A 72,089-nucleotide genomic window follows, 5' to 3' on the forward strand; every position below is an offset into this window, starting at 1 on the left:
CCCAGAATCCCCTGCAACCCTCAAATTGAGCTAAAAAAATCACATTTTTGGGCTGGCACAAATTTCATACCACCCAGTGTTTCCCCAGATCTCCCGATAAAAATGCTACGTCACTTGTGTTGGTGGTCTAAGTGCCCGTGGCAGGGAAGGGCCCAAAACGTATTGTGGAGACATCAAAATTATCTATCACAAAACAACCTGCTCTTGCAAGGGGAGCAAGGGGAGCACCTGCATTTTTGGTCCCAGACTCTGCTGCCATCTAGGGAAATCTACCAAACCTAGACATTTCTGAAACCTAGGCACTCGGGGGAGTCCAGGGAGTGTGGCTTGTGTTGATCCCCCAATGTTTCCTTACCCAGAATCCCCTTCAAGCCTTAAATTGAGCAAATGAGCAAAAAAATCTGATTTTCCTCACATTTCTGTGTGAGATCACTGTACCGGTACCAATTTCCTACCACCCAACAAGAAATGCGCATGCGCGGGCGTCCGCGCATGCGCATTTGTCAGGAAAATTGAAAACCAGGAAGAGGGAGCCCCGGGAGACGCCGCGCGTCAGGTAAGTGCCTTTAATTTGCTTTATTACAAATTAATTTTATCTTTTAAAAGTAGGGTGGGTGGGTGGTGGGTGGCGCGTAGTGGGGCTATGCGAAGCGCGTAGTGTGCGTAGATTCGGGCACACTACGTGCTGCTTCACGTAGCCCCACTACGCCCACTACGCCCACCCTTAGTCCTAAGACTGTTTTTAACTAATGTGTGTTGCGCTGTGATACGGATCGATTTGGCTGATAAGAGAGCGCGCTTGCGATCTCTGTATTGCACTGTCTGTGGGGCTTTTATTGGGGTTGGGAGAAGTTTTAGTGAACTGTGTTCTAGCTTAAAGACTGCAACTGAATTTTTAAAATTACTTGCACTTACCTGCATTTTAAAATCTGATTCACTCTCGCGCTTGCGAGGGATAGGACACCGGCAACGTTTTGCTGAGAAGTATTTGTCCTCACTTCCGGGTGCCACCTCAGCGCCGCCATTTTTGTTGACGCTCTAGTGGGTCAAACCGACACAGCAGACCCTCTATTTAGGAGGGGCCATGCAAGCGCGCAGCGCGCGCGCGCAGTGGGCGCGCCTCTGGCGCGCCGGAGGCTCGCCAGAGGCAAGCCCGTCTGCGCCCGTCCGCGCCTCGGTCGCACCCAGCATCAGCCACGATGCTAGAACTGGGATAAGTCCAGTGAAATATACTAGGGAGCAACTATTAGCCATAAGAAACAAGGTCAGTGGGGGGAAGAAAGTTACTGTGACGCCACAGACCAGCCTGGTCCTTGAGTGTGGCCTGATTAACTGCCGGTCCTTAGCAAAACATCACTAGGAAGTCTCTAATATGGTGGAAGATCTGCACTTGGATGTGTTATTCCTCACGGAGACGTGGTGTAGTAATGACTCCTCGGTGGAACTAGGTTTTGCTTGCCCGGAGGGCTATAAGATCTTTCATAAGCCCAGAGCTAATGGACGGGGTGGTGGGGTCGGGGTGATGTTTAAGGATATCTGGGGCTTTGCCCCTTTTGAGGTTGATGAGGTGGCGGGTATTGAGTTACTGGGATTCTCCCTACAAGAACAGAGAGGGAGGATCCTTACAGGGATGGTCAGCTACAGACCCCCAAGCTCCAATACACAGTACCAAGCGCTCCTGGATGTCATTGCGGCCCAGTCGCTGACCCACTCAAGAATGCTGCTTCTGGGGGATTTTAACATGTGGGAGAATGGTACTTTAGACGGCCACTTAAGAGATCTCAGGGAAACCTGTGAGAGTCTTAGCCTGCATCAGTTGGTCCAGCAACCTACCCATCAAGGAGGGCACACTCTGGATCTCCTGTTTGCTGATCTCAACGAAACTGAGGTGGTTAATATTCTACCTCAGACCTGGACCGACCATTCGCTGATCCAGTTTCGGATCTGTATACCTGACGGAAAAACCACTAGACTGCCTCCTGTTACACATCGTATGGGGAGAGACTGGGCAAAACTCATGAGAGGCAGGGCTGAGCCACTTTTTCAAAATTTGCCTCCTTTTGATCCTCATGAGTCAGTGGCCGTGAATTATCGTCTGTATCAGAATTATATCCTCGGTGTATTAGATCAGCTTGTACCTCTAAAACGCCTGAAGGCCAGATTAAAACATTCTGCACCGTGGTATACTGAAGAGCTGAGCATAATACGTAGATCTTGTCGACAGGCAGAAAGGAAATGGCGCAGGCATTATGCTGAGCAGGATAAAGTGGCCTTTAAAAAGGTACAAGCTCAGTATAAAGAGTTGATGGCTAAGGCTAAGGCGGACTTTTTCATCAACTCCATTCTGTCAGCACCAAACAGCACCAGAGCCCTTTTTAAGATCATTAGAGACCTCTCTAATCCCACTAGTGTGGGAAATAAAGTGGTCACGTCACAGGCGCTATGCGATAAAATCGCCTCTCACTTTGAGGAGAAAATCGCAAAAATTGTAGGGGGGCTAAATATGTGCGGCCCACCCCCTCTAAATGATAACGGACACATGTCTCCGGAAGAACAAGGGATGGTAACCTCACTGGAGCACTTTATACCTCTCACAAATGAGTTGTTTAACAACTACGCACAGAATGTGAGGTCAGGGTCCCCATTAGACCCCCTACCCAATAAGATCTGGAAAGAGCATGCTTCGGCTCTGCTCCCTCGGCTGTGGCAGATATGTTGCCAATCTTTGGAGGAAGGGGTGGTGCCTGAAACCTGGAAGCTGGCAGTAGTTAGACCACTACTAAAGAAGCCCTCTCTGGACCCAGGAGATCCTGCTAGTTTTAGGCCCATCTCCCTGCTGCCTTTTCCTATAAAAATTATTGAAAAGGTAGTGAGCAGATCTCTTTCTGGGTATTTGGAGGAGTTCCATCTCCTGGATAAGAGCCAGTTTGGCTTTAGACCAGGTCACGGAACGGAGACAGCTCTGGTCACGGTGATGGATAACCTTTGGATGCGGGCTGACAGAGGCCTTTCGTCAGTATTGGTCCTCTTAGACATGTCAGCCGCATTCGATACGGTAAACCATCGAATTCTGTTGAATAGGCTGGAGCATTTGGGAGTGAAGGGATGTGCCTTGAGATGGATACAATCCTATCTCACAGGGAGACAACAGGTGGTTTCTTTGCCCCCTTTTACCTCCAGTAGGACCTTGGTGGAACATGGGGTCCCTCAGGGATCAGCCATCAGCCCCATCCTTTTCAACATTTATCTGCAGCCATTAATTCCTATTATCAAAGCGTATGGGATCGATCTTATTAACTACGCGGACGATACCCAACTAGTGTTCTCATTGAAGGGCAAAGGCGCTTTGACTATGGAAGACTTCCAGAAGTGTATGCGTCAGACCTCGGACTGGCTCAGGGCTAACTCACTGCAATTCAACGGAGGAAAAATTGAGGTGATCTACTGCCCCCCAGTGGGAGTAAGAGATTTGCCTTTTGATTTCAGAATGGCCCCAGATGTGGAACCCATTGTCCCAGTGACAACGGTGCGGAATCTGAGGGTCATGTTTGATAATGATCTACAGATGGCTTCTGAAGCCAAAAAAACAGTGGGGGTGTGCTGTGCTCTCATGAAAGCCCTACGGAAGATTCTACCTCTCTTGCCTGTGGAGAGAAGACCTTTGGTAGTTCGTAGTATCATCCTAGGTAGGCTGGACTACTGCAATTCTCTGTATCTAGGAGCTCCTCTTTACATCTACCAGAGTCTGCAGAGGGTCCAGTCTATGGCAGCCAAACTGGCGCTGAATAGGAAACGCGGCTCCTCAACCACGCTGGCGCTTCAAGAGCTTCATTGGCTTCCCATGATGGAAAGGGTTAAATTTAAATCCCTGTGCATTGTCTACAGAGCGGCACACGGTCTTGGCCCTATCACTCTACAGGAGAAAATATCCTGGTATAAACCTCAAAGGACTCTCCGTTCATCGAATGCCTTCTTGCTAAACACTGGTAGGATCAAGAAGGCCAGGATGGGAGGTAGGGCCTTTAGTATAGTGGCCCCGCGACATTGGAATGAACTCCCTCTGAATATTAGACAGGCCAACTCCTTGATGGATTTCAGGCGAAGTTTGAAGACTTGGCTCTTTCCCAGGATGGGGCATATGGCCTCCTAGTTTTCCACTCTTTGATCGGTATCCGTTTTCTATCTTCCCTCGTTTTTTTTCTGTCACTGCTGCTACACACTTTTGTTGGTTCAGAAGGCTCTCTCCATCACAGTCCGAGCGCCAAGATACCCGTTGGGTGATAGTTGCGCGGTATAAGTACAACATACAAATACAAATACATAGCCAGTTGCACTCTCACACAGCATGTACAGCTTGATATGATGGTGATTGCTTTTACCCGCAATGTACTGCCTGAACAGCAGCCGCCCATTGTACAGGACCATGGACTCATAGAAGGCCATATTCTTTCCAGAGGTATAAACCTCCGGTAACCTGGCAAACAAATTTTCCACAACAGGTCGAATTTTGAACAACCTGTCATGGTCTGAATGCTCCCAGGGCAATGCAGCAAAATTGTCAATGAAATGCAGCATGCTCTGCAATAGAAATGCAGCATGCAGTACAATAGCAAAAAATGATCTCTGCTCATGTACGGTGCGAAAATGGGGTTACCCAAGCTGTGCGAGTAGACCAAAAGGACAGCAAGGTTGGTTTATGCCCTACTCTCATTTTGAGCATATGGCCCAAAAATGTCTTGCTCTCCCCAAATAAAGTGGGAGTCAACTTGGGTGCGCTAGAATGAGGCCCAAGAGTGCCTCCATGCTCCCTCCGAAATTGTTTGGTGTGCAAATTTCTTTGACTTTCCATGCAGCGTCCCAGTGAAAGGAGGAATTTGGGACTGAACTGGTATGTGGGCTGTCAAGAGAGCACTAAGTCTGTGCTTGCAGCCACATGTGCATGCTCTCTGGGTTGGTCTAACCTGCTACTGTTGTCCCGCTGCACAGACTGTGCTTGCGAAGGGGCAGCATGACTGTCATCACAGGATGTGGAAGCAGCTCTTACCTGCTGCCCATCTCTCCGCTCTGGTGAGGATTTGTGATGACTAGCGGGACGCTGCCATCACAGATGGGGGGGGGGGGGAGTGGGATGACACAGAAGCGATTCTGCGTCTCCCCACAGCCCTTTCCTTTAAAAAACGAATCCTCTGGTGCAAGCACCAGAGGATCCTAATTAGTCCTCCCCGGTGTCGGCCAATGGCCGTTCCACGCACTGGGGAGGTAGTGCGTGTGTTGGCATTGTTGACACACACACAAGAAGGGTTAAAGACTGAACCAATATTTTTAACATGATGCATCTCCCTAAATATGTGAGTTTCCCAAACCCACATATCCAGCAGCAAATTTCATAAGGATCAGCCATCATAAGCATGAAATAACATGTCAACAAGCATTAGAACTTTACCAACCATAGCTCCCTGGCCCTTACCTGAGTCAATTACGTTTGCAACAAGTAAGGGTGAAGGCTGGAAGAAATTAGAGACACAGTGAATAAAAGGACAGATAAAGTAAAACAAAATAGAAGTGGATTTTTTAAATACATTTTCTCTACACTAGTGTTGGCATTCGCTCTCTGACTCATCTTCGTAGAAAGAATTTCACACATTTTCAATTAAAATGCAGGATTCCTGATAATCCCAGCTGTAACCAAAACTGTAACTCCATGCCGAACCCAAATATAGCTTTTAACATAACCATTAAACTATATTTATCCATAATCCTTGCACTCATCCTTACCCAAACTATAAAGTATTTCAGGGAACTTGTTCACAATGAACTGTCTTTGTAACAAGTATTTTTTGCAATAAGTCATTTGCATTCATTTTTAACTTAATAAATTGGTAAATATGACAGGATGTTCTTGGTACTCTCCCTGTCAATCAAGAATGTGTTGCAAACTTCAAAATAATTATTTGTCCCACTTACTCAAAGCTTTTTTCTTTAATTTATTTCAGGAGATTATTCCAGGCTTCATTGGGCTCGAGAAAAAAGCAGTTTGTCCATGATAAAATGGTTTAATCACCCGGCTTTTATCTGAAGAGCACACGGTTTTTGCCTCCAATGCCTTATATGAAACGATCAGAATAATAAATGAGATTCGTGTTGTAACCTATAGCCAGTGTCTGCTACATCACCCCCAGCCTGCAGTAGCAGTAAACTGGAACTTAAGCCTTACGACAGGCTTCTCCACTGGTAGCTTTACAGTCACATGTAAGTAGCTCTCCTGTGTGCAGCCCAGACTACTAAATTACAAGCTTTTGCGCGACTGAATTAATTGACGCATAACAAAATAGTGAGTTTATATTAGAGACCAAAACACGCTTATTTTCAGAACTCATAAGCTCATATTTGGACAAATAAATGAAGAATTTTTAAAATATATTGGATATTTGAGTGATAAATCATGTGGCACTGGTGAGACTTCTTACAAATGTTACTGCCTTGGTACGAGAGGCATTACAGCTACGGCTGCTGCCATGCAGAGGAACTCCACGTCGACAAAGCCTTTTCTATATTACTGATGGCAACCAAGCCTGATGCACTGAGCTGATCACTGGTACTAATCTTCAGTATGGAGGCCACTAATATAATCTTGTCTGATGTGGTCATTATAACAACATTAATAATATTAGTTGCTCTGGATGAGTTTCATTTAACATAAGTAGCTCTTATTACAGAAGAGGATGGAGAACCCTGTCTTACAGCCACCCCTGGAACAAAAAGCCTTGAAGAACCTTATATGCTAAGTTATTTGTGTTTGACTAATGCATTTCTGCCCTTTATATCGCCCCGCGGCAGTTTCAGAATTGGGTGCCTGCAGGGTTCTGGGATTCTCGTTAACTGGAGTCAAAGTTGCTTGTCGTCATCTGATTTGATTGTGTTTCATAATATTTAAAGATTAATCATATTGCCTAGAGCCTGGAAAGGTTAGCTGAGTTAAATTTTTTCCTATGTCCATGAAGTCAATGAAGTTCAGAATCATTCCTTTGCAAATGTTAGTAAAGTTTCCTGATTTCTTTTAAGGCAAAGTTAAACATCTACGCCCAGGTCAGCTTTTCTGCCGCTGGGTGGCTGTGGGTGGCCACTTGGTGGCTGTTATTTAATGTTATGTTAGATAAATTTGTAAAGCGCTTGAATACCCAGAAGTGTCCGGTGCTAGCTGTGATTAAATAGTAATGGTCCTGGGTGTTAAGTAGCAAGGTTTTCAATTCCTCTCTGAAAGTGAGCAGATTGGGAGAAGATCTGATTGGAAAGGCAGTGAGTTCCATGCTTTGGCCGTACCTATGACAACACTTCTGGCTCCCCAGTTGGTTCTCTTGAATTTGGGAACCATTAAGGTTTAAGCTCCCATGGAGCGAACGGTTCTGTTTGGTTCGTACCATTTAAGATTCTGCTAAGGTGGTAAGGGCCTGTGTTGTGGAAGGCATTAATTGCTGTACACAACGCCTTAAATGTGATGTGATGCCTCACCGGTAGCCAGTGTAATTTACAAATTTCAGCTGAGATTGACTTAAATTTGGGTTAGCCAAGTAGAAGTCTGGCCGCAGCATTTTGCAGCATTAGATGTTTATTAATGTGTTGTTGCTGTATATTTAAATAAAATCCATTGCAGTAATCTAGATTTGACAAAACCAGTGAAGGCACAACTGTTTTTTGCACCTCAAATGGAATGAATTGAAGAATCTTTTTGATCATCCTTAGAGTAAAAGAGGTAGAAGCAGTGACTGAATTTACTTGGTCTCCAAAGGAGAGTTTGTTGTCCATTTGGACACCAAGGTCTTTGGCTTTCTTCACTGACACGGGCAGAGGGCCTAATTCATCTGGTCACCTTGAAGGAGACCAGAAGGAAGTTTTATTTCCAAAAAGAATAACTTCCATTTTCCCGGAATTCAATTTCAGGCAATTTTTGGTGATTCACAGGTTCTGGGTGGAGTAGTCTGCGCTAGGTCCACCTGAGGTGGCCGCTGCAACCCCGCGCACAAGCATGAGGTGCGGAGAAGGGAGAGGACAGCAGATAGTGTGCTGAAGTGGGAATCTGCGACAGACAGGGAACTGCTCGAATTGTGAGGGAGCAGGGAGAGCTGTGAGGGCCTGACTCAGCACCTTGTGCAGTGGTGAGGGCTAGCATGAAGGGACCGGGATGGGAGTCCGCCCAGTGACATCCACAGTTCATCACAGCAGTCTGAATGGGTTCTCAGTGCAGGGAAGGGCCAAGGGCCACTGATGCTGTCCTTTCCTTAAGCTTAGCACCTTGTGAAGTTAAAAAAAAAACTAAGAGTGGCCCTACTTCATAAATTCACCCATCCACAGTTACAACAACGTAAAGTATGTTTAGTGTAGTTTCCATTGAATGGTGGCCAAAAATATAACATAACATGTATTTGTAAAGTGCATGTTCACCCGTAGGTACCTTGGCACTGAATAACAGATGTTTATTGTTACCCAACTCAAAGGTACTCATTTTATCGACCTCAGATGGATGAAAGACTGAGTAGACTTGCCAGGATTTGCACCAGTGACTATGAAGTTGAACACAGGCCTCTGCAGTGGATGCATTAGTCCACTGAGCCACCAGACCCAGCACGACCGCTGTACAGCATTAGGAACGTGATTGTTTCTGTCTAAGCACTTGTCCATTTACTGGTATGCAAGGTGGGCTCCTTCTTAGCTAGTGTTGAAGGCTAGTCAGGTTGAAAACATCTTTGCTGACATTGTGGCTTTGATGCAATTTAGTGTCCATGCGTCTGTGGGATAAAGTTATGAATTTCTTCTGAATGTTATGTCTCGGATGTTTATTTATTTACTTGAAATTTTCAATTATAAAGACCAGTCAAGGTGATGTCACAGTACTTTACAGGTCAAGAATCACCATGACACTTTAGACTCTAAGAGCCTGATTTTCGAAGAGGCATCTGAAACAATGTATAGGAGAGAAGAAGAGAGGATTATACCTGCATAGGTATCTTTCGAAAAAGGACGCAAACCCTCACCCTGCCAGTCTATAATGACAAATTAACATGTACAGTTTATAAAATTGTGACTGCACTGAGAAGTTTCTTGCAAACAATTTTTTTAAGGAACTTTTTTTTCTGTTTGAGTTGATCCTGTAGTTAGGTATCGCAGAATGTATATAACATTGTAAATCAAGCATGCTAAGGATTCCATATGTCGTATTGCCATGGTGAAGATTTCTATGCACTGTGTATAGACCCCTTTAGGTCGAGGACCTTGGTAATCCCTTCACCTTCCCCGTGGTAATGCCAGTATAATATAGATAGATGTGTGTAGGTGTTGAGGGAAGGAAAGATGAACGCATATAGCCCATTTTCCAGTCAGAACAGGAAATGTCGCCTACTTGGCAATATCCCCAGTAGGTAAAAAAAGAGTACAGTTAAGAAATGAAAGGACGGGCCTAAACAAAGCCCCATTCTTCATTTCATATTTTCGATGAATGGTCTATAAAGACAGAATAAACTTAGAGCTTCTTCGCGGCTGAACCTCATAATTGTTACCAAACCCAGACACTTGGGACTCCCACGAATTGCATGCAGATGGCCATAGTAGGGTCACTGAAGTGTTGTTGACCAGGACTGAGGCAGTCGAGATACAGGTACGGCAATTGTTTGCAACAATCGCGGCTGATTAACCCACCCTGGGATGTACAAGATTGCTGTTTAGCTGTGTCTCACTCCCCTCTGATGTGTGAAGAGACATGGTCGAGAAGTTATCATTTTTTTTTTTGAAAACTTTATTTTTCAGTTTAATACAATCAATCAGAGGAAGTTATCATTAATACACACAACACCGCCTCCAGGAGCGAAGGGTTACAGAGCTGTGGGAGGACTTCATTTTTCAGCCGTCTCCGGTATAGGCCCTCGTTCCTCCTAAGTGTAGGATTAAGAATGCCTTGAGCTGGTCCCAAAGGGACCACGCCGTGTAAAGCTTTTCCTAGAGGTCCTGAGATAGTCATTGGTTCTAGAGAGGGCCACTGGAATTGTGTGATTTAGCAGCTGCAGGTTTTCCGCATAATTATGGATTTGTCACATAACCTATCATCTGCAAGTTTTAACCTAAAAATTATTTTTGCAGCTTTAACAGACCAATAGTTACTAAAAACGAAGGGGCAGATTTACAAGCCCCTTGCACTGCCAGTACGTCACTTTTTGTGACACACTGGCAGCGCATTTCCCTGCCCCATATTTACAAGGACAGGAAAAGCCACCCTGCATGGCTTTTCCTCTCCTTCTAAATATGGCCCCTTTACACGCAGCACTTTGTGTGAAAGGGGCGTTCCATGGGTGTTGCTGTGGGTGTTCCCACGCAACACCCATGGAACCAGACACATTTCCAGATTTACAAGAATTAGTAAACCTAGAAATGCGTCAGTTTGCTACCGTGGCCAGGAGCAATGAGGAGGAATATTTTCATTTCTCCTCGTTTTTCCTCTTTCAATGTGTGTTGCATTCTACAGCACGCATTGAAAGAGGAAAATGCCTGTAGTGATGTTTTTGTGCAGGAAGGTGCCCCGTCCAGCACAAAAACAATCTCCCCATAGCAAAGGGTGCCTGCGCATGGCAGCTGTTTGTGCACCAGTGCAGGGAAGAGCACAGGAATGCAACATATCATTGTAGATATGTCACATTCCTGTGCTCTGAAAGTGCCGCAGCGTGGCACAGTCCAAGGGCTTGCGGTGCTGTGCTGCAGCACTTTCTTGTAGATCTGCCCCTAAGTAATAATGTGTTGCAGAAAAGTGGAAGACCTTTCATGAAGGTTAGCTGGTCATCTTTCTGTTGCTTATTGCTGTATGTAGTTGCTAAGTTGATACTAGTGAGATGAAACCTTTGACCAGACAGTATTAGGATGTGTAAAAATGACAAATTAGTAAAGTGATACCATCATAAAATGAGCCTCATTATGCTGCATAATTTGTTCTTTCTTGAGGCATAATTCAGTCAACCTGATTGCATAATTTCATCCTCCACTGCCACATACTTCCAGTGTCACTGGTTACAAAGCAGCATCTGTGGTGGGTGCTGTTATTGATAAATCTTAGTGCCTCTGGTACTTCCTTTGTACACTAGGCTCTACAAGGCAAACTAGATCACGCAGACAACGCTTACTCCAGGAGTTTGCAGTAGGTCTGGAACTGATATGGACATGGGCACAGTAAACACAGACAATCTCCATTTAGAGTAACGGCTAGTAAGTAGGATAAAACAGACACAAAGACATTATGGACCAAGCGCAGAAACTTTTCAGACACTCATCCCCCCCCCCCCCCCCGTCACAGATCTGGGTTGATTCCATCATCGCTCTTTAACTCACTTCGCCACACCAGATCAGACCCAGCGATATGCAAATCAGTCTTGACCCTCTTCCTCATGGGAAAAGTCCAGCCCGAACTGCCAAACCAGGTCTTCCCTGGACCGTAAACAAGAATCCTGGATCGGTTTCGGGGTAACACTTCTCATCAGCCAGGCTAGCTTGAATCCAGTGGCAAATTGACCAAGGGACCCATGCCTGGGCATACCCTGTCACTTTAGGGCACACAAAGCAAACACAAGGAGATGATGGAAGGAGCTCTGAATCTTTTCAGACACTTACCCCCAGTCACAGATCTGGGTTGAATCCATCATCGTTCTTTAACTCACTTCGCCACCCGAGTTCAGACCCAGTCATATGCAAATCAGTCTTGACCCTGTTCCTCATGGAAACAGTCCAGCCCGAACTGCCAAGCCAGGTCTTCCCTGGACTCGAAACAAGAATCCTGGGACCGATTTTGGGGTAACACCCCTCATCAGCCAGGCTTGCTTGAATCCAGTGGCAAATTGAGAATGGGGACCACGTCTGGGCTTACCCTGCCACGTTAGGGCAAACAAAGCAAACACAAGGAGATGATGGACGGAGCGCGGAATCTTTTCAGACACTCACCCCCAGTCACAGATCTGGGTTGAATCCATCATCGTTCTTTAACTCACTTCTCCACCCCAGTTCAGACCCAGCCATATGCAAATCAGTCTTGACCCTGTGCCTCATGGGAACAGTCCAGCCTGAACTGCCAAGTTATGTCTTCCCTGGACCGGAAACAAGCATCCTGGGACCGGTTTTGGGGTAACACCCCTCCTCATACAGGTTAGCGTGAATCCAGTGGAAAAGTGAAGAAGGGACCCATGTCTGAGCATACCCTGCCAACCCACTCCACCCTGGATTTCACTGGGTGTCGAGTTTTTAAAATTGTGCTGATGTGCTAGGTTTCCCATGGTGCCAGCAGAGCGAGGCTCCAAAATTCGCAGCTAGCCACATTGCAAAAAAAGGGCCAGTTTTCAGTGAAAAAATGTGATATGTCCATGTTGCATTTTGGGGCTTTTCCAGCCATGGGCACTGAACCTACCCACACAAGTGATGTACTATTTTTATCAGGAGACTTTGGTGAATGCTGGGTGGTAGAAAATGTGTGTATACCCACAGGTCCAGGCATTTTCCTCACAGAAATGTGAGGAAAAGGTGTTTTTTAACTCAAAATTTGAGGTTTGCAAAGGCTTATGGGTAGTAAAACCTGGTGGGAGTCACACAAATCCCCCCTCCCTGGATTACCATAGGTGTTTCATTTTTTTTTAATGTGCAGGTTTGCTAGGTTTCCCTAGTTGCAGGCAGAATTTCGGGCCCAAAATCCACAGCTAGCAACATTGCAAAATAAGTTTCAGTTTTTAGTTGAAAAATGTGATGTGTCTAAGTTGCATTTTGTGGCCTTTCTTGTTGCAGGCACTAACCCTATGCACACAAGTGAGGTACCATTTGTATCGGGAGACTTGGGGGAATGCTGGGTGGTATGACATGTGTGGCTCCTCACATACTACAGGCAGTTTCCTCACAAAAATGTGAGGAAAGTGTGTGTTTTTAGTCAGAGTTTGAGGTTTGCAAAAGCTTCTGGGTAAAAATTCCTGGTGAGAGCCACACAAGTCAGACCATCCTGGATTTCACTGGGTATCTACTTGATTGAATAGGTTTGCTAGGTTTCCCTAGGTGCCAGCTGAGCTAGGGCCACATTCCACAGTTACCCACATTGAAAAAGGGGTCAGTTTTCAGTGGAACAAATGTGATGTGTACATGTTGTGTTTTGGGCCCTATCCTGTCGCAAGCACTAGACAAACAAGAGAGGTTCCATTTTTATTGGAAGATATATAGAAATACAGAATAGTAGAACATTTGTTACTATCAACTGTGTTTCTCTGCATGTGTGCTTTCCAAATGCAAGCCAGTGTGCAGGAGAGAAAACGTTTTGAAAAATGTCCTTCAAATCTCATGCTAGTAGGGGTACCCAAAAATGATGTACAAATAACCACAGCTGCTAAACTCCATATCGGGTGTCTAGTTCTGAAATACACAGGTTTTCTTGATACCCGTGTTTCACTCTTTGGGCCTGATTATGATCCCGCTAAATAGGCCTCCAGACGGGTTCCGTAATGAGCAAATCCGATTCGGAGCCTACGTTTCCGACCGAAGTGTCCCCCGTTCTTAACAGCCAAGAACGATGCAAAGATCTTGTCCGTGTCAACCGTTTCGTTTCCGAACCCGATCCTATCAGTCCTACTCGTTCGCAGTTGAATCGTGCCACGAAGTGGAGCCGGCTTCGAGTGAGCGAGTACGAGGCACGATTTGGACAGCTGCACCAACTCTGTTTTGTCTGAGATGAAGCGGCTGTAGGAATCAGACTTCGGGGGGCTTTAGCAGGCCTCCCTTCACCCAAGGCCATCCGAAATGGTCCCGTGGGGTACCCATTGGTCTCCCCTTTCCATGTATGCACAGTGTGAGGGGCACAATGTGGTGCCCGCCTCAGGGTGCAGGTTTTTCCCCACCCACCCCTTTTTGCTATGGGAGCCTGTGTATGCGTTCGGTATGCAGGCTCCCATAGAGTTCAAAGGTAGTCCAAGTGAACAGAGTCCATCACTATACGGTTGCATCGTAATTGGTCGCTCGGACTCCTGGAGCACGATTCGCTAGAAAAGCCCTCTAGATCCGAGTCGTACGGAGGGCTTTTCTAGCGAGATCCTAATCGGCCCCCATATATTTTGCCATATGAATAGCTCTATAACCGTTACACAATGAAATACCTTTGTAAGGTACAGTTCAGTTGTTGGTTCTGGGCAGCATAGATTCTTGGAAAATGTACAAATTTTATATATACCCCCAACTAGAAGGGTCTAGCGGACGTAATGCTATATTGCTTTTGTGCATCGGCCATTGTGACAACAAGCTACAAATGAAAACGTTGTCACAAATGGCAGTTTTTTCTAACTCATTTTCAATATTGTTTTTTATTTCAACAGTTAGTTTCGGTGGAAAAACCTTGATGGATCAACACAAATGACCTTTTGCTGCATTCAGAATTGTATCTACTTTTCGGAAATCTATAGCTTTCCAGGATCAGCCATGGGTTTCCACCACCAACTAGAATTAGGTTGAAAGCGTAAAAATTAGGAAAAATTAGCTACCTCTTTGAAAAAGCCACAACACTGTGCTAGAAAATAATTTTGATTCAGCTCTACATGTACCTGAAAACTAGGGAGATTGTGACTTTAGCACAGCAAACCTTTTGTTGATGTCATTTTTAGCAATAAGCAATACACCTTTTTGTTGAGCACTTTTTCTTATTTTCCCCACAAAAAATCCAATGTAGCTATATTTTGGCTATTTTGTCGTTTCCATTCAGGGTAACCTACAAACTCTGGGTACCTTTAGAATCCCAAGGATGTTGGGAAAAAAGATGCAAATCTTATGAGAAAGAAAAGTTATGGAGGTCTAAGCGCAAACTACCCCAAATAGCAAAAAACGGGCTTAGCATTCTATGAGGAAAAGGCTTAACAACCGAGGGGTAAACAATACTTCACCAGTATGTAGGTGCTATTATGGCTTTTCATGTTGTGATATGGGGATGGAATTACAAAATGTCACACCAAAAATATTTACACAAGCCTGCAAACATTATGAATACAAATACAGACAGCGATTGGCAAAGTCATTAGTCTTGCCTTTTTGCTGAAGAAAGCATTTGGAAATAGGTGGGCAACTTTCTTTATATTGGCCTCTGTTGTCCTAGAAAGAAAATCTCATAATGAAGAAATATCTTGGACTACAACAATAGGTTAGCAGGTTGTAGTTTCCTTTTGCTGAATAGACTCCATTAGCATTAGAGTTAAGCACTAGCCCCAAACTAAACTGCTATGAAAAGGAGTCAGAAAATGAAGTTTGCATTGTAGGTTGTGAACCTAAAATATATATACATGAAAACATTGCATATTAGGTACTTCTGACAAAGGGCTAGTATTCATTGCATCTTTAAGAAAGCATGTGTGTGCATGTATTTGTGAACAAAAGCATTCAACAGTCTATTATCCCAAAACAAGTAAGCAAAACAAATCTGTAAGGAGGTTAGTGGATAGCACCTAGTCTTTATGACAGGCTAAGGCATCTAAACAGCACAATCCAAAACTAAAAATACATAAATCAAAAATTAAAAATGTGCTGCCAGCAAAGTAATTATATCAAAGAACACACTCAATTACTAGCTATATGTCATGTTCCGTTTGCAGTCTGTCAAACTGCCTTTGTGATGTCCTATCTCCAAAACTTAATGGGAATTGAAATGGACAGTGTAACTATCCACAAAATGGCTTGGACCGATCCCCAATCAATCTAAACAATGGAAAACTCTTACAGATACATGAAAGTATGTCTGACGGGGATCACCAAAGTTCACTCTTCCTGTCTCTCCCTACTTCTCTTTGTATTTTTTTAAAGAATTGTTGGCATGTCTGCAGCCAGTGTTAGTCAGACCTAAAAACAACCTCATGTGTTTTCCATTCATATAGAGTTGGTTCCAGGACCTGCCTGTGCACCCCAGAATGACTCCTCTTGTAGTCCTTGTGTTGTCCTTGTAGTCCTTGTGTTGTCATTGTAGTCCTTGTGTAGTCCTGGCTCCTTGTGTACAGGACACTTACAACCCTTTAGCTAACCTACCAGCATTGAATTTTTTTTTTTACGATTAAAGACAACCCAAAAAATGTTATTAATGGACTCTTTTTATACCGGCCCCCAGGCAAGACTTCACAGTTCTGCAATAATTTGACAGAGCTGATATCTCAGAATGCACTTCGATACAAGAAATTTCTTATTTTGGGAGACCTCAATTTTCACTTCGAGGACCCTAATTGTAAGGAGGCACAGGCTGTGATAGATGCTTTGAAATCACAGTCGCTCAAACTGCTATCTACATCCCCGTCACATCAATTGGGCCACCTTCTAGACCCCATTTTTGCTAACTGGGAAGGGGTTAAAGTTGCCACACCATTGCAAATTATATGGTCAGACCATTTCGCTATTCCATTTGAGGTTGAAATTGGCCCACAGGATTATAGTCTGATCAAACCTAAACCACAGAAGCGCAGAGACTGGAAGAAGTTTACGAAGGAAAACTATAAATCCGCTCTACTTAAAGAATTCCCATCTCCCAGTGATACTTTGTTTACAGCTTGGGCTGATTATGAAAAATGGATGTCTAGGGCTTTAGACATAGTAGCGCCATGGACACTCAAGCCCCCCGCCAGGAAAACTAAGACCGCCCCCTGGTTTTCTAAAGAACTTAAAGAAGCAAAAGCTAAATGTAAAAATACTGAACGTAGTTGGAGGAAAAACTACAATTTTGGGGATAAGCTGAATTACAAAAGAGAACTTAAAGCCTATCACAAACTTGTAAGAGCAGCCAAAGGCGCTCATTTCAAAGAACGCATTGAATCGGCAAAAATCCTACTAAGGAACTTTTTTCAATCTATAAAGAGCTTACGGTTCCCACTGGATTAGAGGCCCAAGATATCTTCTCTAATGAATTATGTGATGATATCGCAGATTTTTTTGTAAATAAAGTGGATTTAATTCACGCTACCTTTACAGACAACATGCCGACTAAACATTCGGTAGTGAGAAATGAGGCTGCTACTATACCTCATTTGTCATGCTTTAGAGTTCCTGAGAGGCTAGATTTGCTCACCATTGTTAATAGCATTCAGACCAGCTCTCCCCTGGATGTGATCTCCCCTAATCGTTGTAAGGGAATATTTGACTGTATGATTGAGCAAATTGAACACTTGATTTCCTTATCTTTCCAGGAGTGCTATGTGCCTAACGCATGGAAAACAGCACAGGTTATACCCCTGAAAAAGAAACCCAATATCCACATTTCCCAGTTACAAAATCTACGCCCCATCTCTCTCCTCCCCTTTTGTGGGAAAGTCGTGGAGAAGGTAGTAAATAGTCAGCTCATGAAGTTCATTGAGGAAAACTCTCTTCTCCACCCCACACAGTCAGGGTTCAGAACGGGTTACTCTACAGAGTCGGCGGTGCTCTTCTCCACTGAATGTTTGAGACAAGCTGCGGATGAGGGGCAGACGGCAGCGTTGGTTCTATTAGATCTTAGTGCAGCATTTGACACCGTGCTGCACTCGACGCTGCTGTCTCGCCTCTCAGATTTGGGAGTTGAAGGACCAGCCCTGAAATAGGTAGAATCTTTTCTAGATAACAGGAGCTTTCAGATTCACTGTCCTCCTTACAAATCGACTCTTCGCAAGCTGAGACATGGGGTGCCACAGGGCTCAAGTCTGAGCCCCACGTTGTTCAACCTATACATGGAGCCCCTAGCACATATCGTGGATGCTTTTGGTGTGGATATCGTCACATATGCTGACGATACCCAACTAATAATTAAACTTACCAACAATCAGGCAGAGGATGCCAAAAACTTCTCCAACTGCATGAGATCCGTGGCAGAGTGGATGAATAACAACTGCCTACGCCTTAATGGCGATAAAACAGAACTGTTGGTGGTTGGAAAATCCCCCTCGGCCTGGTCCCAGGCTTGGTGGCCACCAGAATTAGGTGCGATTCCTGTTCCGGCAGACTCCGTTAGAAATCTTGGAGTTTTGCTGGATGCGGAGCTTTCTTTCAAACAACAGATTAATAAAACTACGGGAAAATGTTTTGGAAAATTAAAAACTCTTCGGAAAGTTCTCACCTTGCTCCCCATTAGTGCCAGGAAAACATTGATTCATGCCCTAGTCACTCCACACCTGGACTACGGTAATGCTCTTTTCCTAGGCCTAAGCAGAAAAGGTATACATCAATTGCAGTGCGTCCAAAATGCAGCCGCCCGCCTGGTACTCAATCTTCCTCGCAGGGCTTCTGGAAAAACGGCATTACGGAAACTTCACTGGCTGCCTATTGAGGAGCGCATCAAGTTTAAAGCATTTTGTTTTGCCCATCGCATTGCCCAGGGTAAAGGTCCAGGTTACCTGCGTAATCTCCTTACTATCCATCGCCCTATTCGTAACCTGAGATCTGCTGGAGCGATGCTGTTCCAGCTTCCTCGCGTACGCAGGACCAGGATGGGAGGTAGCTCCTTTCGCCTTCTAGTGAGTAGGCACTGGAACAATCTCCCTCTTGACTTGCGCATGGAACCCTCGGAAACTAGTTTTAGACATAAGCTGAAAACGTACCTTTTCCCAAGTCAATAATTGTCTCTCTTTAACCTAAGATCTAATTTAGTTTCGGACTTCGGCCTTCCAGGGGGACAATAGCATTTCTTAGCGCGGGGACACACCGTTTTGAGTGTAACCAGGCGCTCTATAAGTGGTTTTATTATTATTATTTTATTATTTATTATTGTAAAAATTAACAGAAAAAAGAAAACTATTCTAGAAGGAAGGGCAATCAGGTATACTACCTACACACCAGTCACACCGACTACTACTACATTTGCAATGCTCTACATCCATGTGCTCCTCCAACCTAGGGGTGTCTAGGGCTGCCGCGTCAATTACACTGTGGAATGGGCTATAGAGACCTTCTTCATAGTTTGGGCACACCTGGTTGAGATGTGTATTCTCCAGAGAACACGCTTTTGACAAACACTTTGTGAAACTTACATGTTTCGGCTAGAGCATTATTAGAAATAATATATAGAGCATTTCGCGAATATGAAGAATCCCAACAAAATTACAGTTCACTTGAGCGTTAGGCTCTTGGGTGTGATTGCCACTTGTGCATGCTGCAAATATCCATTACTGTTAGCGATGGTAAACTGCATGTGTGGCAATTACTGACAGGCGATACAAAAATCCGCCAGGAATCACACGTATTTGTATATGGTTACCAGATGCGAGGATAGCAATGTCCAATGATGTAAAATGCACGCAATGAAGTCAAATTACATGTATCTTAACACAATCTGTCTTTGCAATATGAAAATGCCAATAAAAATATTTTTTTTTAAAACAAATTTGTATATGGTTACCTGCAAATGTTGTCAGAGCAAGAATGTAGCACCAGGAAATAAAATATACTGCTGCGAGATAAATATTAAAGATACCCACAAAATATATTGTAATTATACTGAGGGTAAATACCAGCATTTTCAGCCAGTAGCTATCATGCGATGGGAACTGCTGGTGGTAATGCAGTTACAAGTGAAGTTAACGCAGTTGCCACTGGAGGATCTTTTAGATTTGGAGGTGACCCACTAGATTGGATTTTATCGCCACTGGGTTGTATGGGTTTCAGTAGCGGCTTGCACAGGTAAGAGCGGTGAGGCGGGGTGGTGGAAGTCAACAGACGACGGGATAAGCAATATTAAAGAAACAAACAAACAAAACTAGTTACTCGGTGATGCGGAGAGAGCAAAGTAAGTGGTTTTATTTATTTAATATTACTTATCCCGTCGTCTGTCGACTTCCACCTGCCCCGCCACACCACTCTTACCTGTGCGAGCCGCCACTGATGGCTTCCTTCTGTAATAGGTAGTATTTACCACTCAGGGCACTTTTTACAATAGACCAGAATGTAGAGGTGTTAACTCTGAATCTTAAGAGCTAATTACCCCTGAGAATCCGCCAAAAAACTAAGAATTAACAGGGGAATCAGTAAACAGCTTTTAGATTTGGTGTTATTTGGTGTTGCTCCGGCCACTACTTCCGTAATACCGGCAAAAAAATGTTTTAGTTGATTTAGGGAACCCAGAGTTTCCATCCTCCATGGAAAAGTACTTGAAAAAGTCACAGGAATAACTGAGCCCACTGAAGCACGCGCATCCTTTATCATAACAGAAGCCAAACACTTCTCATTTGCAGAAATCGTACCCCACAAGCACTCGTATTTCACACAGCACAGCACACTATTTATTTTACGACCAGTCCCTGGTAATGACTGATTCATGGCACCCCGGTGGCAAGCACATAAGTGTCCAAAAGGGGCTACAAATACCAATTCATGTTAAAAATGTGGGAATCAGAATATGCCAACAGCCGGATATATGGTCCTTTCGAAAAACAGTAAATGCAATGAAACTCCCTTAGCCTGGATCCTCGGACGCCTCAGACGCCTCACAGTCTCTTGAAAAGATCACTGGACCAAGAGGATTTGTGCCCATCCTCCCTCCACCCACACCCACAACCTCCCCATCCTTCAACACAAAAGGCACACTGCAGAAACAGACTACCGAAGCAGAGGAATGCCAATCAATGGATGTGTTTTTAAAACAAAACTCGCAGGAAGATGGCAGCAGACTGGCTGGTTTGTTTTTCTCATCTGCAGTATGAATATTACAAGGTAACATATAAGAGAAGACCTGAACCTAAGTGCAGCATTAATAAGGTATAGGCAGTGCTTGAAACGGAGAACTAGAAGTGCAGGTACTCTGTAGCAGAGTACAGTGGTTAATTTGTAAAATATTAAGTGCCAGGGCTCTGACCAGGAGGCCACTGCAGCTTGCACCACCCATCACCACTGTCATCGCTGCAAAACAACTACTAACTATCTCTTTCGCATGTAAATGAGACAGTTCAGATTATTCTAGGTCCCCAAAGCTAAAGGAATGGCTGGGGAGGTAGTTATTAGTAATTTTTTTATTTATATTGTTGTCCTAAACAACTGTTATACTGCTCATCTCTAAATTACATGAGCAGCGCCACCTTGTGGAAGACTGCCCTAGTGTGGTGTTGACAATTAGGTGCTGGTGCCGAGCACCGGAAACCAATTCAGTGCCGGTGCTCAGCACCGGAAAGCTCCGGGTCAAATTAAGCACTCGCAGAGTACCTGCTTGTTTCTGAGAAGTGCTGGTACTCTCCAAATAAAGTTATTACGCCTTTTTTGAGATGTGCGGTACTCTCCCCCTCAAACAAAAAAAAGTGCAGATGCTCTGTACCGGACAGTACCGGCCCATTTAAAGGAATGGGTATAGGAGAAAGTAAAAAAAAAATACATATCTTAAAAAGCTATTCAGGTGCCAGCAAGAAGGCAGAGATAGGTAGTTCCAGATGTTTTTGGGTAGGTTGTGTTGCTTGTAAAGTCTTAATACAGCTCTGATGCTGCCCAAGTTATCACAAAAAACTGGCATATGCAGATAAGAACCACTGACAGAATAAAGACTCCTGTGCGTCCATAATTCACCTGTAATAGCAGTGACTGAACGACAAGAACATAATCTAACTAGATGCAACTAGATGTCTTAACACAGATTATATAAAGAGAAGAAGGGATGCAACTCTGCTCACAGATAACAGACATCACCACAAACAATAAATGCAGATGTGCCCCCCGGAGAGCCACTATTAGCACTTTTGTGTTGATAGAAGAACACAAGCTGCATTTTCAGGTTCAAGTAAGAGACATGCAATGCAGATTTAAGCCTGCAGTATCATTGTCAACAAACAGATGTCCTCGAAAGGATTGTCTATGTAGAAGAAAGACTGCTGTAGCTTCACTTGGTAGTAAAACAAAAACCTTGCACACACTAGAAGCAGATCTAAGGCTGCTTCTCCCCAGTCATAAACTAAAAATGCTACAAAAGATTAAGTACAAACACGTCTTATGCAGGTAGACAGTAGACCACACAATGAAAGCTGTTGCAACATACATTTATAGCAGTTGTTCTGCTGCCGTACCACATTCAAGCATTCCATCCATCACTTTTTTGCATTCTTCATTGTGATGCCCCAAGCTCGGTGGGTATGCCAAGATGTGAGCCCCGTGCTCCGATGCCATTAGAACCAAGCAGCACTCAACCATGGAGGCACAAATAGGCATAAACAGGTCTTGGGTTGCTTGTGTTCCATTTCAGAGAGGACCGGCCTTGGCGGTTTGGGCTGGACTGTTGACCAATACTCAGTATAGTAGAACATCACCTGCATATAACGAAACAATATCCTCCCACTTGTGGTCCCAGCACAGGTCATGTACCAGGGCAGTGCAATTGATTCGATCGCCACATTGAATGGAGATAGAGGTGTAACCCTGTCTCGTTCCTCTCCTCAGGTCAAATTACACCTATACATTACCATTCACCAGGAAGCAGGTCATGGGGCGGGTGTACAACAGATGAGTCCACATCCGGAAGGATGAGTCAAAGCCCATTCATTCGAGTAGCGCCACTCCAAAGAGTCAAAGGCCTTGGCCGCGTCACGGGCCAGCAGTGTCACTGGCTTTCACAGTCAATCCTCCCTAATCAAACAGCAAAAGAGGCACTTGAGATTTTGTTGTGCTGACATGAAGGGCATGAAACCCAATTGACCTGGGCCACAATGGTATAGATCACTTGCATCAGGCGATTTGCCAACACCTTTGCTAAGACTTTCATCTCAATGTTGAGTAAGACAATTGGTCTGTAGGATTAGCAGCATTTTTGGGGCTTGCCTGGCTTGTGGATGAGGGCTATACATGCCTTTCAGAGATCTGCCAGCAATTCTCCCCTTATCCTAGCTTCTAGTAGCATCATTTGGATAGGTGCTACCAGGTGTCATTTCATGCATCAAAAGAACTCCACCGGTAGGCCATTGGGGCCCGGTGCTTTACTCCTTTCAGCTGTGCTAAGGCCTCAGCTATCTCTCCTTCTTGTAGGTCACCCCCAAGTGATCACAACACCTCCCTCCCCTATGTTGCTTCTGGGATGTCTTTGAGAAAGATATTGTGCTCACTGGAGCGGCTGTTGTTCCATCGTTGGATGTAGAGCTCCTGTAGGTAGTCTGCAAAGGCTTGCACTATTTCTGGGGCCATCTCTACTGTATTGCCCTCTTCTGTTATTATTCTCAGCACCTACCTTCAGCCCTAGCAGCTTACCTGCCTTACTCCCCCCTTCGTATAGCTTGTGCTGTTTGGCTCCAAATATTGACCTAGCATCCTGTTGTACCAGTCTATGGTGTTCCTCTCTCATGGATTCTATTTGGGAGCTAACCTCTCATTTTGGTGTACCACGCACTGTGCTTCCCACTAAGACAGTTTTACCTCTAGCTCCTTACATGCCCATTCTCTCTCCCTGTTTTTCTTTACGGTGTGTGCAATTAAGGGGTCTTATAGGCTTCCCACAGGGTAACCCCTGAGGTTACAAGGCCCCATTCTCCTTAAAGTATGTCTCTTTCACCTCTGTCATATGTTTTTTCAGCATTGCCTTATTGCCCACATTGCATTATAGTTTCAATGTGAGACAGAGCCCACTGCCTTTTCTTTGCAGTTAGTACCCTGTCACTGCACAGTGCCCACGTCTCACCCTGAGGGCCAGCTGCACTTTGTCTCCTTTTGGCCCAAATTCCACTCCAAGGCCCAGCCATAAGCACCTACACCTCTGGCCTTCCCTCTGCCATCACTCCTTCAGGGCCTCTGATGTGGGGGGTGCCACACCATCTCCATTGGCCCCTCCAAGCATCGAGTGCATGTCTCCCCGGGACCCATTGCAGGTTTCACCCGTCACCTCCGGGCCTAATGTTGGCCTCACTTGGTCTCTCTTGGTCTCTTTGTCTCTCTTGGCCTTGGCACCCACGCCGGGGCCCCGGCTCTCCCTGTTCTGGGACCAACCTCACCTCTCCACATCTCTGCAGCCGGCTGCAACCCGCCTCTTTACCGGCGTGGCCCCACGTGTGCTCTCTCCTCAGGGTGTCTTGGGGAGGGGAGGGAATGTTGTTGTCCTCACAGACCCACCGCCGCCACCTTGAGTTGCGGGCATGTGTGCAGCTACTTTGCCAAGCAGAATGCTGTGTCAGCGGGGCCTGTAGGCACGGAACTCAACAGTGAGCGACCGCCACAATTGGCGTCCAGGCCACGCCCCCTATTATCTTCAAAATTGGTCTCTGAGCCTTTGTTGGTTGTGAATGGAGATTAGAAATTGTGGGGAGGGCAAGAGATATAAAGAAAGGAGGGTGTAGAAAGAAAAGAACATCTAAAAGGGGCTTTGGTTCTACCACGTATCATACAAGTACTTCATGGAAGCGAATTAGACTCCTAAACTCAGATGTTACTCTTCAGTGCACTGATGAAATTCATCAAAGAATGTGATCTATCCTTGAGTCCATCAGTGATAGAGTAATAAAGTTGAACTGGTATTGAATAACATTAGCTATTCCCAAGTTCTAAGAGAAAACTTGTGAAATGGCAACTCAAGCAGACGTTACAGTTGAAGGCATACATACAATACGCATGCTGGTCCCACTCGGTAAAGGAAACTCAGCAACACGCTTCAAGAGTAAAGAGGGAATTTGTTAGTTGTTACCAAAAAACTATAATGGAAAATAGGGTAGGGCAAAACAAAGAACAAAATATTATGAGTGACACTCTTGCATTTGCAAATTAATGTTCTGCGATTGGTTAGAAACTGGTATATGACCAGATAAAATTATTTTGCAGCTCCCTCGAAGTAACTTTCACTTTTTTTAATCCTTACCAAAGTCCTAAAATTAAAGAAAATACTTTTTTATTTTATTTTTATTTTATTTTTCATTTTTTACAGTGGTGGAAAAGGTATTGGCAATTTAAGCTTCATAAAAAGAAATACAGAAATATATACAGTAGATTAAAAATAAACAACAGCAAAAGAAAAAGAAGTACATGACAGTTGATGATAAAAAACAACTTATTAATTTGCTAACCAATCCTGAAATGGGGCCCAGTTTTTAGCAGCAATTAAACGTCTTCTCCTTCCCTGAAACTTACGTACAGCAGTTTCTAGCTTAAACCAAGCCAACATCCTGGCCTGCCAATGAAAGAAAGTAGGAGGTTGAGGATTTATTCAGATAGAGGTAATACAGAGTCTAAACATTGCCATTGCAATGAACAGAAAGGAATGAAGATATCTTGATCTAGTAGTGTCCATGGCATATTGATAACCTGTAATCACCATTTCAGCAGAAATTTTAATTGAAGATTGAGTTATCTGTGTGAGGAATATTTCAATTTGATTAATGAAGAGTGATAGTTCAGGGCAGTCAAAAAACATGTGAAGAGAATCCGCAGATGGAAATTTGCATCTTGGACATGACAAACTTGTGGCACCCGAGGCGATCCCCCATCTTGCTAATTTAGCTGGGGTATAATAAAGATTAAACATAGCCATATAACTTTGAGTACGGAGAGTACCGGAAACAAAAACCGTCTTGGCTAACATAAGTGGTACCTTTAGATCTATAGTGGGTACCCCAAATTTGACTGCCCATTTGTTATTGAAGATCGAGAGATCATCTGATAGTCGGGACAGCACAGTTTGATACAATATGCCAATTTTGGCTTGTTTTTTAACCAGTTCGAATATCAAAATCTTGTCAAACAATGCTGGATTTTCTGAAAAATTTTTCTCAAGAAAACTTCTAATTTGAAGATATTTAAAAAATTGGTTAGATTGTAATTCAAATTTATGTTGTAAAAAAGAGAAAGATGCTAGCATGCCAGAGTCAGCTAGGTCGCCTATGTCGGTAAGGCCTTGCAAAGCCCAAATAGCAGTTATTGAATCTTGAAATATCACTGGAGGAAGCCCGGACGCATTCAATGGAGTATAAAAGTTGATTTTAGAGTTAGAGAATAGTCGACGAATTTTTTGCCAGATCGTAAACAGGACCCATGCTACCTTAAACCTCGTTTTTTAAAAATAACTTGGTTCTAAAATACGTGTTAGTATCCCTTGTGTAGCATTACCTAATGAAATTGAATAGATCGAAGGAGCCAGAAATGGCGGTAATACCACCTTCTTACCAAATAGTGGAAAGGCAAAATGTTGAATCATCGCCGCCCAATAATAGTAAGTAAGATTTGGAACTGACCAGCCCCCGCGTTCTTGCGGGAGATAAATCCATTTAGCAGCTCGTCGTGGCTTACGATATGCCCATAAGAACCTCTGACAGATTCTTTGTGCCTTTATTAAAGTGAGGTTAGAAACTAATAGCGGGATAGACCTAAATAAATACAAAAATTTTGGAAGTACCAACATTTTAAGAACGTTACAGCGCCCGAATAGAGAGAGATGGAGGTGGTTTAGCCGTTCTAGTTTAATATGAAGCTGATCGATAATGGGAGAATAGTTTAAATCTGAAATTTGGTCTACGTCCGCCGATATCTGAATACCTAAATACGTCGCTTGTGAAACAATAGGAACAGTTGTTATTGGCATAGCTGACGATTGCAAGATTTGAGTTTTTGTAATATTTAATTTGTATCCAGAGATTGAGCCAAATTGAGCTGCTAAAATCTCCAATGCAGGAAAAGATGCAGTAATATTATTTGTTAACACTACTATATCGTCAGCGTATGCCAGTGTTTTGTACTCAGTTCCATGAACGATAATCGGAGAGATGTTTTGTGCTCGTTCTATCAGGGATAAAAAAGGATCAATATATAAAGCGAAAAGGAGAGGGGAACAAGGGCACCCTTGTCTGGTGCCACGAGTAATAGGAAAATAACTTGATTCCTCTCCTGAAATACGAATTTTAGCGATTGGGGAGATATATAATGTTTGCAAGGCTAGAATGAATTCAGGCGGTATACCTTTCCAACGAAGAACAGCCCAGAGATAGCCCCAGGAGACCCTGTCGAACGCCTTCTCGGCGTCCAACAGGATCACACCCAGGGGAGATTTTGTAATCTGAGCCCAGTCTAAAAGTGCAATAACACGCTTGATATGATCAGTAGTATCTCTACCCTGAATAAAACCATGTTGACGGATGGAAACTAATGGAGAAATAATTTGGACAAGACGAAATGCTAAAACCCTGGAATAAATTTTACTGTCGGTGTTTATTAATGCTATAGGCCTATAAGATGCTGGATTTAGTTCATCCTTTCCTTTCTTTTTGAATAATACAATGGTCGATTGTCGCCAAGTCTCAGGAATGACCCCCTTCTGAGCAAGCTGAAAAACTTCGAGCATCTGTTGTTTAAATAAATGTGAGAAAGTTTTATAGAATTCAAGATGTATAAAATCAGGCCCTGCGGCCTTGCCAGAGGACAAAGATTTTATGGCGGCTTCGATTTCTTCCCAACTTATAGGTTCGGCCAAGATTAGATTCTGGTCGGAAGCGGTCTTCCGGGTTTCGAGAGATTTTAAAAAATGATCCAGTTGATTTTGTTGCTGCTGAAAAATGTTTGGTTCCTCAGTATATAAGGTTGAATAAAAATCCACAAAGGTGTTTAGCACACCATTGGGTGAGTCTTGTAGAGTACCAAATCGATCTTTAACCTTTATTATATGACTAGCTATTGCCCTTTGTTGTACTCTTTTTGCCAGAACCTTACCTGATGCTTCACCAAACTCATACATTGATGTACGAAATTGAAAGTACTTAATAGCTATGTCAGCATATAAAGGATCAAGAAAATTAGCCTTGGCAAGAGCGACCGCTTTCTGACAGGTGGTTAGATCTCCACCGATACGAATACTAGTGCTTAGGTCTAGCTCAGCTTGTTGAAGTGCTAAAACCCTATTTTTAAGGTTTTGCTGCTCGGTTTGCCACCGATAAGACGCAATTCTCTTAGTTTCCCCGCGCAGGGCAGCTTTAAAGGTGTCCCAGACCAGGCCTACAGATGCTGAATTACTGTTGATTGAAAAAAATTCTGGAATCCAAACTGACATCCGTTCATGATAAAGTTTATCCAACAACAACTTCCTGTCGAAGGTCCAAGATCTAATATAGTGCGGAGGTCGATTCCAAGGAAAGCTAAAAATTATGGGATTATGATCAGATATAGTCCGTGGATCGAGCCATACCTTAATAGATTTCAAAACTTCAGCAGAGGCAAAGACGTAATCTATACGAACCAATTTTTGATGGGGTATTGAATAGAAAGTAAACCCGTTAAGGGCTGGATTGCTAACATGCCATATATCTACTAAGCCATGCTCACATATTAATATACGAAGTGCTTTATAAACCTGGGGTTTCCTACCGATATAATTGGTCGATTTAATGATATCTAGCCCACTAGGAATGTTAATATTGAAATCACCACAGAAAATTAACGGGTGCGACCAATTGGCTAATTCTATGTTTAAATCCATCAAAATCTGTGGATCATCCAGATTGGAGGCATATATTGAACAGATCGAAAGTACAGAGTTATTGATGAGCAATTCAGCGATTAACCATCTACCTGTATTATCTTGTTTAGTTCTCTTGAGTTGGGCAACCCCAGCTTTTGAAATGATAGCAACGCCCCTAATAGTGGAAGTTTGTCTGGTGGTAACCACTAAATCATAGCCCAAAAACTTAAGATAGTGCCTGTTGGCCCAAGAAATATGAGTTTTTTGCAAGCAGATCAAATCCACTTGCATGACCTGCATCAGCTTATAAAAAATCCTGCGCTTCTTAGGATCATTTAACCCACAAATATTCCAGGTTGCACAAGTCAATTTACGATTTGCCATTAAGCATAATAAAAAAAGAGAACATCATATATATATACATATGTATACTTTGAAAAAGATTATATAGAGTATACCACCAACATATCAAAGAAGAACACATAATTAACATTTTAGAAGAAATTAAAGTCACCCTGCCATGCATCTTACTTATATGGCCAATCACCTCAAGTATCCACCACAATATCACCCAGTGACCCTCCCACCCCCCCCCAACCCACCTTCCAACCCCCCCTCCCCCCCCGTTGCCCCCCCTACCCTTTAACCAAAAACGGGAGCTCAGGACCGGGGTCCTTGTGATGGTTGAGTAAGCGTCACACCACGCTCCGCTGGGCCAATAACAATATACTTAATATATATTATAAAAGAGTCGGTCCTATCTAAATCATGTTAGAGTGGTACAGAAAAAGAAAGAATCTGTTAACCTCCTTATAACACATTGAGTCAATAAACGAGAAAAGAAATACAGGAACATTTTTTTTTTTAAATTATATAAGTCAGTCCCCGATAAATGATAAGCCCCATTCTAAACATTAATTTTTTTTTTTTTTTTTTTTTTTTCCCTATACCACCCTTACCGCTCCTTTTTCCCTACATTGTGTCCAGATAGTCCCTTGCAGTTATTTCAGAAAGAAAAAATTTTGTTTCTGACTTATGTATAATTTTCAATTTTGCAGGGAAGAGCAAAAAAGCTTGGGCACCTTTCGCTTGAAAAAGAGGGATCTGCTGACGGAGATGCCAACGGCGTTCAACTGTCTCTGCTGCAAGATCGGGCCGAGCAAAAAACTGGCAGCCCTTGGCAGATCTTTTTTTATTGGGTCGAGCTAAATCAAATACACACTCACGAGCAAGAAAAGTGTTAAAACAAACCAGAATAGCACGTGGATAAGAACTGTTGGTGTTAGTGTTGGTAGAGGATGTTTTCTTTCTTTTTGATAGTGGAAAGCGATGTGCTCTCTGAATTTCTTGATTCCATTTCCATTGGGTAACTTCTGGGAATGCTTCAGTGAAAAGCTCAACTATGAATTGCCGAGCATCGCCACCTTCAATATCCTCGTCAACTCCCAGAATGCGGAGATTATTCCTTCTTGAACGATTCTCAAGGTCCGATAACTTCCATATTATATCTTTTCGCTGTTCCTGAACCTCAGTAACCATGTCTTTTTGGACAGCTGCAGCATCTTCAAGTGCTGAAATCCTCTCTTCAGCTTCAGTAACTCTCGTGTTAATCTCCGCTGTTGATTTGATTACACGTCGAAGGGAATTTTGCAATTTACGACACACTGACTGAGTGCGTAAATTCTCTTGCTTTGTTGCTTCTCTATGTTGGATGATTGTATGATATATTGTTGACAGAGAAACCTCCTCTGGGACGTCAGATGGAGCCCCAACATTGGAATTTAATGGTATCTGAAGGTCAATTTGAGATTGATCTCCTGGAGGTTTGATACCAGGGGCCTTACGGACTGTGTCAGTAGCCAGGGCTTCTGTAGTCACACTAGGTCGCCAATCACCAGCTTCGCTGTCATAATCTGACCATTCTAAATCGGGATCACCCTCCTCCTCGTCAGACAGCGAGTGATCTGATACAGAATAGAATTTTTCAGTTGAATCACTGATCGCACCTGTGATATGACCCTCTGCCGAGGCTCTCAAGCCAATAGTTTCTTGATGGGCTATGGAAACCACATCGTCCATAGTGCACTGAGGTGATGCAGAGCCAGATGCGGACACCAGGGGAACAGAGAGGAGCGTTTCAGGGGTAGCCACTGAGGAGATCAGATGGTTAGAGTTGGTCGCAACATGAAGAGGATGAGCATGGATATCTGTCAAGGAGGGACGTTGCTCTGCGAGAGGCAAGATAGTGGAGGTAGAAACAACTGTTGCCGGTACCGATGTAGCAGATGAAGCAGTGGAAACAGATGTGACCGTTTTTTCCTTAGCTCCCAATTTGGCAAAGATATCCGATAGGGTCTGGACCTTACCCGGTATCAAGGATGAGGTTGAGGCTACAGTCATAACAGCTGATGACCCCTGAGCAGAAATTTTATCCGACATTGGAGCTCTGCCCCTCCGAGTGGCCCGTGCGATGTTAGCTTCAGCGTCTGGAGGGTGATTACGAGTAGGATTACGAGGCTTCACCGGCTTAGGAGCTGTCTTCGATACTTTTGGTGGCATTACCGGTAGAGCAAAAAAGTCCGAGAAAAACCTGGAAGGAGGCCGAGAAACCGCAGAGAGGATAGGCTTTCTGTTAGTCGTGGTATAAAATACGTTAAGATTCAGACTCTGAGCAACCCGCCACCGCCAGCACCGTCTTGATGAGAGGGCAGGTCTTAGGATATCCAGGCAGAATGCTAGTGCCATACGTAATACGATAGCTTTTAGCCTTGAACTTTTTAGAAAAGAAACGATTTCAGTATTTCAGTATTCAAAGACATGAAGCCGCAGCTGGTGCAAATTTCTGATTGATTAGAGAGATATGCGAATTAAAGTCCCCAGGGCTTAAAGAGCTTAAAGAGAGTAGTAAACTCTCCTCTCCTCTCAGCTGTGTTAAATGTCCAAATCCAAACAGCAACCGGCACTGGATTTAACAGTACATCAAATGTATAACCATAAAACGATACAATGTTGCAGACCGCTTTTCTACTGTTCAATCAGCTCAGTCGGCCCCGTTAAGAATTTTTCAGAGGACGACTCACGTTCAAAGAAAAGCGAGAAGAATCTCCGTTATACTATATACTCCGTGCCCATTCAATCCATTCTCAGCTTACTCATGTTACTCACGTTTTAGGACCAGCATATCAAAGAAGAACAAACGTTTTAGGAGTCCGATCGCCTGAGAGGGGAAGCAGCCCCGGAATTTTCAAGCCTTTGAAGAAGGAGTCATTCACCCTGAATGACGGCGTCTCAGAGAACAGAATCAACTCAGAGTATGCGCTCACACCTGAAGCGCTGAAACGCTGGATCTGAACCGTCGACCGACCTCCCTCCAGAATCTCCGGCAAGACACCATACACAATATTAACGGCTTCTACCTCTGTTTTCGGCTTGAGGCTTGCAGCGGTAGAGATTTCTCGATGAGATAGTAGCTTACGGGGCAGAACTCCGGTCAGCGGTCTTCGGATTCACCAGGTGCAGCGCCGGCGCCTGAGCCTGTGCCTAGATCGTCGTCTCGCCTTGTTTGGATGTTTTTTTTTTCAAATTACGATAGGCATATTATTCCGCCGTGCTTCTGGAGACAGCGAACCTCCTTAATATTTCACCGGCATTTCCCCAGCAACTCTCCAAGCGTAGCCGGCCACCAGAAGGGATAGGACCGTTGCGATATCAACGTGGTCCAGCGGAGTGAAAAAACGCTACCTCACTCGGAAATTAAAGAAAATACAAGAGAAAAGCAAAAGAGTTTCATAAATAAAGCAACATTTTGGTTAAGAACAATTCTAGCCTTAGGCGTCGGATCACAAGTTGGTGGCTCAGGTAATAGAAAAGAGATCAAAGAAAATTTGGGCTAATGATTAGGTCACCTCCTTACCTCTTTTTTTTCAGAGTAAAGCAAGGGGCATCCAACTGCAGACCAAAAAAGGCTAGTTTATCATCTATAGAAAATGGGAAATCCTTTTCTTGGTGCCTTTGGGCACTTTTCTACATATCACACAGCAGTAGAAAGTGTGCCCTCTATAGACAATTATCAAACTCCATTGGATAATGAACACCTAAATCCTTGGAGGAAATTATTGACTTATGATAGTGGAAGGTCACCAAGATGATTCCGCAAAGGTACTGAAAAGCAAACCAGGACCAGCCAATAGGGGCAGGGATCCTAACAAGAGTGATTTAGAAGGCCACCTTTAATGGTTAAGACTATGCAACAGAAGAGGAGGTTCAACCTCTGTTTCAGACTTTTAGTGATATCTAAGGATTTAATTTTCATCGGAATATCTGGAAACATTGCATGTTTAGAAACAATATGGGGAATAAAAATTGGTTTGCTTTTATATGAAGAAAATTAGAACATAGGGCCTGATTACAATGGCGGAATGCCTGCCACCGTACATCGCCCTCCGCCATCGTACAGCACTTTTCCACCCGCCATGATGGCGGGGGGAAGAGTTGTGGAAGTGTTGCAGTCGGAAAGACCAACCTCCACGGTTCCGACAGGTAATCCATTTCCGACTGCCTGTCGGAACAGCAACATTGCGGATCATGATATCCCTTTCTGCCCACCTGTTCATGGCGGTTAACCCACAAGGAACAAGTTGGCGGAAAGGGACCTTGGGGGCCCGCAGCGGGCCCCCCTTCAGCGCGGGCACTGTCTCTTGGCGGTTGGGGGGGCACCACAGGTGCCCCCTACTTTTCCATGCACCACGTAGCGTAAGGAAATGTAAACAGTACCCTATTTACATTGCGGCAGGTGCTGCAGCCAGTAGCACAAGCCGCAATGTAAAGTATGGCCGGTGCGATTGCCGCAGTAGCATTGTAATGTGGTAGGTGGGTAGGCCGCCTCGTAGGCGGCCGGTCCCACTACCGCAGCGATGGCGGTCAGATAAAAGTCGGACCGCCATCGTAATGACCCCCATCATGATTTGGCCCATTGGACTAAGCTTTCTGATGGTTGAGCAAAAAGGACCACCACCATCAGAAAGCTGACAGTCTATATGACTTTAAATAGAGCAGGTGGACTGAAGGTATAGGGGACAGGGTACTCCACCATGTTTGTGGCAAAGTACCCTGTCCGCCACACTCAAAATTGGGAACATAATATCAAAGGTAAAAATTAACCCTGGGCGTAGTTCGCGAAGTAGCACTACGCGAAGCTACGCAAAGTGCACTTCGCACTACGTGAGCTACGTGTAGCACTTCGCGAACTGCGTGGTACCATGTTCGCTCTGTGCAAGATGTCGTTTTCAATGATTGCACAGTGCGGACAAGCAACCGGCACTGTGCAATCATAGAAAACGGCATCTTGCACAGTGCGAGCTGTAGTTTTCTGCTGCTCGAGTAGATTATTACTCGAGCAGCAGCTTTCTCAACGCGGACTGGTAGTTTCTCATTGCGAGCGGCCGCGAGCATACGCGACCACTCGCAATGAGAAACATGACCTCCTCGCGTTGAGAATCTCGCCGGGAGGTTTATTTTCAACGCTCGCGATCGCCAACTTGATGTTGCTGATCGCGAACGAGGAAAAAGTCTCGCTGGGATGTCATTTTGCTTGCTCGCGGACGCCAACTTGGCGTTGAGGACCGCGAGCAAGCAAAAAATGACCGCTGCACTGCGCAACACTACACTACGCGTGTTTGCACTGTGCTACGTGCAATTCGCGTAGTGCGAAGTAGCGCAAACTTCGCAAACTACGCGAGCGTAGCGAGGTGCTTTGCCCAGGCTTAGTAAAAATATAATTTTATTTTAATTTATAGAAAATATCGATGTATAAAATATACCTTTCTTTAACATCGTTATATATAGATGTTTATCTTTTATTATTGTATTTTTACTTTATTAATTTTCTGTGTTTTTGAGTTATTTAGAAATATAGTTATACCTTGTAATTAAAATAATTACTATTGTGATTTGTTGACATATTAGGTAGGTCACGCATTGGTTATATTGATTTTGTCAGTGAGGTACTGTTGGTACAAAACATATGAATATACATATCTGGACTGTTTTTACAGATAATTTTTTGTTTAACACTCTTTTTAGGTTACGACAGTAGTATTTATAGTTAATCACCAGATATCATTTTTGCAATTTAAAGATGGTGCCTTTTTTCAGCGTCATGGTCCTATGTCGATGTTCATGCTATTTTCAATAAAGTTGGACAGGCGAGTACGCGGTTGTAATTCGTTGCACTGATACGGTGGTTTGCAAGGAAGAGATCGAGTGAAAGAAGGTATGGATTTAAACAGGTGTTGTTATTCGTTTAGCATAGTGTTGAAGTCACACGTTTTATGCGGGCTGCAGTTCCATCTAGAATCGGTTTTGGTTGTTTCTCAAAAGGAGGCACGTTCCAGTCCCAGCGCAGCGTGCTAATATTGGCTCACCGAGCATACAGCAACCTTGAGTTATTAGTGGACCAGAACACACAGGTAGGCACTTTTCCGATACATTGTATATGTAGTATTTGACCGCTTTATGAAAAGAAGTGGTCGTTTTCAACAAACTGGGATTTGTTATTATTTATACAGTCGCTACGTGAGCAGTTGGAAACTTCAATCGAACGGAGTCAGTAAGTTGATAACAGGGATCTAGATCTTGGCACCGAGACAGATTACACGCTTGTTACGGGAGCATGTTGATTTATAATCACCTTTATTATTGTTACACCTTTATTCGTTATACAAAGAAGCACTGGGACAAGTAAATCAATGAAGGTTCTTATTCTTATTTTATTTTCCTTCCGCTTTAGATTCCTCTCAACTCTTTCAGTTTCAACCTTTGCTTACGAAAAATGTTCACAAATGGGCTGATTTGTTCACAGGGTTTAGGTATCGGGCTGGAGACACTTATGGTTCACAGATGCATGATGCAACACATTTTATTTAAGGATAACAACTCATAACAGGTTTGTCAACACAGCACTGCAACAGTCGAATATTATCAAATTATTAATCAATTTGTTGCGTAGGGATTGGGCCTACTTGAACATGAATATTGTTCATTTTTGGTTACATTTTAGTTACAAACAACAGCCCCTGATGAAGGAAGAGCATCCCGAAATGCATTGGGCAATCACATTTTGTAATGTTTGTAAAATTCTAAAATGTATGATTTACAAATAGGATCATAAAGTTTTTTGTATGGTAATAATGACAAAAGAAGATAGATTACAGGAGTGATCCATATATTAATTAGGGTTTGAAATGTAGATTTTCCTAATAATTTATGACGGAAAGTCCTAATTTTATTAAAGACACGGAGGCGAGTATTATGCTTTCTTTTCTTGCTTTATTCCAATAGCAGCAAGATAAAACTACTCTTCCCAGAAGGCTTGGAGAAACAACTACCAGCCAATGGGAAACAAAGAAGCAAATACTGACCAATCACATCATAGATAATAGTATAAGGTGTATCGTGACTGCAAACAGCCCTCTTTTCTTATGCGAGCAATCATAGAGTATGGAAAGATAAAGGAGAAACAGAGAACAAAATGCAAAAAGTCAAAGTCCACGTAAAAAGTTATTTTCCGAAGACCACCAGAGGAGAGTCGGAGAGAAGATCCAGTCCAAGGACAGAAGGTGCCGTATCAGAAGGAATGATCTTGATAGAATCCATGAGGACCTCAGGATGATGCCGGTGGCAGCGCTGGAGTTCCTGTGGGGAGGGAGAACACCAGTTAGAAGTGTTGTGGCGGGATAATACTCGCCTCCGTGTCTTTAATAAAATTAGGACTTTCCGTCATAAATTATTAGGAAAATCTACATTTTATGGCAAGACCGGAGGCTCCTATTATGCTTGTTTAAAGCATATCAACCACCATAGAAGAAGCAGTAAGAACAGGTTTGCAATAAAATGTACGGAACACTGAATCATTAGACCAATCTGCTGACTTCAGGATATCCTCCAGACGGGAGCCAGCCCAAAAGGCTTTAGAAGCCATGGCTCCTCTAGTGGAATGAGCTCCGAAAGCGGAGACGTCAATACCTGCCAGGGACATGACCCAACGAACCCAACGGGCCAAGGTAGCAGCAGAAACAGGATGAAAGGGTTTACGAAAGGAAATAAGGAGTTGGGAGCTGGAGGAAGTCCTGAGAGCAGAGGTCTTACTTTCATAAACTTTTAAACATTGGCCTACACACAATTTGGGATTGGAGGGAAAATAGGGATAGAACACAGACTGTAAATTGGTCTTGGTACGTTTATGAATATGAAACATTACACCAGTAGGAGTAAATTGTCTAGAAGAAACATCTAAGGCCTTCACATCAGATACTCGTTTAATGGAAATTAAACATAATAACATAGTAAGTTTAGCTGAGATCATTTTTAATGAAAGAGCAGAGTTATCAGGCCAGGTAGAAAACAATTGCAAAACCAAATTGACATCCCATAAACTAGAATACTTAGCCAAAGGAGGTTTTGAAAAACGAATTCCTCTTAGTAGTCTGCATACCAAGGGATGCGCCCCCGCAGGTTTTCCATCAATGTGGGTATGATTGAGTGAAATGGCAGATCTATAGAGGTTGATGGTACGATAGGATTTACCCGAGCTAGCCTCAGAGGCTAAGAAGTTAACCATAAAGTTTAAAGAGGCTGAAACGGGATCGACAGATTTCTGCAGACACCAGCTTGACCAAAGAGACCAGGCGGACTTGTAAGCCTTGGAGGTGCCAGGGGCCCATGCTCGACTAATAAAGACTGAAGCTTCCTGTGAAATGACGAAATCAGAAGAGGAAGGCTGGAAATTTTCCAGGCGGACAACGTCAGAGACTGGTTGACCATTAAAGGATGGGGGTTGCCCTGAGGATCCGAGAGAAGATTGGGGAAAGGAGAAAGAAGGACGGGGAAGTCTACCGCCAATTCCAGGAGAGACGGGAACCAAATCTGGGACTGCCAAAAGGGAGTTATTATTACCAGAGATGTCATTTGGCGCCGCACCTGCGATAAAACCCTGTTGATCAACAGAAAAGGAGGAAAGGCATAATTGAGGTGAAGGGACCAATCTTGGAGGAAGGCATCGGTCGCCAGAGCCAAAGGATCCGGACGCCAACTGAAGAAATGAGGCAACTGGGAATTGAGACGGGAAGCAAAAAGGTCTACTGAGAAAGGACCCCACAACTGAGAGAGGGAGAGAAACACGGAGGGAAGAAGCTTCCAGTCGCTGGAATCCCGGAGGAAGCGAGAATGCCAGTCGGCCACAGCGTTGAGATCTCCTGGGAGATATTCCGCAGAGAGCGAAAGTCTGTTGGAAAGGCAAAACTCCCAAAGGCTTTTTGCCAGATCTGCTAGAGCCTTCGATTTTGTGCCACCGAGATGGTTTATATAACGAACCGCAGAAACATTGTCCATGCGTAGAAGGATGGTACAACTTACTCTGTCTTTTGCCAGACTCTGGATTGCAAAGGAACCTGCAAGCATCTCTAAACAGTTGATGTGCAATTTGGACTCCTCTTTTGACCATGTACCGCCAGTCGATATTGGTCCACAACGGGCGCCCCAACCTGTCAGACTTGCATCGGATTCTAATACAAGATCTGGGGCGGAAGCGAAGATGGTTCGGCCGTTCCAAGCCTCCAAGTGGTTTAACCACCATTGCAGTTCCAGTTGAGATTCGAGATCTAATTCTATTTGATCGGAGTAAGCGAGACCTTGCCGAAGATGCCTGATCTTTAGGCGCTGAAGAGCGCGATAATGGAGGGGACCTGGGAAGATAGCCTGAATGGAGGCTGATAAAAGGCCGACTATTCTCGCAAGGGTTCTGAGAGAAATGAGTGGACGGCGCAGAGCCTGGGAAATCTCCGTTTGAATTGTGGAGATCTTGGATTGAGGAAGAAACAGGGAAGCCAGGGGGGAATCTATACGGAACCCCAGAAACTCCATGCTCTGAGTCGGGATGAGAGAGGACTTTTCTAAATTGAGGAGAAACCCCAATTCGAGAAGAAGAGAACGTGTAGTGTTGAGATCGTTCAATAATGCCGATTTGTCTAGATTCATGAGGAGAATGTCGTCGAGATAAATGATGAGTCTGATCCCCAGAGATCGTAGATAAGCTACGACCGGTCTCATTACCTTTGTGAAGCACCAGGGTGCTGAAGAAAGACCGAAGGGCAGAGATTGAAAACGATAAGTGACGTTTTGCCATTGAAATTGGAGGAACTTTGTGTGCGATTCGTGAATAGGAACAGAAAGATAAGCGTCTTGGAGATCTATGCGGACCATCCAATCGTTTAGACGCAAAGTGTCTCGCAAGTGAAGAATCGTCTCCATTTTGAAGTGGCGATAAACCACGAACTGATTGAAGAATCTGAGATTAATCACCGGTCTCATCTTTTTGTTTTTCTTTTGAACAAGAAAAAGAGTGCTGAGGAAGCCGGAGGGATCGAAGGGGGAAACCAGAATAGCCTTTTTGGAGAGAAGGGCCTGTATTTCCGAGGTGACCAGCAGTGACATTTCTGTTGAGAACACTAGAGGGGAAGGAAGAACATGTTGAAAAGGAGGAGCGTAAAGCTCGATACGATAACCCTGGACGGTGTCGAGAACCCAAGGATCCGCAGTGAGAGTCAGCCATCTGTGAAGGAAAAGGGCTAAACGACCCCCCACAGGAATAACTGCACTCACCTTGTTGGGAGTTGTTGTTGTTGTGGCGGAAGCCACGTTGGCCCCTGCCCCTGTAACCTCGACCTCGTTGGGGGTAAAACTGGGGCTTGAAATCCTGCTGGTTGGAGTTGAAGGCACCACGGGAGCCTTGGGACTGGAAACCACGGCCGGTAGAGCGGCTCCTGCCTCTTCCGGCCCTGCCAAAAACCCGAGAAGGAAAGACCTTCTTGATGGACTGCTGCGCCTTGTCCAATGAGGCAAAGGTGGTGACAAACCGACTTAAGTCCTTTACTAACGAATCTCCAAAGAGAAGACCATCAGCCTTGACGCCAGGATCTAGGGGGGCAAGGTTGGCAAGCTTGGGATCTAACTTTATTAAGAGACCCTTGCGGCGCTCATGAGTCAAGGCCGCATTAGTGTTTCCCAGGAGACAAAAAGCGCGTTGGACCCACAGCGAAATCTCCTCTGGGTTAAGGTCTGTCCCATCCAGACGAGCTGTTTCAGCTAAATCAAAGATGCGGGCCAGTGGTCCCACCAAATCAAGCAGTTTGTCTTGGCAGGAGGACCAAGCTTTATCCACGCCTTTGCGCGGGTCCTTGCCAAACTTCGAGAAGAAAGTGAGGAGAGGTTGATCAATGGCAGGGGTAGAAGTTATGTGAGAAGGGAGAGAGGGCTTAGGACACTCGGACTTTAATTTGGCCCGGACAGTTTTGTCTAAAGGGAGACGAAGTCTGGAGGTTATATACTCTCCGACATGGTCAATAGGGAACCATTCGGTAGAATTAGGATGCCTGATAGAAGCCGGGTCAAAGAGAGGGGTACCTTCAGGATCCAGCACCGGCTCCGACGCAAAAGCGTCGAGTTTCAATTTCTTAGGAGGGGAAGGACCCACAATATCAAAAATATCATCAAGGTCAGTGGCGTCATCCATATCATCATCTGTGTCGTGAATTGTGGAAATGACCAATTTCTGTGGTACCTCCGGGTTGTTGGACTTAACCTTGCGTTTACCAGATAAACTTTTTAACCCCTCCTGAACAGGAGGCCTGGGAGGAACCACGTCCTCTGTCATATGTGAGGAAGACTCACCAACCACTCTTGACGCCAAAGAAGAAACCTTGGAGTGTACCACTGTAAGCTTTCTGCTATCCCCCGCAGATTGGGCCATTGCTTTGGTCATTAAACTTAAGAGGGAATTCTCCATAGTCTTTGAAAAACGCTTCATTGAAGCTTCAACCGCAGTTTCTACTGAGGAGTTAATAAATGAACTCAAGTCCTCTTTAAATTCTTCACCCTCATTATCATTTTGCCCGTCTGAAACCTGCATGGTGAAGAAAAGCTGGGAAATGTGCCACAAACCAGACTATAAAAGGTTAATTGAGCAGAAAGGAGTGTGGGCGTGTAAAAAGGAGGAAACCCCTCCTTCTAGGGGCGTGTGAAGCAGAGGACGGTAGCACGAGGGCTGAGGCAATAAAGCGTGTGGAGAAAACACAAGCGGAGACGTCGAAAACCTGAAAGACGGTGTGAAGCGCTGCGCCACCGGTTTGAGGAAGCCAGCGACCGGTGAGAAAGGCGCGCGCGGAACACACGAAGCGTGCAGAGCAGGGGGGGGGGAGCGGAAGAGAAATTTCATGTACGCGCGTATGAGCGCGAGGTAAACAGAAGCAGCGAAGCTTTGCTGGAAAACCCCAAATATATTTACAGAAAGAGCATAATTCAGTAACATTAGTCATATAAACAACGTAAATGTCAAAAGGTACTTATCTTGACTGCGAGCAGCAAGAAAAGAGGGCTGTTTGCAGTCACGATACACCTTATACTATTATCTATGATGTGATTGGTCAGTATTTGCTTCTTTGTTTCCCATTGGCTGGTAGTTGTTTCTCCAAGCCTTCTGGGAAGAGTAGTTTTATCTTGCTGCTATTGGAATAAAGCAAGAAAAGAAAGCATAATAGGAGCCTCCGGTCTTGCCATAAAATTTGAAGCAACAGGATCAATACATATTTTTTTCAAAGCATTGAATATGTTTGAGTATTATTTGTGACATTTTCTTTCAGCAGTGCTGTTGGGGTCCAAGGAATGAGTATCTTTGGCTGTATATTGGAGTGTAATATTGTGCATGATTGACCACATACGCACCCGAGGCAGCACGCTTTTTGTTAAAATTTTGATGAACAAGGTAGAACTCGGAGTGCACCATAACTCACAAAAGTAATGCACCCTGTCCACCACACTTAGAATTGGGAACATAATATCACAGGTAAAAAAATCATGTTATTTTACTTTATAGAAAATATTGATGCATAAAATATACATTTCGTTAACATCGTTATATATAGATGTTTATCTTTTATTATTGTATTTTTACTTAATACATTTTCCATGTTTTAAAATTTTTTTTTATTTATACCTTGTAATTACACTAATTAGTATTGGGATGTTTTGGCAGGTTATTGGGTTTTGTAGGGGTAGGATGGGTAGTAATTTTAAATATGTATATAGATACGATTTGTCATTTGTTATTTTTATTTTCATTATTAATTCGGTAGGTAGCTTATTTATGTGTACATTTTATAATCAAATATTTAATTAAGAGGCAATTCAATTTTGTATTTTTTTCCATTATTATTTTTATAATAAGAAATATTTTAGGTGATATATACATGACGAGTATACTTTTTTAGAATAATTGTATGTAATGTGTTATTTATTTTACTTTTTTGTGGAATTTTAGTTTGCAGTAGAGTAGGATAGCAAGTGTTATTCAATATGATATTTTAATGAAACAGATTCTTTTATTAATAAGGTTATTGATAGATTTATTAGATTAATGGTAAGTTAATTTTATTTTTTGGTTAGAAATTATTTTTTATACATTTTACTGTTAAGTGTCTTTTAATTGCTACATTTTAATTTGATTGAGTTTATTTTGTTGGATTTCTGTACAACTCAAAATAATAATTATGTTTCAATTCTTTACAAAATATTATTGTAATAATGATTTATAGTATTTTGTTAATTGTACTTGATATGTTAGTAGTTATACAAAGCCTGATTCAGAGTCTGGTGGACAGTATACGGTCACATACATGACAGATATTCCATCCGCTTATTTACAAAGGCATTATATCCTGATGCACTTATAATTAGATGGACAGAATATCCATCACATTTGTGACTGAGCACCCGGTCAAACTCTAAATCAATCCACTAGTTGTCTATTGGTGAATTAGTGAACTTATTTTCATTTTCTTTCATTTCCGGTGTTAAGAGTAACTCTCGCCTCACAGTATAATTTGCTTGTATTTTGTTTAATATTGGGAAAATACTTAGCATGGCCCCTTCCAAAGTTCTACACTTTCCCCAGTGTATCTAGGTTTGGAGTAGGAATAGGAAATGTGACCCCCCTCCAGAGTCCACCATTTTGCCCAATATTGCTTAGGATGGAGTTGGAATAGTAAATCTGACCCCTCAAAGTTCAACACATACCCCCAAAATTACTTAGATACCAGTGGAAATAGTAAATATGACTCCTCCAGAGTTCAGTATATTTCTTAATGTTTTATGTTGGAATGAAAATAATTAATCTGGGCCCTACAAAGTCCAACTCTTTCCAAGGTGTTGTTTAGGCTGGGGAATCGTAAATCTGAACCCTCCAGACTCCAATACTTTTCCTAATTTTGTTTAGGTTAGAGTGGGAATAATAATTCTGCCCCTTCAAAAGTCCAACACATTCCCCTTTGATATTTAGATTACGGTGTGGATAGTAAATCTGAGTTCTCCAAAGTCCTCCACTTTCCCTAATGTTGTTTGTGTTGGAGAAGCAATTGGAAATGTGACCTCCCTCAGAGTCCAAACCTTTCACCAATGTTGCTTAGGTTGAAGTGCGAATAGTAAAGGACACTCCTCCGTAGTCCAATAGTTTTTCAAATGGGGCTTAGGTTGGTGTGGGAATAGTGAATCGTACCACTCCAGAAGCCAACACTTTACCTAATTTTGCTTAGGTTGGATTGGGAAAAGTAAATCTGACATCATCAAAGTCCAAAACTGTCGCCAATGTGGTTTAGGTTTGAGTGGTCATAATAAATGTGACCACTCTAGTCCAATATTTTCCCTATTTTTCTTTAGGTTGGAGTGGGAATAATTATTCTAAAACTCCCAACTGCACGTTTGTTATTAAAGTTTTACGTGTGTATATTATAAAGAAATACTGTATTATAAATGTATAGATAGATATTAAAAATTAATTTAACATTTTATAAGAAATAGAAACAGACTGATATTTTAATGTAACTTTTATGTAAAATAAATATATTTATAACATAATTCTAATTGTTTTTCATATATACGCCGATGACACCCAAATTATGGTGTCCCTGACCCACTCGAAGAATATCTCAGCGTTCAACTTTAGGAGCTGCATGCAGGCAGTCTCCGAATGGATGATTCTAAACTCTCTGAAGTTGAACGGTGATAAGACCGAAGTCCTGATCTTCGGGAACAATCAGGATTGTTGGTCTAATGAGTGGTGGCCCCCGTCTCTGGGTTCTTGTCCTACTCCATCTCATTCCGCCAGGAACCTGGGCGTCATATTTGACACCTCACTGTCAATGACCCTCCAGGTTAACAGAACGGTGTATACATGCTGGGGGGTCATTAAGATTCTGAGGAGAATTGTCCACTATCTTTCTCCTCAGTCACGTATGCAGATTGTGGTGGCACTGGTTGGATCAAGACTAGATTACTGCAACTCTTTATATGCTGAAATTAACAAGGGTCTGATTCATCGCCTTCAGGTGATACAAAACGCGGCAGCTAGATTTGTTCTATCTGTTCCTGCTGCATCTTCGGCCACCTTAGCCAGGAAAAGCCTTCATTGGCTCCCCATCCAATATAGGATTTCTTTTAAACTTCTGACTCTGGTTTTTGGAGCCTTAAGGGCAGATCCTCCTAATGCTCTGGGCTCTCTTTTGACTTGCTATGCCCCTAGCAGGGCTCTTCGTTCTGCAGATCTGCACCTGCTAGTAATTCCTCGTTTTAAGAAAGTTAGATGGGGAAGTAGGGCTATTTCTACCGTGGCTCCGCGGTTGTGGAATGCTCTTCCCTTTGACATCAAGGTTCAACCCTCTATGACTATGTTCAAGAAAGCACTCAAAACCTGGTACTTCTCGAAGGCCTATCAGTAAGCAACTGTGATGGTGGATCCTATATTTGGTTAGGCGCCTTGACGCCCATTGGGCTAAGTTGCGCGTTATAAATTAATCTCATTTCATTTCAATTCATTTCATAATAACAATATAAGTAGCTTTTTAACATAACATTCTTGAAACTATTGATCTTCCACATGTTGTATATTTTTTTATGTAAAGTACATTTCATATATTAATCTGTAGTATTCAATTTTTAGTTCATTTAAAGGATTAAGATATTTAAATAAAATATTTGTACACATTTCCAGAGTGTGTATAAATATTTTGCACTTTGCCCCAAAAAATTATTGTTTAAGATTATAATTATTTTTCCTCCAATTTCTTATCATATTAAAGTAGGCTTTTCTGTGTCATTTTGCTGCCATTTGCTTAACCTGTAACTGTATTTTTGTAGACTTTGTTTTCTTCAGTCTTCAACTGTAGTTGCCATGGATGTGGTTCCTAGGTGTGGTTCTCTGATTCAAGTAAGGACATTTGTTTAATATTTTCTAACTATTTTAGTGGGCCAGGTGTGCTATTAGATATGTTAGTATGTGTAGGCTATTATAGTTATAGTGTTTTTGTTAGTTTTCTATTTGGAAATACTAAGTAAGGTAAAATGATAGACATTTTTTTATTCCAGCAGCTGCAATTGATTCCAGCAGCTGCAATTTGCTGTGTGGGTGCTCTTTTCTTTTAAACACACAAAAACGCTTTAGGGGACTTTTATATATATTTTTCAGTTCATCATTCCAAGAAGTGTCCTCACTATATTGGAAAAAGTAAACTGGAACCAAATGGCCACAGCATCATGAGACATGGACGTGCTTGGTGGTGCGGGGGCTGCCATACAGTCATAATACTACCACGTTCATGTGTAAACATGGATGTGGTTGTGCCTCATTGCACTTTTTTAGCAATGTTGTTCGGCACTGGCAAAGCCAAAAGGCAGGATTACACAGTTGAAAGGTGAGATCGTGTGACTTTGATAATGCTTGTTTTGTGTTTGTGTCATCTGCAGTAGTTTTATTATTTTACAAGTATAGTGCATTGACCTAGCACCTGTGGCGTGACCTCTCACCCAAGTGAGTTGACCAAATGTTTTGTGCATTTCTGATAAAAGCATATAGGTGGTAAAGGCTTCCTTGACCCCTACCTTAATCCCTAATCCCAGTCCCTGACTCACCCTAGTCCCGGCCCCAAACCCTTCTAAAAGAATACTCTTCCCCTGTCCTAAGCCCTAAAACCCTACCCCAAAGTGACTCCCCCTGGCCCCAGCCCTTCCCCTTTCCTTGCCCTAAACCCCTAACGTGCTCAACCCCCAGCCCACAGTCCTTTCACTGCCCTAAACCCTAAAGCCCTACCCCAAAATGACTCCCCCTGGCCCCCAGCTCTTCCCCTTCCCTTGCCCTAAACCCTACTCCTGCTCAATCTCCCCTTCCCCCAGCCCTTTCCCTACCCTAAACAACTATCTCTGCACTACCCCCCTCCTGGCCCCCAGCCCTTTCACTACCCTAAACCCTAAAACACTACCCTTTCACGAGCTCCCCTGCACCCCAGCTCCTAAAATCGTAGCCCCCCTGCCCAAGGACCAATCCCCCTTACCTCTCTCCACGTGGGTTGTGCGGTGCAAGCAGCTCGTCTGAGGGGGGCGGTGCACGTCGTTGTGTGAAAGCAGAAGAGTCTGCCTGCGAGCATTTCTTAAGAGCTAGAGACATCAATTACCAAGCACACACCACAATTATCATAGAAATGATACAGCACTGCCCCAACAACAATATCTTTTTGTTCAATTGCACCCTCTACCGCCAGATCCTTGGTAATTCAATGGGGACCTGTTTTGCCCCCAACCTAGCTAATCTGTTTATGAACTGGTGGGAGGACAAGTAATTATAACTTGTGCCCTAAAGTAACTATAACTCACGCCCCGTCATGCACAGTGATGAATGATGTAATTTCCGAAGTTTCACTGATGTTATCAATGATGTTATAGAACATGACACGAGGGAAGGAATATGTGAGGTATTTAGCAGTTCATGGTGAGGGCACAAGTTATAGTTACTTTAGGGTAGGAATGTTTATTGGAGATAACTATAACTAGTGAATTTCAATGGTTTTGATTGTTTAAAACAGAATGTTTTAACTGACATTTTTACCTAACTATAACTTCCCTTAGTTTTTGCCTTTTTTAATGAATTTCTAAGATTTTTTTAATGCAAAGTAAGATATTATTACCATACCTAAGTTTAACGTCTCTTTAACCTTTTGTTTTTTTCAGGGAATAGCTAGGGTTTTTTTATACATAAAGTAATATTTTATTACCATACGTAACGCCAACCCCACACCGCCCACAGCCTTTGGCCATGCGCAGCGTGATGTTGACAGGAGGCAGCCAACCCCATGCTGCACACGGCCTTCGGCCTTGTGGAGCATGGGGATGGCCACGGGCCGGGCCCTGCGCCCAACCTCCACTAGTGCAACCCCAGTTTGGCACAAGACATGCACGGGGTGCACAGGGCCTGGCACATACAAATCAACTGGCAAGCATGGCTATAAGGAGTATCATTATAAGTAAGGCAAACCTACTAACTTTGTCAACAGAGCACAACACCAAAATATAAAATTGAACCTATTGGCTTTATGAAGCGGTCCCCCAATCAACATATATAAACAACATATATAAAGCACAACATATATAAGGCACACCTATTTTCTGTGTCAAGAAAATCACCAATAATTATAATTCAGATGTAAATTTCATGAATCCGCTCAGTGCAATGTCTAATAAAAGTAATTGTCTTTAAAAACAAATGTTAATAAAATATTATTTTAAAAATTCAACATGTCTTCGAGTCTTTTTTAACAGTTTTCAGGCTACAAAATGGTGCTACAGAACCAACCACAAGGGAGCGCTGAAGAACACAGAGCTACAGCTAGATGTGTTTTAAAAACATATGGTAAGGTTATGGATTTAAACATACTGCTTTCTTTAATGTTGCTGGGGGCTGCTGCACTCCCTGCAGTAATAAAATCTTACTTTACGCTAAATAAAACCTAGAAATTCACTGAAAAAATAAAGTTTAAAATGATGTCATAGGTGAAAATGTCAGTTAACAAATACTATTTTTAACTAAACAAAAAATGGAATTCACCACTTATATTTAACTGAAGGTACTATAACTTGCGCATTTGTCATGAACTGCTTATGATCTCACATATAACACCACTCTTGACATGTTCTATGACATCATTCATAACATCACTGTTGACATTTGCAACAACATCATTTATAGCATCTCTATGCATAGTAAGGAGCATGCAAATTATACTTACTTCAGTTAACTATAACTGGTGTGTTTCAGTGGGATTTAATTTCTTTTAACGTAAAATTGCATTTTAACCGATACTTTCATCTAACTATAATGTCACTTTAACCTTTGTGATTTATCAGTAGGTATATATATATATATATCTATGTATATATATATATATGCATTACATATATACAATGGCAATAAATAGCATATTACAGTCAGAGATTTTATATTTATATATATATATATATTAAGTAGATAGTTATAGTTAGGACCGTGTTTCCATAGGAAATCTCAAAATACTATTTTGAATAACTTTGGCGCCGGTTGACAAATCCTCGCGAAATTTTCAAAACTAATGGGGCGCTCCGTTCAGCTCCTACCCTGAAAGTCTCGGCGTGATTCGTCAAGCGGGGGCCGAGAAAAAAGGTAGGGTCCCAAAACGCGTTTTCCCCATGCATTTTTCCATAGGACCTTTAGTCGCAGCTACAGCCCGATCGGCTGAACAGAATTACTTGAAATTTGGCAGAGAGGTAGCCATAAGGTCAAGGAAGTGCCTTTTGCAGGTCTGGTGTAAATCTGTTCAGTATTTCCGGAGAAAATAGCATTTAAAAGCATATATATATCTATACGCGCGCAGGGTGCGCGCACCGTGTGAGCACCCTAACGTGCGTGAGCGTAATTCTGATTGGTGGTTACATGTTAGTCAACGTTCGAATCGGTCGAAATCAGGAAGTGTCGGCCGCCATTTGTTTGTTTTCAGTGCGAGAGTGAAAAAGGAAGGTGGCGAACGTGAAAAGGGGGCAGGGTAGAGAGTTCCTGACCCCCTAGCCTTTGTCAGGGGGTCCCTGAAGGACCCCGAAGGCAAAAAAAAAATTATTTTTTTTTAAAATCGCGGGGGTGCGCGCACAGTGCGCGCACCCAGAAACCCCCCCCCCCAAATTTTTTTTTTTTTTTAAATCTCAGGGCGAAAACCAAAAAAAAAAAAAATAAATTTTTAATACGTAGTTTATTGTAAAATAAATATATAAAAAAAATAATAATACATAAATTAGCATTTAAAAAACCGTACAAATTCACTGAAAAAACCATAGGTTTCACACACGTTATAGTTAGGAATTAGCATTTAAAAAACCTTGCAAATTCACTTAAAAAACCATAGGTTTCACACATGTTATAGTTAGGTGGATATTTCACTCGTAAAAAAACAATGAAATTCCCCCGTTATAGTTAGTTCAGATAACTATAACTCGCGCGACCGCCACTCTATCACAAGGATGATGTCATCAGTGATGTCATGAGTGATGCCACTGACCATGTCATGAGTGATATAATATGTGACGTCATCAGCAGTGCATTGCGGGCACGCGAGTTATAGTTATCTGAACTAACTATAACGGGGGAATTTCATTGGTTTTTTACGAGTGAAATATCCACCTAACTATAACATGTGTCAAAGAGCTGCGTTGCAGAGAGGTGTAAAAAGGGTCATGGCCTCTGAACACATCTCTGCAATGCAGCTCCCTGATGCATACTGGAGGCACCTGGTGGGCTAGTTGGCCCCCAGGGACCCTCAGTATTGAAGGGGAATCAATTCCCCAACTTAAAACGCGCCACAGGGCGTGTTTGCACACATGTCACCTCAGGCCCCGCCCCTTCGTTCACCACTGTGCAAACGCACCCCCTGGCGAGTTGTAAGTTGGGGAATTGATTCCCCTTCAATACTGAGGGTCCCTGGGGGCCAACTAGCCCACCAGGTGCCTCCAGTATGCATCAGGGAGCTGCATTGCAGAGATGTGTTCAGAGGCCATGACCCTTTTTACACCTCTCTGCAACGCAGCTCTTTGGCGCTTACTGGAGGTACCTAGTGGGCTAGTTGGACCCTAGGGACCCTCAGGATTCAAGGGGACTTAATCTCCCAACTTAAAAAGGCCACAGGGCGTGTTTACACAGTGGTGAAGGGAGGGGACGGGGCCTGAGGTGACGTGTGCAAACACGCCCTGTGGTGCGTTTTAAGTTGGGGAAATAATTCCCCTTCAATCCTGAGGGCCCCTGGGGGCCAACTAGTTCACCAGGTGCTTCCAGTAAGCACCACTGCGCTGCGTTGCAGAGAGGTGGTCCAGGACGTGCCCCTTTTTACACCTCTCTGCAACGGCGCTTACTGGAGGTACCTAGTGGGCTAGTTTGACCCTAGGGACCCTCAGGATTCAAGGGGACTTAATCTCCCAACTTAAAATGGCCACAGGGCGTGTTTACACAGTGGGGAAGGGAGGGGACGGGGCCTGAGGTGACATGTGCAAACACGCCCTGTGTTGCGTTTTAAGTTGGGGAAATAATTCCCCTTCAATCCTGAGGGCCCCTGGGGGCTAACTAGCCCACCAGGTGCTTCCAGTAAGCGCCACTCCACTGCGTTGCAGAGAGGTGGTCCAGGCCGTGCCCCTTTTTACAACTCTCTGCAACGCAGCTCTGTGGTGCTTACTGGAGGTACCTAGTGGGCTAGTTGGACCCTAGGGACCCTCAGGATTCAAGGGGACTTAATCTCCCAACTTAAAACGGCCACAGGGCGCGTTTACACAATGGTGAAGGGAGGGGGCGGGGCCTGAAGTGACGTGTGCAAACACGCCCTATGGCGCGTTTTAAGTTCGGAAAATAATTCCCCATCAATCCTGAGTGCCCCTGGGGGCCAACTAGCCCACCAGGTGCTTCCAGTAAGCGCCACCGCACTGCGTTGCAGAGAGGTGGTCCAGGACGAGCCCCTTTTTACACCTCTCTGCAACGCAGCTCTGTGGCGCTAACTGGAGATACCTGGTGGGCTAGTTGGACCCAAGGGACACTCAGGATTCAAGGGGACTTTATCCCCCAAATTAAAACGGCCACAGGGCGTATTTGCACACGTCAGCTCAGCCCCCCCTCCCTTCACCAGTGTGCAAACACGCCCTGTGGCGCGTTTTAAGAGGTAGTTTTAATCCCCCTGCCCTATTATGTAGTAGGGTCTTAGAGAGGAGGCCATGGTAATCACAGGGGTACCCCAACGCATAGTGTTCCCTAGTGTATGTAGGTGTTTTAACTGTGTTCTAAGTGTCTTTTAGCATAGCACTGGCTGTAGGACTGGTTAGTCAGAGTCAGTTACCACCAGTACCCATCTGAAAAAGTTGAGGGTACAGGATGATTTTGCAACAAGGCCTCTTTCTGCTCCTCTGTTTATTCTTTCTGCACGTCTTCCTTCTTCCTGCGTCTTTGAGGACTTCTGTCGCTTCTTTCTGCATTTCTTTTTCTTCTTTCTGTGTGTTTTTTCTTCTTTCTTCACATGTCCTACCTCTGTAGGCATAGTTAGAAACTAGCACCTTTGAAATTAACTGAACAAAACATAGGTTTCAGGCATGTTATAGTTACAAATTAGCATTTTAAAAACCTTAGAAATTCACTGAAAAAACCATAGGTTTCAGGGGCATTATAGTTAGTTGGACATTTCACTCATACAAAACCATTGAAATTCCCCCGTTATAGTTAGTTCAGCTAACTATAACTCGTGCGCCCGCAATGCACTGCTTATGACGTCACATATTACATCACTCATGACATGGTCAGTGACATCACTCATGACATCACTGATAGCATCTCAAATTACATCACTGATGACATCATCCTTGTGATAGAGTGGCAGACCTCCTCTCACCCTAATATATCCTTTGATACACACACTCAAAAATAGAAACTAACATTTTCAAAACAATGGACATACCAATACCACTTACAACACACCTATTCAGTAATTCCAAGATCTATACACACATCCACTCATTCCCCAACAGTCCTATACAGTCACTCATACATGTACTCACTCATCATATGTACTCATACACCTATACATCCTGTTACACACTGACACTCATCCATAGTTACTCACACACATAGCCACACATGCAAACAAAGTATCAAACATCCATTAAATTGCATATACAGTTATACACACACCACCACACTTACTGCTACAGAAACTTACACATACTTACTGTCTTAAGCAATCGCTTATAGAAACACATACTAATTTATACAGGAACTCTTCCAATCTCTCCCTCTCACATATACTCACTTATATACACCAATACTCACATATACTTGTTTAAAACATATGTAGTTACACATAAAGACACTATTGAGACAGTCATTCACTCACTAACACACCCATACACACACTCTTCCACCCATACAGTCCTGCACACATGCTGTCTTCAACACATACAAACAGTGAGTCACTCATTCGTGCATCTATGCACTACGTAATACCCCCCACCGAACCATACAGACACTCAGACACTCATACTGATACTCAAAAAAACAACTAATAACCTATAGAGACACTCATGTAGCTATTCACCAACCCATGCAGCCACTTATACACAAAGCGAGAGACTGATACAGATATTTATATATTTAAATATTACTCACTAACCCATGTATTCACTAAGATACACTTAATCAGTCAGTTATACAATACATTTTTCACAAACAAAATCATCCATTTAGACACTTATATACTCATTTATTCTTCCATTGACCTTGAGATATACATATATAAAACATATTCAATTTTCCAGAAAAACACACATTCACTGGATGATGTCATCAGTGATGTCAATTGAGATGTCATCAGTGATGTCATGAGTGATGTCACTGACCATGTCATGAGTGATGTAATATGTGACGTCATCAGCAGTGCATTGCAGGCGCGCAAGTTATAGTTAGCTGAACTAACTATAACGGGGGAATTTCAATGGTTTTGTACGAGTGAAATGTCCAACTAAGTATAATGCCCCTGAAACCTATGGTGTTTTCAGTGAATATATATATCCTTGGAGATATATGTATACATCTCCAAGGACTAATGAATAAGGAAGACCTCTTATCTGACCTGTCTAGTTCCTTTCGGAATTAATCTCTAATATATTACACAAACCCCCACTAGTACACAGCTGCTCAAAAAACAGTTTTCATTTCTTTATATGTCATTTTATTTACTTTTTTTTATATATAAAAATAGAGACAAAATAATACATAGCATTATATTCACAAATATCACATAGGTATCTAATTCACATGTACAACATACGTATATTTTGCTCATAAATTAAACACCATATTTATACAAAAACATAAGAAACAATTTTTTAGAGACCCCAATAGGAAAAAGGATTTAGAGAAAAACCATCACATACACATTCTCGCTTCTCATTCACTCCTGCATACTAACAAACATTCTCCACAAATCATTTTTCATTAAAAAACAAACAAACAACCCTTCTCTAAGGATCCTACTTGGGTAGTGCTGTAGGCAGAATTAGTCTCTGTCCATGAGATTTAAACATTTATTGATTTGCCCTATAGAATTCGAAAATCATAAATATATCAGGGCAAATTCATTCTGAGGATCTCTTAGGAGTGAGGTTGTGGTTGTTGGTCGATCTCCAAGGACTCTCTTCACAGTTTGAAGTATATATATATACAAAATCTCTGACTGTAATATGCTATTTATTGCCATTTTTATTGGGGGGGGGGGGGCGGCCATTCCCCATAAGGGGTCAAACTTTATGTGGATTATGATACTTGTCCACTCCCTAAAGAATGTAAGTAATTAACGTCAAATTCAGAAGATCTGCAAGTATAGTGTATGCTCTCCTTTTATCATGAATAGACAATGTAAACAAAGTTGTTTAAGTGAAACAGAACACAAAGGTGCCGATTCCGATCCGTTAAAAATAATTTGCGTACGACCCGTATCCATATTTTTTTACGTACGGGTCGTACAAGTACCGTACAAACAGCCAAGTACGATTCGTCCGTGAAAAATAACTATGAATAGCGTCGGGAAAAGTCTATGAGAGTGCGTTGGAAAGTTTTTACGTCCGAATATCGTCGGGAAAAGTGTACGAGAGTGAGCCGGACATTTTTACGTGCAAATCGTAAAACACAAGTCCGAGTGCGCAAGTACGATCCCGACCGTCCGTCCGAATACACAATCGCACGTAAAATGGCCCGTATGGAGCCAACGCAGTAGCAAACATGTTCACGGGTAAACTTATGCCCATGTACGAGCAGTACAGCCCCCCCACCCCCAAATATGTAAGCACCGTACACCACCCTGTCCGCACTGTACCCCAGCCCCGCAACTGTATGCGCCATACCCCCCCCATGTACGCGCCTTACCCCCCCTGTCCACACTGTACCCCAGCACCGCACCTGTATGGGCCGTACCCCCCATGTACGCGCCTTCCCCCCTGTACGTGCATCACCCCCGCGTGTACGCGCCGTACCTCCGCATGTACGCGCCGTACCCCAGGGCCGCACCTGTACGCACCCTACCCCCACGGCATGTACGCGCCCTCCCCCCATGTACGCGCCCTCCCCCCCATGTACGCGCCTTACCCCCATGTACACGCCGTACCTCCGCATGTACGCGCCGTACCCCAAGGCCACACCTGTACGCACCGTACCCCCACCGCATGTACGCGCCGCACTCCAACACCGTACCCCAGTACCCTCACCCAGCATCGCGTATGTACGGATCATACCTACACGAAAAGAACCAGGACACTGTAAAACAGCACAAGGAGGGTCAATTCGACTTGCACAACACCACAAAACACGTCTACATGACAAAATACATCTCAATGACTGACCTGGCACATCCAAACAGGCAAACAGAGGCCCCAAATCACAACCACCTCTTATAACACACCCACCAAAATTCAAACACAGCCACACCCAAAAATGGACCTATAAAAAGGGCCCACACACACAACCCATGAGCCTTTGCAACAGACCCACTGCTGCCAGACCCCACTGAGAAACAACTCCACATTACTCATACCTCCACTACACCTTCCCTCACACACCTTCACACAACCTCCTCCACAAACATCCCCCTCTTCACATTCACACACTTCCGTCACATTCACACCCACACACCCACAACCATCCACACCCACACCCACACCCACACCCCACACCATGCCCACAGACAAGAATCCAAAGTTCACAACGGCGGAGCTGGACCTCCTTGTCAACGAAGTCATCAGAGTCGAGCCACAGCTGTTTGGAACATTGGTCAGACAGACCAGCATAGCTGAAAAATCTGCCATGTGGCAGAGGATTGTCGATAAGGTGAATGCTGTTGCGCCCATCCGAAGGACCAGGCATGAATTCCAAGCCAGGTGGTACGATCTGCGCAGGGCGGTCAAGAGGAAAATGAACGAAGAGTATGCCCAGAGTAACATCACTGGAGGTGGGCCGCCCCGCAGACCCGTACACTACCATCCCTGGGAGGAGAAGGTGATGGCCCTGCTACCGCCGGTGGGAGTACACGGAGTCGAAGGAGTCACAGAGCCTGGTGAGTACACTAACAACTTACGTATCATGGCGGCAATGGGGTCCACACCACATATACACCAAATGCACGCAACTTCCCCCAAGCACTCACCGCACACAACCACACTCAAAAACCACGCTCATGCCACTAATGTCTCCATGCACCCTTCACAAATCAAGGCAAGGCCATGTCCAAGGCTACAACAACCACAAACACAAGACTGGATGTCCGGGAGGCTGGGAGGGTGGGCCCCACACAACACATTGTGAAAATGAGACGCAGACACCAATGCCCTCAGCCCATATGGCATAGGCACATACCCATGCACAATGCACAGGGACTGGCAAAGTACTGACAAGGTAGCTGACACTTGGCCCTGCTGTATGCAGCACAAGGCCCTCCTGGGACCACTGTACACCCAAACACCAACTCCACAAGCACAGGTATCTAGCACAGGAACTCACACTCACTGTCATGCCAGCATGCACCACGAGGGGACTGACACATCACCTGGGAGACCCAATGACAACTCACACTACACACAACAGCACGCCCGGTCACATCCCCCACCCCCCTAACACAAACACACACCCCCGGGGCAGGCAACGGATTTACACACTCCCACAATGGACATGTGACACAACAAGACCAATCTAGAGCCAAATAAGCATCAGAGCCAACAATCTACAGGTCAAACACTCAGGAGAACATCCTAATCTGTCCCCCGCAACATACCCATACCCAAGAGGACATTGAGAGGAATGCTAGGCACATCCAACTACCTGGAGGAACTGTGTCAACTTGAATGTGTATGAAACATAGATGTCGCATGAAACACCATTAACATTGTCTCTCTCTCACACACAGGGCAACGTCGACGATCTCCCCCCAACACTGGGGGGGAAGAATCACAGTCCCAGGCTCCGCGTGAAGATGATCCCACCGGCAGCGACGACTCTCACCACTCCGTGGATGACCCCGACCAACCTGGCCCCTCTGGTGCCCAAGCCCCTGCAGCACCTGCGTCAGGTACATCTGTGCCAACCACCACCCCCATTCCTGCCACATCCCAGGACACACCCAGGAGCCCTGCTCGCACTGAACAACAGAGCCAGTCTGACCAGGAGGGACAAGGTTCTCCGGGCACCCAGGAGGAGGCAGGCAACCCTGCAAATGCCATCCCTCATGGGGTCCCGTAGACCCGATGTGCCCACAAGGGCAGGCCAGGCTCAAGTGGGCAGGGGTGGTGGGAGTGGAGGCAGGCAGAGGCGCGAACCTGACCAGCCAGCTCAGGACACCGGTATGTCACACATACGCAACATCCTGGACTCATACCGGCGTGACACCAGAGGCATCAAACAGGTCGTGTCCAGAGTCTCCGAGATGCAGGGGACCCTCGATGAGATTAAGAACCTGCAGGTCGAGCATCATGCCAGTCATCGACAACACCAAGGACGGATGGAGGCAAGACTAGCTGAGCTCCTGGCGGTGCACAGGGACATGAGCCAATCACTCCGTCAGATCGCCCAAAAAATGGGCAACCCTCCCTGTGCCACCAGGCGTAGACCAGCACCAGACACAGGGAGGGAGGAGGAGGAGGAGGAGGATTTGTCTGATGGAGCGTCCCAAGCATCGTCAAGGCCTGCATCTGATGGTCCCCGGAGGAAGGTGGGTCGTCCACGGAAAAGACCGTGAGAGTCAGCGGACTATCCACATCTCCCAGGTCACCTGGCCTGGCACCTGGCCCTCTGGCGCAACAGCAGCACCTCATCCAATGACATTCTCTGCCACATGGACTTGCTGGTCACAGTCTGACCAATGATGACCAACACTGTGCCCTGGACTCTGATGACTTCCAATGCCAAGGATACCATCTCCCCCTGTGAACTTTGGATTCTATTCCCCCGGTAGAGCACCTAATTGCATCTACCAAACCACTTACCCCACTGCAAATAAATATATCACTTTGGACATGAGACGTTCCTGTCATTTTGCATTATTCAACGACATATGTGTGTGGAAATGTCAAACTATGCCTGAGTGTTGAACCAACTCCAGCCATCCATACCCTGGGATCAGAGTCTGGTACAGGACACACATGGGTCACAAGGTATCATTCAATGTAGGCATGGAGCACAACACTCACCTGTGATGGCCTCTGGCTGCTGAGGGGGTGCTTGCTAAACTGTGCGGAGTGACCTATTTGGGAGATTATCATCAAGGCGTAGAGGTCATGGCTCATGTGGAGGTTCCCGGAGAGGGAGTCCCAGGTATGTGTGGCCAGGTGGGAGAACAATGTCCTGTATGCTGGAGTATGGTGGATGTGAAGAACGGTGGCCAGGGCAATGTTGGATGCACGGAGATGGTCCAACGGGATCTAGGATGGCAGACATACAAGGTTGGTTGGGGTCGGGGTTGTGGACTGCCTCCTGAGTGTGGGTGGGGAGTGTGGAGGTCATCCTGCAGCAGACAGTGATCCATTGCAGCTATCTATGGTGGACGGTGACGTGGCTGGGGCGCAGGGTGTTGAATCTGAGGTGTGCAGATGCACCCTGGAAGTGGACCAGTTTCCTGGGAGTTTGGATGTACTTGCTCCGTAGAGGGCAGGGCAGTATTTGACATGGATGTTGTCATGGACCTGGGGGATGGTCTGTCTTTTCTTGGAGTGGATCTATCTGTGGATCATGTGCATAATGCAGAGGGCGTTGCAGCATGAGGTACAGATGCTGTGGACTAGCATGGCATATGTGAGCGAGCCAAACATGAGGCACACCATCTTGTGTGTGTGGCCACTGGGTGCTTGTGGAGGGCTCTTGCGGGTGGGACACAGGCACTTGACCCAGCTGGAAGCGGACAATCCTCAGATGAACACCTCAGTCCTGTACAAGTCCAGCCTCAGGTGGCTCGTGTTCAGCCATCCATCAATGGATCTCATGCATACTTGAATGATGGAACTGTCAATGTCTGTGTCTTTGTTGAGGGTGAGGAGCACCTGGCTGTCAATGGCATACGAGCTGATGATGAGGTGCTGTGCGCATGTGATGGTGGAGAGGGGGGTCCTGGACACTCTGTAGATTGACATGCTGAGAGATGATACCTGTGCCATGTCCCAGACGATGACACCATACTACATGCTGAAGCCTTGAGTCCCACTCCCATGCCCTTGCTGGGCTACTGAGCCTGTGGGGAGTATTAGGGACGTGACCTGGTTGGTGTGACAGGGCCGGGAAGGCAGGGCAGAGCAGTGTAGGCAGTTGAAGTTGCACACTCAGCAACCAAAGGTGTCGTGTGTGTGCCCAGGGTATGTCTGACAGCAGGCGTTAGATGTGCGGATGGACATAGCTCGGAGTGTGGCTGATACATCAGACTGTAGTGTGATGTGGGTTATGCAAGGACAGGATGGTGGTGCAATGTGCACCTTGCATGTGCTGATGGTCCAGCCTTTGGCACCGCGTGGCGGCAACAGTGGCATAGACAAGCTGAGAACAGCCAAATGAATGGGTGGAGGGAGGAAGTGAGGAGCATCTTGGAGGTGTGTGTGTTGCCAAATCTGGATACTCTATGGGCCCTTGCTGCAGGGGCCGCAGCAGCAGGCGGCATCTCTTTGCAAAATGACAGAATTTGCACACATAGACTTGGATGTCAGAAGGACAACTGCAACAGGCGCGTGTGTAAAGTAAGGAGTGTCCAGTGTCACATGGCACACCCAGAGACAATGCATGCACAATCACCAAAGAAGCATGACACCAGATCAGGAAACTGAAGGCCGACATGCGCACAGGAAACACTCCCTCAGCAGCTGTTGATGGCCCAATGTGTGGACCAACATGCCAAAAAACATACACGACCATGCACTTCATGCCCAATAGGGAGCCTAATCCATGAGCAACTGCATGCATGTTGCTAAATTACACATGGACTCCTATGCATAATCTTCTACAACTATGCCAGATATGCCGCATGCAAAGTGGCAAGAGACCTGCATTGACAGAGATGAGGCACCTTGGAGTGTGACGAACACCTTTATTACTCAGCCTCACACTAAGGGAAATGCATCAATTGGAACAGACTCACAGGTCATTTGGCTGACCATGTGTGACCTACACTGGACACCCCCTTCAACACACAGATGTGTAAATCCTACTGAGCTGGCACACAAGTGAAGGGGTTGAGCCTAACACCCCTTGCTGCACACGGAGAGTCTACAATTACCCATTGAGCTTCATATGGGGATGTCCCACACTATGTCCACCATTAGCATCCCGTATGTTCCTGAGGGACGTTATACACACATTGATGCCTTCATCAGAATCCACAAACCATTACAGATGACTGTCAGGAAGGGTGACTATCAATTCATGGGAGCCATGCAACACGTCATGTGGCCCATGGTGAGTCGACATGTATGCATGGTAACACAACATGCACAGGAGCAGTCCCCATATATCACAAACACGTACCACCCACAAAATGCCTTGCTGCACTCCTTACCCCAAATGACTTTTCACCATGTCTGTGCATGTAACTCTGATCCAGGTCTGGCATTCATCTGGGGAGAGGCGGTGCCCTGCAGAGATTTGGAAGGAATAACGAAGAGTGAGTACATTACCACACCAATGTCACTGAGGTGAGCACATGTTCAACAGCTAATACACATCTGCTTAATACAGAGTCTGTGCTGTGCAATACATCCAGGACACGTGGGCCAGCCAGGTGATACTCCTACGAAGAGCCAGCCACAATAGTTGCATGGCAATGTTGACGTGACATGCCATTAAAATAGCTGTTGGCCAGTGTAAGTGACAAGCCAGACACATTACATGAGTGACAGACATCCACATATCAGCATTTGAAGGATGTCATCTCATACAGACAGCTGGCGGGAGTCTAGACGCACAGGTCACATGTCATCTGGAAAAGGACAGATAACACACATTTCCATGAAGGGGTCCATGTCAAAAACTGATGACACAGACATTGAGAGAACGCAGATATTGCCTCATGTCAGGAAGTCATCTTCGAACCATCATGACACATGTAACGTGTGAGTCCACATGTGGCATGGTGTGCGTATATGTGTGTCATGCACATATGCACACAGACACATGTTGGATGCTGCAACAGCAGATGGAGTTGACTGAACACCAACGGAAAGCTCATGGGAATACATGACACACACGACATAGTCACATCATGGCACGCTGGGAGTCACATGTCAGGTGTAATTATCCGTGTACCTGGCATCAGGGGACAGTTGCGGGTGTTGCTGACTGTGCCATACCAGTGATGCAGTGCTTGACACGTGTGTCGTACATGCACACATGTGCAAAGTGTGAAGGGGAAGTGTGCCACGTAGTGCCCCATCACACATGACATGTGTAAACAGCTCATCACACATCTATTGTGCCACAACATGAGGAGACATGTGCCACATCACTGCCTGACACACCTAGGCCCTGCACATGAAGGACTGCACTGACAATGACTTGATGTGCAGCCTTGTGCGAGTCTGACACCTCCATTCCTTTCGTGTGCGCCTCCTGTCACCAGTGTAAGCTGTGAAACGCAGTACACACGCTCTGAGGGCGTGTGTAGGGCCCGTACTCACGCGTGAGTACCTGCCGTACACGCGTGAGTACGTGCCTATCACTATAGTCGTGTTACTGTAGGTCCGAGTGATACGGCACGTACTCACGCGTGTACGGCCCGTACACGCATGAGTACGTGCCGTATCACTAGGCCCTACGGTACCACCAACTATAGTGATAGGCACGTACTCACGCGTGTACGGCCCGTACACGCATGAGTACGTGCCGTATCACTCGGACCTACAGTAACACAACTATAATGATACGGCACGTACTCACGCGTGTACGGGCCGTACACGTGTGTGTACGTGCCTATCACTATAGTTGGGGGTACCGTAGGGCCTAGTGATAGGGCACGTACTCACGCGTGTACGGGCAGTACACGCGTGAGTACGTGCCTATCACTATAGTCGTGTTACTGTAGGTCCGAGTGATACGGCCCGTACTCACGTGAGTACGTGCCGTATCACTAGGCCCTACGGTACCCCCAACTATAGTGATAGGCACGTACTCACGCGTGTACGGCCCGTACACGCGTGAGTACGGCCCGTATCACTGTAGTGATCGTGCCCTAGGGGTACGTGTGAAACGCGCCGTCCCTGTGTGGGGATTTAAGAATTACAATGGGGACACATGAGGGACAAGTATTAGGGCCTAAATGCATGCTGGTTGTCATGGATACCGAGTTTCAAGTTCAAAATTTTGCATCATGTGGTCTGGAAAAAGCAGTTGGCCACATTATACATTGTTGCAAAGTGGTTGTTGACTTGGCATGATGCTGCAAAATCGAAAGATGCAAAGGCTGTCACTGGTGTATGTTTAAAGGGATTGGAGGAAACGTAGGATGCAAATGAGTCTGACCAATCACTCTGTACTCCTGTAAATGAAATAGGCCAGCAAGGCAGATATAAGGCAGGCAGAACCCATGAGAGGGCATTTGCCTGCACAACATGTCAGTCGATACCACTGCTGCTGTATTGTCTCCCTCTGGCACCATGTCAAGGACCGTGGAGAGGGCCCAGCCTTTCACCCAGGAGGAGAACGAGGCTCTGCTGGATGTGATCCTCCCACGGTACCCCATGCTGTATGGTCGACCAGGGGAGCAGGTGAGTGCCGACTCCACTACCTTTGCCTGTGCAACTTTATTGTGTCTGTCCCTTCTGGCATTGTGGCCAGGTGTGACAGACATGCAATGTTGGTTGGAGTGGGTCCCGGGGGGGGGGGGGGATGGCTTATGTCTCTCATGCAGGGCTTGATGTAGTTCATGTGTGCACTCCTCACTTGCATTGTGCTTACTGTGACATTCACTGCATAGTACATGGCACATTCCGCCAGCCTAATCCTCTTGGGCATTCTTGTTCTATTGTCCTGCGGTGATTCAGTGGTCACCCCAGTGTGACAGGTGACTGCACCCACAGATGTGTGTGAAAGTTGAGTGGAGCTGTGGTGAGAGTGGTGAGAGTGTCCAAATGATGTGTACGCCCCCTGGACATTGATGTGTGTGAATGTTTCTTGTCATGTGGGTGAGTGTCTATGTGGAGTGTTGCACCACAGCTGCATGGAGGAGGCAACTGCTCAATCCATCTGATGTGTGAAGTAAGCCGTGCTGTGTGTCTGACTTGCTGAGCTAGCCCCACACCTGTGACCCCCCCGGCAAGTGGCACATGTGCAGAGTGAGGTTTGCATCCGCTGTTGCCAATGGCAGGTGATTGATGTGTGCCTGTGTGTGTCTGTGTACTCTGCTGAGGTTTCGCCAGTGGCCTGGGGCATGTGTTTGCTTTGAGGTGCTGTCCATCAGCCTTGTGTTGCTTGGGATGCACAGTGTGTGCCATGATCAGGGATTGTTTTGCACCCCTCATGCCACCTGTGTACTTACTATGCCATGTAGTGCATTGGTGCGTCCCCAGTAAAAAAAGTCCCTATGACTAAGGTGCTATTACTTGCCAGCATACTATGCCCTGTTCAACAAATCTAAGATGTTCAAATGTGTGTCTCTGTGACATGGTGCAGGTGTAGTGATGTTGTCCCACTTTGTCATCCACACAGGTATCCCCCTGCCACAAGGGGAAGATCTGGAAGGATGCCGTCAAGGCCGTGCAATCGGTGGAGGGTCGCAGTCGGCGCCTGCCACAAGTGAGGAAGAGATGGCAAGACATCCGGTGCTGGACCCTGAGGATCTCCCGGGTCATGCTGAAGGACTCACCTCCTCGCAAGCATGGCGGGCGCCGGCGCCTGACCCACCAGATGCAGCGTGTCCTGGCGGTGGTCTTCCCTGACCTGGATAGGCGGATACAGGAGTTACAGCAGCAGGAAGGGGGTAGGTACATGTGTGTTTGTTGTGTGTCGCCAGCTTTTGGAGCTGCTCAGTCGCCTGGATACACTGCCAGGCTATATATGTGCAGTGCATATCCTGTACCCCAAAGTCAACCTGTACTGTTCTTCCTCCCTTCCCCTCCTTGACATGTGTTACCTGGTCTGTGTGTTATCACTATTGCACATGGTCATCTAGGCTGCCAGTTTATCAAGGTGCACACTGCTTTCAGCATCATGTGTGGGGGTGGTCTGCCTGTGCCCTGTCCTGTTCAGTCATTTGGGGGTGCATAATTGTTGGCACTGATGCTGAGTCCCAACATAGGAGTGTGAGGGTTCAAATGAACAGACTTGCTGCATGCATTACCAATGTTGTGGCCTCAGACATGATGTGCATGAGTGGGATATATATGCATAGTGCCGGGACGGTTGCTCCTGTAACAGTCAGCTCATTCCAGGACCATGGAGCAGTGTGCACACTACAGTCCCCTGACACAGCCTGCCCTCCTACTCATGTGTGTCATCCAACACTGTGCACATTCACTGTGGGCTCATCATGGCTCTGCCTCTGTGGCATTGTTTCCTGGCCTAGGTAGTAGTTTTCACATGTGTGATACATTTGCCCGCTGGACAGGGATACACCAGTTTTCTTGTGCATACTCACACTGGGCAGTGCCTGTGTGGCTATTCACAACAATCTGTTGATGTTTGTTTGTGACCAATATGTTTTGGCAGCCCTACAAGGTGATGTCATGTTAATGAAGCTAGTTTTCAAGCACAGTTATTGTAACCCTGAATAAGAGGTTTCACTACTTGATCGGTATCAGTCACATTGACTCAGGAATGGGTGGGTGTGTGCGGGAGGGGCGTACATGTTCAACCCTGATGTTTCATTGCCAGTTCTGACTTGTGTGTGATGATTCCCAGTACAGAAAGTCATCGTGCAGTGCCCCTGTGATGTTGGCCAGTGCTTAATGTTCGTGCTTCATTGCCTGTGTCAGTTTTTAACAATCATGTATCCTGCTTGTACATTTTTGCCACCTGTGTGTGGTTCAGATGCTACACAGTTGTGACTTTGTGTGCTGACATCTGTGGGTACATTCTGGCTTGCCATGAGGGGGAACCCACAGTACAGCTAGGCTTTTTTGCTAAACAATTGCAGGCCCATTAGCTTATGCATTGTTCTGGGTGTGGACATGTGTGCCACTCCAGATGACAGTCAGTAGGTCATATGTGTGGCCAACTGTGTGATCAGGTGACGGATAGCCATGTGACAAATGACATTATTCAAGTTGTTACTCAGAGAAAATGTCCATTGGCACTCACTACACCTGTCAACATGTCTCAATGTTTCATATGCTTGACCTTGTTGTTTGGTTGTGAAGGACAATGATGTGCCTGCATGACAGATGTCTCCCAAGGAAGTGCACAAGACACCACCTTTACACTTTCCAGGGACACTCTAGCACTTTTTAAAGTAAGGTACAGTTTGAAAAAAACTTGTTTGGAGTTCATACATATACATGTTCCCACAGTGTGCTAGCATTTGGGTTAGTCCTTGGTTGTTGCTGATACCAACTTACGAGTGTCAAGTCATCCAGACCACCCTGGTGCCATGTATATGTACTTACTAATGCGCCATTTCTGCCTAACAGTGGCTGATTTGAATGAGTCTGGCAGCTCAGACAATGACTGTGTACATGTAGTTTGGTGTGCACCTCCTTGTGTGACTTCTGCTATACAGACACAATTGTGTGTTGTGTTCACAGAGTGCCACATTCACACATGCTAGACATGTCCATTGTGTAAAAGGTTGTGATTCTCCAGGAGTCACAATGTATTTATTTGGGGTGTCAAAGTACTCACAGGTCTCTGAGTGTGGGGACACCTTCTGCATTGGCATGTGGTATTTGGCCTTGGTTGCGACAATACTGTTTGTTTCACAGTGAACAAGAGGTGGCATGCCTTCATAGTCTTGCTGTGCTCAACTGATACCAGACGCTAGCTTCTCATGATCTTGTGATTTCAAGTTATTTGCTGTTGTGTCCTAATTTTAATTGTTTCCAAGTGGCATGGTGGGTCAACCAACTGGGGAGTGCAGGGCTTACATATGTGGGGAGTATCCTAGATATTTACTCATGATGCCTTTCCTGATATGCACTGTTGCCTATTTTGTTTGGACTCATGTGTCAAATGTATACAGGTGACTGATTTTTTCCTGTCTCTTCACCTTGCCCACAGCATCATCGGAGGACACCGAGGGAGACACCGGCACGGACGTGGAGGAGGGATCGAGCAGTGGTGCCACCACTGCTGAGGAGTCGGTGGAATCTAGTGGCACGGAGGGCGAGGGGAGTGAGGCGGAGGACCTGCCCAGTACCAACACTGACTACGAGGCAGACGGGTCCGAGGCTGAGCTCCCAGAGGGGGCGGAGGCTGCTCCCATAGCTGAAAGCAGCAGTACATCTCTCGCCGCCCCCTCCATTCCCATCACCGCCCTCCCACTTGCTCGGGTCCCTTCTGTCCATGCTAGGCCACACCGTGTCTCCCTCGTGCCAGGCACCGCACCCCCTGCCCCTGTCCCCCCTGATGCCCTCACTGCCGAGTCTGTGGACATTCAGCGGCAGTTGCAAGTTGGGCAGACACCGATCCTGACTGTCCTCCATGGCCACACCAGACTGCTGACCCAGATGGTGTCATACATGGAGGGCATGTCATCAGCGATGTCTGACCAACGGATGTTGCTGAGGTCCCTGGACTCGTCACTGACGGCAGTAGCGAGTCACCTGCAGCGCTGCGTCCCCTCCCTACCCCTGCCTCATCCACCAGTCCCACATCCATGCCTGTCCCAAGCACACCAAGACATCCACACACACGCACCCCACCAGACAGAAGCAGTACACCACCACGTAAGGGCAAGCGCACACCTCCTGACACGCACACTCAGGGGGAAGCAGGCACACCCACTGGGTCTGGGGCACACAGGCAGCCACGCAGCCACAGTCCTCGTCCACATGACTCACTCCCCAGTCCCTCCGATGTCACTCCCCTTGGCTCCCCTGCCCCAGATTCGGAGAAGGAGGCCTACTTTGCTGGGCTGGGCCTCAGCCCCACTAGTTCACCTGGACGCAAACGGTCAAGGCACTCCACGGGTAGGGCAGTTAAGTCCCCCAGCCCGTCCACCACCCCCTCCAGTAGCGCCGCAACCCATCCCTCCGACCCCCCCTCCTTGGGGCCTGTTGTTTCTCCGGGTGCAGGGGAGACGCTTGAAGAACTGGCAGAAGTGTGCAGCGCTGAGCTCGCCTCCACCCTTGGTGCTGCCCCACCCCCTGTGGTGGAGTCGTCCGTCCCTGCACCCACAACACCTACCCTTCCCCTCCTGTCCCTGCGGTGCCTGGTCCTTCCCCACATGATGCCCCCCCCCCCCCCAGTCGTCGACACAGTCTTGTGATGTGCAGGCAAGCTAGGGGAGACGCATGGCCATGTGTCCCCCCCAAGGACTGATGATATGGACTGGCCATTGGCCTTTGTGAATAGTCTTGTTTACACATTATTATTTTCATGCTGAATAAAGCATTTTCTTTTTCGTTTGAAAAGTCTTGCATTTCATGTATTGATGTTGATGCTGATGCTACAGGAGTTGGGGTTGTGGGCATGTGTTATGTTTCAGGGAAATGTTGTAGTCTGCTGCTCATGGGGTGGAACCTGGTATCTGCGTGCCATCACAAGGTCTCTGCAAAGATTCTTTGTCGTGTATGCTCTTTGTGTTTGGAGACATTGTCCCAAGGAGTGTTCCTTCCTCTGTGGCACCTGACATCTCCCCTGCAGAGAGTTGCACAATTGTTGTGTTTCCCTGTGTCTACATTTCCTTTGTTGGTGATGGATCCCTTCAACTCTGGCCATGCCTGCTCAGCAATGTGTCCGGCTGCATCGTCTGTGCCATCCTTGGTACTCACTGTACTTGTGTATAGAGTATTTTGCCATGCCTTCATTGATAAATTGTCCCTTTTCCACACAATGCATGTGTGTAATCCCAGCCTAGTACACATATGGTACTTGTTCTGCTGGGTATTTGAACACCTGACTCACAATTGTGGCCGTTGTATCTGTGGGAACTCCACCCTATTCCTTCCATGACAGACAACATCTTGATGGCTATCCCAGCACCTGAACATTCCTATCAGTCCTGGGATGTGCGTGACAGTGTGTGTTCTCTTTGGCTCTCTTAGTTTATTAGGCAGTGACATGACTATACAGTCTTGTGGCATGATCTCAGTGTGTATTGTGCTGCATCTGCCAGGGGTGGGTATGCATGTGTTATTTGTCCTCACACCCACATGTGGTGTGTCATGCAGTGGGGGAAAGACATCCATCCTCCTGGGAGTGGGACACTGCTGTCAGTGATGTGTTGTCATGGCACTATCATCATTGTCCAAAGTTAGGGATACGTACATTCACCCATGGAGTTGTGGTCATCTGATAATGATGTACACCCCCCCCATGTCTCTGTCCACTGCTGGGAGTCCTCTGCACCCACCCCCATGTCTCTGTCCACTGCTGGGAGTCCTCTGCACCCACCCCCATGTCTCTGTCCACTGCTGGGAGTGATGGGCACCCACCCCTCATATGTCTGGGCACTTCTGGGAGTGATAGGCACCCACCCCTCAAATGTCTCTGTCCACTGCAGGTATTCCTCTGCACCCACCCCATGTCTCTGTCCACTGCTTCGAGTGATAGGCACCCACCCCTCATATGTCTGGGCACTGCTGGGAGTGATAGGCACCCACCCCTCATATGTCTGGGCACTGCTGGGAGCGATAGGCACCCACCCCTCATATGTCTGGGCACTGCTAGGAGTGATAGGCACACACCCCTCATATGTCTCAGTCCACTGCAGGTATTCCTCTGCACCCACCCCCATGTCTCTGTCCACTGCTTGGAGTGATAGGCACCCACCCCTCATATGTCTGGGCACTGCTGGGAGTGATAGGCACCCACCCCTCATATGTCTGGGCACTGCTGGGAGTGATGGGCACCCATCCCTCATATGTCTGGGCACTGCTGGGAGTGATAGGCACCCACCCCTCATATGTCTCTGTCCACTGCAGGTATTCCTCTGCACCCACCCCCATGTCTCTGCCCACTGCTGGGAGTGATATGCACCCACCCCTCACATTTCCCTGTCCACTGCTGGTATTCCTCTGCACCCACCCACCCCCCCACTAGCGCCCTTGCTGTGGTACACTGCTGTCCTGGGCATACACCACCCCCAATTTACAGCTGATGTGCTGCACCAAGCCGTACACCTACATCCGTGGCGTGTGTACGCCTTGTATCCATCATGTAATGGGGCTGTAGGGGTACGCGTGGTACGGCCCGTACCCATGCTCTGGGGGCGTGGGTACGGGCCGTACCACCATAGTGGCGGTGACGTTGGAGTACACGTGGTACGGCCCGTACACACGCTCTGGGGGGCGTGGGTATGGTCTGTACCACCATTGTAGTGGTGATGTAGGGGTACGCGTGTACGGACCGTACCCACACTCTGGGTGAGTGGGTACGGGCCGTACACGCGTACCCCTACATCACCACTACAATGGTGTTACGGCCCGTACCCACGCTCTGGGGGCGTGGGTACGGTCCGTACCACCATTGTAGTGGTGATGTAGGGGTACGCGTGTATGGACCGTACCCACGCTCTGAGGGCGTGGGTACGGGCCGTACACGCGTACCCCTACATCCCCACTACAATGGTGGTACGGACCGTACCCACGCTCTGAGGGCCGTGGGTACGTCCCGTACCACCATTGTGGTGGTGACAGGTACGCGTCCACGTCCACTTCCGTTGTGGCGGGACGTGGGATTGGTGGACACGCCCCCCGAAGTGACCAGCCCATGGAGGTAATTAATGTGCAGGATGTATTAGTATTTTTTGGGGTGTGGGTTATGTTTCCTGGCCCTTGCACCCCTTCCCCTTTGCCCCTGGGGGTTGTTCTGACCTTCTGCGGCGTCTGCGTCGGTTTCTGAACACGAGGTCGTAGGCTATGAAGGCCGGGATGACGCGTAGGTTGGGGTCCATCGCTGTCCGTCGCGTACCGGTGCTCCTTGTTCACGTCGTCCTCAATTTCCCAGCAGTTTTTGGCTCCCGTAAAAAATGCTACGCGCGGAGTGACGTCGGCACGAATCGTACTTGCTGGTCCGTAAAACGTCAGATTTGTCTGTATTTTTTTGCCGGTCGGTGTTTTTTACGACTCCGTACGACCATTTGTACCCGGGTTTTACAGGATCGGAATCGGCACCAAAGTGTTAAATACGTGCATTGATATAAAATCTTATTAAAGAAGCCTTGTGAATATTTAGCCAAGTTGTTTCCTTTGTGGAATGAAAGTAACGCAGAATCTATCGGGCAGTGAGCTACGATGTGTCCAGTTTCTTGCATTGTACTATGGTAACACCTTCAAGTTTCACCTTTTCAGTGCTGTAGTAAAAATGTGTTTACAATTCACTTTTTCCAATTAACATACTTTATTTGGCAACACTTATTTTCACTGATGTGCCATAAACATGCATGTGTCTTACATAATGGCATATCACATATAGTTTGCATCAATCACGTTAATGATGGTACAACTCTTTATGTCAATAATTGAATTGCAAGAATCTGATGACAACTTCCATAGCCACACAATTTACTGAAGTGTGTCTCCAAGCCAAACAGGGGGTGCTCACAGTGGCGGCAGGCATGGTTCGGGGGCGGCGTGGCAGGGCGGGGGTGTAAAAAAAAAAAAAGATTACACTTACCTCTTCACGGCTGCTGTCTCTCCTCCTTCGTCTTCTTCAGATTCTCTTGCTGATGAGTCCCAGAAGGAGGAAGCACACAGGCTCCCCTAAGCCAATCACGAGGCTGCTTTCATCAGCATGACAGCAGCATTGTGATTGGTCTGAGTGATGTGGTTCGGCACTCAAACATGGATGGGAGCCTGTGCATGATCTCCACCCAGGCTGTGCAATACAGCCAGTGGAGAACATGCTAAATGCACATGACTGTCCAGCCCAAGACGGCCGGCCAAACCATAATGCGCACTTAAGAGAGTGCTCACCACTCCTCCTCCTCCAGGCTGTGATGACAGTCAAGCCCCGACTGCTCCAAAACTGGCTTCAGGACGGAGAAAGAGAATGATAATAAAATTGTGTCATTATCATTTTATTTTTCCTTTTTTGCAGTGCTGAAAAGCAGTGGAGTGACGCTCTTCCGCCTGGGTGCTCATATATAGCAGCAATCGGGCTCCATGATATGAGAGTGATTTTCAGTCAAGCCAAGAGCACTTAGTACGCTGGGACTTGTAGTTTCACCAATAAAAAAGCAGGCCTACAAGTTCCACAATTGAGGTTAGGAATATTGGTAATAAAGAGTATTGGCCAAAAGTAGCTATAATGGCTCGCGGTTAATGTGCATCTACCTTAACTCCTTGATTGATTTGTTAATGTGTCTGTACATCATGAAAAAGTGAATCCTTGTGAAGTATAGATGACACGATCACGAGACACGATTGCCAAAGGAAGTACCCCTTCAATTGGTATAAAAGATATCTGCAAACATTTGTAAAATGCCTGGCAAAGGAGTGCTTAGAACCCCATCCAATCGAAGTGTTGCTATCACCCAACTCATTAGCACTGTGAAGTTCAGCTGAGTTGCAATAGCCCAAATTCCAAGTGTTTTAATATCATGTGTGACGCCTTTAACTAATCCTACCTTTTTAGCCAACAGTATTTTGCATGCTGGGGACTTTCAATAGAAGTACAAGTCTGAGAATGCAATATCCTGTTTGCTAAAAAGCCATAACTTAAGTAAGGTGCAACTTGTGGCATGAAGCAGCTATGTGGCGTGACTTGCAGGTGCACTACGGTGTCTTATCACTTCATTGTCAGATGTAAAAGGGAATAATAACATTGTTGAAAAAGAATTTGGGTTATGCTTTCAAACTAGCACAAATTTTCCAACAGTGAAAATATTTTTACAGTACAGGGCTCACCACCGGGACAACTGTTGAGCTGGATGGGTTTAGAGCCATGCACTGTCCAAACACACCCTCCCACTTCCTCAAAAACAAATAACAAAGTCTCCTGAGGCTGCCAACATACTGGGGAGGTGGCAAAACCTGTGATAGACATTGGCTGTGCACAGCCTCCACACAGGAGCTGGAAGCCTGCTTCCTGTAGTGTTTTCCAGCTCACCTTGAGCACACCATATGGCATCAGCTCCTAACCGCAAAGTTGTGTGAAGACAGACGGTATTGTGTTACACACTGTGGCACCGTGTGATTTGGCAGTTTGCCAGGCACATGTTTCTTTTGCTTTTTATTCTTTTTTATTTTTTTTCCAAGTTTCAAGTTTCATTTTATTTATGATTAATAACCTCCGAATAGGTCCACATAAAATCACAAGAATACATACATATAAATAAGAAAACACTCTAATTTACAATTGATTACACATAATAACATTTTCCACCCCATCATGAGTTCTGACAATCATAAGATATCCAAGGTTCAAAACATTTTCATTTGACAATGGCACATCATAAGTTCACATTTATTCAGAAAACAATCATTCAACCAAATGAAATTAGCCAGCCACAATTAATAAGTGTTAACTGCATCTATATGTGAGTTCAATTACTTTGAATGCCCTCAAGCACCCCACTTCTGAAAGATTTTGAAAGCCATAAAACTGGTGGTACCACTGTAAATACCCATTCTTCATCCATGGACATACAGGTTTGTTAACTGGGTCAGAGGGATCTTCCCAATGACCCCTGCCACAAAACATATGTATTTCAAGCCTAGACAACACCTGGTGAAATCAATGCAATATACAATTCATGCTACACTTAAATTACATTGTTAAAAAAACAGGGAAACAATAACAGGGCTATGCTCTCTGTGTTACATGATACAACTCTGTTACACCATAACTGAACCGGAAACCCCTTTACCGCTTGACTTCCTTGAGGCCATGGTACCAGAAGATAGTGGGATAAAAATTGTTTCCAAAAATATCACCCCATCTGAGATAGTAATTTTATTTTTACACCCTACAGGTAAATATTTAAATAAATAATAGTCAGGGGAAAATATTATGCCACACAATATTTTGGTCACTAAAATTCTGACACAACTGTCCACAGGATGTTACAAAAAACCCAACTGCAAGTCATTGGGGTACACCCCTTGCCCCCTTGATACATGGGGGTGGGGAGGAGTGGGTTCCCATCAGGGGTTAAGTTTTGGCCAGAAGGCAGGAACCTCCCCTCAG

At 45.3% G+C, this 72,089-nt stretch overlaps 1 protein-coding gene across 1 annotated transcript; it reads right to left on the reverse strand.

The window, feature by feature from the left end:
* Window positions 1-35,929: 35,929 nt before the first annotated feature.
* On the reverse strand, window positions 35,930-40,312 carry LOC146796609 (uncharacterized). The gene is made up of 3 exons (XM_085631356.1): window positions 39,029-40,312; window positions 38,729-38,874; window positions 35,930-36,064 (listed from the first exon to the last, which is right to left on the reverse strand). Exons 1-3 carry the CDS (start codon window positions 40,230-40,232, stop codon window positions 35,930-35,932), a joined length of 1,485 nt encoding a protein of 494 aa, XP_085487482.1. The 5' UTR covers window positions 40,233-40,312.
* Window positions 40,313-72,089: the final 31,777 nt, after the last annotated feature.

This window comes from Triturus cristatus, chromosome 10 (assembly GCF_964204655.1).
Source record: "Triturus cristatus chromosome 10, aTriCri1.1, whole genome shotgun sequence".
Classification (NCBI taxonomy): Eukaryota; Metazoa; Chordata; class Amphibia; order Caudata; family Salamandridae; genus Triturus; species Triturus cristatus.

Coding starts and splice junctions, on each gene's coding strand:
- LOC146796609 (XM_085631356.1), bottom strand. CDS start 40,232: ATGAAGCGTTTTTCAAAGACTATGGAGAATTCCCTCTTAAGTTTAATG. Junction 38,875..39,028: donor CAACAACAACTCCCAACAAG/GTGAGTGCAGTT, acceptor CTTCCCCTCTAG/TGTTCTCAACAGAAATGTCA. Junction 36,065..38,728: donor AAAACAAAAAGATGAGACCG/GTGATTAATCTC, acceptor CCCTCCCCACAG/GAACTCCAGCGCTGCCACCG.